Genomic DNA, 72,089 nt, shown 5'->3' with positions numbered 1-72,089 from the left:
CCTTAGTGAGTTTATTTTCATTAGAAATAAACGGAAACGTTATCTGATTTCTGTATAATGAGATAATTAATTTTTAGTGAAGAGAGGGCAGGTCCGCTGAATTGCAAAATAGGGGAACCTTTAATGAATAAACTGTACAAATTGACCAAACCAAAAATTTTTGAAAATTTATGGTAAGAAGATATATGAGTCTAGATTTAGAAAAAATTTACATATTTAAATTTCAAGTTTCATAACTCAAGTTATAATTAATTTAGTGACTGTTATGCAGATGGACACTTTTATTAGGAACAGTGAAATAAATTGTTTTGATTTGTGTAAGTAATCGAAAAAATTTTAATGTTCCCGGTTTGGTCCTGAATCATTCCAATTGCACGTTTTAGGGCCACGAGGGCCCTTTTTAGGGATTTATTGGATGAATGTGAGCGAATTAATAATTTTTTAAAAAGTAATTTTTTTTTATGCCCCAAACAGGTAAGATAAGTCTGGTAACGCCTCGTGCTCGATTCCGGCAACGGTCTCAGGTAAGGGGTGTTACATTTATTGGCATCAAAGCAAGAGTTAAGTCAGTTCTCGAAATATTTAGTATGAATAAGAGTGTAGCTATACATGCCATACTTATATTTTGATAGTGTGACGACTCCTGACGATTTTAAAATGTTATTCTTATATAGTTATGGATCCCGAACGAGTTGGTATAGATGATTTAGAAAGTAATACGCCCACTCCCGCAGTATGGACGGTGCCACCAGATAGTAGTGAAAGGCCCATTACAGTTAGTCAGGGAGGAGGGGCTCTAGAAGCCTTCTTCTAAGCTATGAATGAATGGTTTGCCGAGTTCGTTCGTACGAATCCGGCCGTTAGACCTCCACCCCCTCATGATCCTCAAACTACCCATGTAGCTTCCCCAATCACAGATACAGTTAGAAGAGAGAAGCCATTAGTTGATAAAATTAGAAAACAAGGGGTCGAAGAGTTTCGGGCTACTAAAAATGACGATGCAAAGAAAGCTGAATTTTGGCTTGAGAATACTATCAGGGTCTTTTTTAAGTTATCCTGCACACCTGAAGACTGCATGAAGTGCGTTGTATCACTTTTACGAGACTTGGCCTACCATTGGTAGAAGACACTTGTGTCAGTAGTGCCGAAAGAGAAGGTTACTTGGGATTTCTTTCAGGAGGAGTTCCATAAGAAATACATTAGTCAGAGGTTCATCGACCAGAAAAGAAAAGAATTCCTTGAACTAAAGTAGGGTAAGATGATAGTGACTGGATATGAACATGAATTTGTCAGACTCAGTAATTTTGCTAGAGAGTATGTGTCTACTGAAGCTATTTTGTGCAAGAGATTTGAAGATGGGCTCAATGATGATATTCGATTGTTAGTCGATGTTTTAGAAATAAAAGAGTTCGTCATTTTAGTTGAAAGAGCTTGAAAGGCAAAGGAGTTGCTGAAAGGAAAGGGTAAAGCTAAAATTCAGATGCAAGACACGAAGAAAAGACAGATGAGCAAGTCATTTCAGTTTACATCAAAGAGGCCTAAAGAGTTCTCTACGATATCTAATTTTTCAGCAGGGTATTCTAGTCGAAACAGAGGTAGAAGATTTATGGGTCAGAAAGCTCAGACCACTTCAATTGCGATTGTTGGCAATATTCAGCCTGATAGACCCGAGTGTCCTCAATGTGGTCAACGTCATCCAGGTCAATGTCGAGCAACTGAGACTGGTTGTTTCCGATGTGGTGCATCAGATCATTTCATTCAGGAGTGTCCTGAGATGGTTAAAAGAGAAGTAATATCGAGTGTAAGATCAGGCAATGCCCCCGTTAGAGGTAGACCTCAGAGAAGTTCAGGAATAGGGGCAGGTAGAAGTGCATCTAAAGATTCAAAAACGAGACCCGATGTTAGAGCACCTGCAAGTACCTATGCTATCCGTGCTCGTGAAGAGGCATACTCCCTAGATGTAATTTTGGGTACATTTTCTCTTCATATTGTTAATGTTATTGCTTTGATAGATCCGGGTTCGACACATTCCTATGTTTGCATGGAATTGATGCCTAGTATGAACATATTAAAGTATCGAATCCATTGGGCCAGTATGTATTAGTAGACAAAGTATGTAAAAATTGCCTTTTGATGATTAGAGGTTACTGTTTTCCGACCGATCTTATGCTATTGCCATTTGATGAGTTTGATGTGATTCTTGGTATGGATTGGTTGACTGAGCATGACATGGTAGTGAATTGTGGAATGAAATTTATTTAGTTGAAATGCGAAAATGGTGAAATTCTTTGGGTTAATTTAGATGAGTCAGATAGTTTAATTGCCATGATTTTTGTTATGTCTGCTCAGAAATGCTTTAGAAAAGGATATGAAGCTTATCTTGATTTTGTGTTGAATACTAAAGATCGAGAGTTGAAAATTGAATCAGTGCCTGTGGTATGTGAGTTTCCTGATGTGTTTCCAAAAGAACTACAAGGTTTGCCTCCTATCAGAGAAGTTGAGTTTGGTATTGAATTGGTTTCGGGTACAACACCCATTTCTATTGCTCCTTATAGAATAGCTCCAATGGAATTGAGAGAATTGTAAGTTCAGTTGCAGGAACTAACAGAGAAAGGCTTTGCAAGACCTAGTTGTTCACCATGGGGTGCACCAGTTCTCTTTGTGAAATTGAAAGATGGTTTGATGAGATTGTGTATAGATTATTGACAACTTAACAAGGTGACTATTAAGAACAACTATCCACTGCCTAGAATTGATGATTTGTTTGATCAATTGAAGGGAGCTACTGTGTTCTCCAAGATAGATTTGAGATCCAGATATTATTAGTTGCGAGTTAAAGAGTCAGATCTTCCGAAGACTGCTTTCTGGACTAGGGAATCTAATTTTCAAACATTACTTGGATAAATTTGTAGTTGTGTTCATTGATGATATCTTGATTTATTCTCATGATACGACTGAGCATTCAGAGCATTTGAGAATAGTTTTATAGACTTTGAGAGATAATTAGCTTTATGGCAAGTTTAGCAAAAGTGAGTTCTGGTTATGGGAAGTTGGTTTTCTTAGACATATAGTCTCAGGTGAAGGTATTAGAGTTGATCCGAGCAAGATTTCAACCATTGTTGATTGGAAGCCTCCTAGGAATATATCAGAGGTCAGAAGTTTTCTTAGTCCCGCCGGCTATTATAGACGATTTTTAAAGGGATTTTCCATGATAGCTACTCCATTGATAAGATTGCTATAGAAAGATGTCTAGTTTGAATGGACTGAAAAGTGTCAGCAGAGTTTTGACAAGTTAAAGGCATTGTTGATTGAAGCTCCTGTCTTAGTACAACCAGAACCAGGAAAAGAGTTTGTGAATTACAGTGATGCATCCTTGAATGGATTAGGTTGTGTACTTATGCAGGAAGGAAAGGTAATTGCTTATGCCTCTAGACAACTAAAGCCAGACGAGAAAATTTATACGATACATGATTTAGAACTAGCTGCCATTGTATTTGTGTTAAAAATCTGGAGACATCACTTGTATGGTGAGAAGTGCCGAATATTTACTGATCATAAAAGTTTGAAATACTTGATGACTCAGAAAGATTTGAACTTGAGGCAAAGAAGATGGCTAGAGTTGATTAAAGATTATGAACTAGTGATCGATTATCACCTGGGTAAGGCAAAGGAAGTTGCTGATGCTTTGAGTAGAAAATATTTATTTGCATTAAGAGCTTTGAACACTAGTTTAACCTTATCGGATGATGGTTCTATCTTAGCCGAATTAAGAGCTAAGCCAATGTTTCTTAAAGAAATTTGTGAAGTTCAGAAAGATGGCAGTAAGTTGCAAGCCAAAAGAGTTCAATGTGAGTCGGGTATAGAGTCAGATTTTCAGATCAGTTTTGACCATTGTTTAATGTTCAAAAATTGGATATGTGTACCAAAGAATGATGAGCTTATTCGAAAGATTTTGTGACAGCCCAAAATTGACCCTAGTCGGAAGGTGGTCTCGGGACCACAAAACCGAGGCATAAAAATAATTAAAAATTTATTTTGATGCCTATAATATGTGTGTGCTCATGTATGACATTTTATGATGATTGATTTAGTGTTATAAGGGTGAATTCCACAAGAAAGGACTTAGTAATGAACTTTGAAAGTATGATAGGAAATGTGTGATGACTAATTAAAGCATGCATGCAAAATAATGGACTTGCATGTCAAATTCCCCTTTATAGGTGGTGGCCGGCCATGACAAGGGAGGATGGGCTAAACATGTCATGAAACATGTTTTGTTGGTGCATTAGGGTGAAATAATAAACAAAGGTGTATGGGTGATAAAAAATGAAAAAAAAAATGTGTGTGAGTGTGGTAATCCCCCATTGCCGTGAGTTGTAGAGAAGGAAAGAAAAAATTTTGTTCATCCTTTCTTTGAGCCAAAACTAAGGAAGAAGGAGGATTTTTGCTTCATGCTTGGTTTGGAAGAGATCTAGAAGGAGATTTGGCTAAGTTTGCATCAAGATTAAGGTATGTATGAGGTTGTGTTAGGAGTTTCATGCATGTTTTGGTTGCTAACTTGATGTGCATGTTAGCCATGGCTCAAATCTTTGTTAAGCCATGGAAATGGTATTTGGCCAAAGTTGTTATGGTGATAAAGCCATTGCATGCTAAGTGTGAAGCTTGATGATGATGCATGCAATGATGGATTGTCTACTCTTGAGTAAGATTTTGAGCTTTCTTTTTGTTTTATCATGATTGAAGTTGAAAAGGAGCATGATTGTCATATTCGGCCATGATGCATTCATGAGCATGGTTCATGCTTCTTGCATGTTAGTTAAAATTTGTGTTTTGGATGGCTATGGACACCTTGAAATTGACCATGCTCATATATGTATATATATGTTTGCACATGATGTTTTGGTTATGAAGGAAGTGATGAATAAGTTTGTTTAAAGAAGAAGATGTTGAAGAATAATTGTGAAATTGCAAGCACAAATCGGCCTAGCACACATATAAGTGCTTGATGCTATATTATAAGTTTTGAGCCACAATATGCAAAGCATTAACTAGTAAAATGCATGCTTTTGTGAGGTATTAAGTGCATAATTGGCCTCAACATGTACATGAATATTCGGCCTTGGGTAGCCTATTGAAGGCCTTAGCATTTCCTTGATGCTCAAATAAATTGTATTGAATTGCTTGATGTAGTATAAAATGTGCATGACCATTGTGTATTCAAGCTAAAGAGTGGCCATATGACCATTTAAATTCCTTGTCATATTCGCCATAAGCTAGCACAATGAGGTTTTAATAAATTGAATTTGTTTGAATTAGCTCAAGAGCTAAGAGGTCCACAATTGGACAAGGGGAAGGAAAAAGTGATCGAATAGCCGTAAAAGCCGTTCGACAACATCCGAGGTAAGTCCTCAAGAAGTGACCTTACTTGAATTATGTGAGATGAAATATGGATGTGTATGATTATTGATTATGTGTGTATGAGTATTTGAATTCCACCGGGCTAAGTCCAGAAAGCGAATATGCTAATGATTATAATTGTGTTTGAGCCTTAGTAAGGAAAATGAAATATGTATGTCCAATGATTATTGATGTATGTGTGCACGAGAATTGAATGATATCCGGGCTAAGCCGAAGACAATTATGCTGAAAATTATATCCGGGTTAAGACCCGAAGGCAATTGTGCTAGTAGCTATATCCGGGCTAAGACCCGAAGGCATTCGTGCAAGTTGTTAAATCCGGGCTAAGACCCGAAGGCATTTGTGCAAATCGTGATATCCGGGTTAAGTCCCGTAGGCCTTGGTGCGGGTTACCATAACCGGGCTATGTCCCGAAGGCGATTGAACGAGTAGCGACGTCCGGTTAAACTCCGAAGGTATGTGATTTGAAAATTATAAGCTTGCTGGAAAATTTCAGCTAATGCACTTGTGAAATTTCCCAATGACAAGGTAAGTGCGGTGTGTGCTTTGCGCGCTAGGAGTAAGAGCGTATGAATATCCGCTCCTATGATGGAACGAGTTATCGGCCTTAATGAAGCCGTTATTTGTGTATGAACATAAGTGTTGGGATGGTGAAGTAAATGCGATTATGTGAATGTGCATTAATGAAATGATGCATTTGGTTATGTGAATGTATTGCTTTAATTAAAGCTGATTATATTCCTTGAGACTTACTAAGCATAAAATGCTTACCCGTTGCTTTGGCTCTCTGTTTTATAGATTTCGCCGATAGCAAGCGGATTCGGGATCAATAAAGTCGAAGTCATCCACACTATCCACGCCTCTATTTTGGTATAAATTTTGGTTGAACTTTGAAATGGCATGTATAGGACTACCCTTGTTGGTTTAAAAATGTGGCGATGTATATGTATACGACCATGCGAAAATGGCTCGTAAAAGGAAGCATGAACTTAGACTATTTGTGGTTTGAATGTATATATATGGTGTCATGATGTGATTATGGATCGGAAATGGGAGTGTTGGTCACATGATCAGCCATTGGTATGGTTAAAATGATCATATGTGAACCTATGTATGGCAAGACTAGTTGGTTGATGGAGACTACAAAAATAGATAAGACCTACCTTAAAACAGATGCTGCCAGCTGCAGTGACGTGAATGTGAAAAATCACCAAAAATTTTAGGAATGGTATTAAATAGTGAATAAGCTATGTAAATGAACCTTAATGAGTCTATTTTCATATGGAAGAAGCGAAATGATCATAGGAGTTACATGTTAAGAGATATTGAAGCTATTGTGAAACAGGGCCAGAACGGTTTCTGGGTCCCCTGTCGCAACTTTAAAAATTCACTATAAATTATCCAGAAAGAATTAGGAGACATACCTTATATGTACAGATTCCATTTTGAGTCTAGTTTCATTAGAAACAAACGGCACCAGCATTAAAGCCCTGTACAGAGAGATATTCAAGTTATACCGTGAGAAGGTCAGAGCAGTCGATCCCTGTAACATGGGTGACTTTAACTAATAAACTGTACCAATTGGCCCGACCAAATATTCTAGAAATAAATCCATGGATGGATATATGAGTCTAAATTCAGGAAAATTTACGAAACCAGTTTTCGAGTTTTGAAACTCGAGATATGATTTTAAATGACGGTGACGCAGTCTTCCAGCCTGACTGGAAATGCCAAATTGGTGGGCAAAACATGTGAACTTGGCTTGTTAACCCTCGTGTCGACACGGCGATGGTCTCGGGTTCGGGTGTTACAATTTTATTGGTATCGAGCCACGGTTTAGTCGATTCTAGGACTACCGTGATGTGTTTGGGGTCTAGCTATACATGCCATTAAATGATGAATCGATAGTGTGGTGATTTCTGACAATTTGACTTTGTGTTTGTTATTAGAATGGATCCCTATCCCAACTGAGCGATAGCTGATGGTGTGAGAGTGTGGCGCTGCTCCCGCGCAAGGGACAATGCGCCATGGACTCTCAACCTATGGCCAGCAATCCGAATGATGAGGCTAGGCAAGCCTTTTATAGTGTGATGAGCGAATGGTTTAATCAATACATTCGAACTAACACGGCTGTTCCACAACCTCCATTCCCGACAAATGCAACCCCCGCACCCACAATACCTCCGGTGACTGACCAAATAAGGTCAAGTAAGCCCCCAGTCGATAGGATTCGAAAACATGGGGCCACTGAATTTAAGGCTACGGATGATGATGATGCCGAGCGAGCTGAATTTTGGTTGGATAACACTATCCGGTGCTCGATGAGCTATCCATACACACCGATGAGTGCTTAAAGTGTACCATCTCCTTGCTATGTGAGTCCGCCTACTATTGGTGGAGTACTCTGACTTCTGTGGTGCCTAGAGAGCAAGTGACTTGGGAATTCTTTCAAACCGAGTTCCGAAAAAAGTATATTAGTCAGAGATTCATCGACCAAAAGCGAAGGGAATTTCTTGATCTTAAGCAAGGTTCTATGTCCGTTACCGACTACGAACGAAAGTTTGTGAGGCTTAGCCAGACGCGAGAATGCATTTCGTCCGAAGCTATTATGTGTAAACGCTTGAGGATGGGCTGAATGATGATATAAGGATGTTCGTTGGCATTCTCGAGATACGAGAGTTCGTAGTACTTGTTGAGCGAGCTTGTAAAGCCGAAGAGCTTAGAAAGGAGAAACAAAAAGTTGATGTGGGAACTGGAGAATTCCGAAAGAGGTCCTCGGGAAAGTCTCTTCAACAAGCATCAAAGAGATTTCGAGATGATGTGAGCCGGTCTAGAGGCGTTTCGGGCTTTTCTAGACGAGGACGCGATCGACCCCCTGTGACCACACGAGTCACTTCGATCGCCAGTGGTGGAAATGATCGCCGAGAGAGGGCGGAGTGTCCACATTGTGGCAAATGGCATTCGGGGAGCTGTTGGTTTCGTGATCGCTCTGTTATAAGTGTGGAACGGCCGACCACTTTATGAAGGATTGCTGAGGATGCTTGAGCAGAATGTGAGTCGAGTGGAAACCCGGTGCTACCGCTTGCTCGAGGTAGGCCACCTAGAAATATGGGCAATGTCGTTGGCGGTCGAGAGGATCTAGAGATGCTACCATCAGATCCGAGGCTCGTGCTCTGCGAGGACTTATGCCATCTGGCGCATGCGAGGATCTTGCCTCTCCGGATGTCATTACGGTACTTTCACTCTTTTCAATACAAATGTGATTGCTTTGATTGACCTGTTTCTACTCATTCATATATATGTGAAACCTTAGCATCCATAAGACTTGCCTATTGAGTCTCTTGAGTTTGTAATTCGGGTATCAAACCCTTGGGTCATTACGTGCTTGTCAACAAAGTGTGCAAGAAAAGTCCCCTAGTGTTCCGAGGTTCTTGTTTTCCGGCGGACTTGATGCTTTTGCCGTTCTATGAGATCGGCGTTATTCTTGGTCCGGATTGGTTGACCATGCGCGATGCGGTTGTAAATTGCAAGAGCAAGACTATCGATTTGAGGAGCGCGAATAACAAGATAATCTGGGTTGAGTCTACGGACTTAAAGGAGTTGCCACCTGTAATATCGGCGATGTTGGCCCGAAATATGTAAGAAAAGGGTGCGGCGTACCTTGCGTCGTGCTCGATGACAAGGAATCGAAAAGAAACCCGAATCTGTGCCCGTGGTTTGTGAATACCGGATGTTTTCCCAAGAATTGCCGGACTTACGACTGTTTGGGAAGTAGAATTTGGCATCGAATTGGTACCGGTACCACTCAATTTCGATAGCTCCGTGTCGTATGGCATTAACGGAGTTAAAGGAATTGAAGGTCCAATTGCAAGAATTGACGGATAGAGGTTTCGCTCGATTGAGTTTTTCTCCATGGGGCGCACCAGTATTGTTTGTGAAAAAGAAGGACGGAAGCATGAGGTTTTGCATCGACTATCGTCAACTCAATAAAGTGACGATAAAGAATAAATATATGTTGCCACGAATTGACGATTTGTTTGATCAATTAAAGGGAGCCTTGGTGTTTTCAAAGATAGATTTAAGGTCGGGTACTATCGGTTGAGGTCCGAGAATCGGACATACCCAAAACCGCTTTTAGAGCGAGGTACGGTCACTCTGAATTCTTGGTGATGCCGTTTGGGCTCACTAATGCCCTACGGTGTTTATGGATTTAATGAATAGAATTTTCAGGCCATACTTGGATCGGTTCGTAGTTGTATTTATCGATGACATTTAGGTCAATTCGAGAGATGAAACTGAACATGCTGAACACCTGAGGCTAGTGTTGCAAATCTTACGAGATAAGCAGTTATACGCAAAGTTCGGTAAATGTGAATTTTGGCTGAAAGAGGTTAGCTTTTTTTGGGGCACGTGGTGTCCGCATCGGGTGTCAGGGTGGACCTGAACAAAATTTCGGCCATAGTCAATTGGAAACCTCCAAGGAATGTTACCGAAGTTAGGAGCTTTTTGGGGCTTGCCGGATACTATCGACGATTTGTGAAAGGTTTTTCGATGATAGCTGCTACCGATGACGAAACTACTCCAAAAGATGTTGAGTTCGAGTGGTCGGAACGCTTGTCAAGAAAGTTTCGATCGACTAAAAACTTGTTTAACCGAGGCCCTAGTGCTAGTACAGTAGGATCGGTAAAGAGTTTGTCATATCTGATGGCGCATCCTTGCTTGGGTTAGGTTGTGTGTTGATGCAAGAAGGTCGAGTTGTGGCTTACGCGTCTAGACAACTAAAGCCGCATGAGAGAAACTATCCGACCCATGACCTTGAACTAGCGACCATAGTGTTCGCCTTGAAGATATGGCGGCATTACTTGTTTGGAGAAAGGTGTCATATTTATTCGGACCACAAGAGTCTAAAATATTTGATGACTCGAAAAGATTTAAACACAGGACAAAGACGTTGGCTTGAGTTGTTGAAAGACTATGAACTCATCATTGATTATCACCGGAAAGGCCAACGTGGTGGCCGATGCTTTAAGTCGCAAGGCACTTATGCGCTTTGAGAGCGATGGATGCTCATTTATCCGTTTCACCCGAGGAGGTGCTAGTAGTCGAATTAGAGGCCAAACCGTTATTGATTCATCAAATACTTGAATCTCGAAGGTCGACGCTGAATTGGTCGCTAAGCGAGCGAATGTGTTTGGATGAAGAATCGAATTTCAGATTGACGACAATGACCGCTTGACGTTCAAGGGTCGATTATGTATTCCAAGGAATTGAACTTGTTTGATGATTTTGAGCGAGGCTCACAGTAGTTCCACCCGGGTAGTACTAAAATGTACAATGACCTGAAATGCCAATTTTGGTGGCGGTATGAAATGAGACATTTCGAATTTGTTTCAAGGTGTCGATATGTCAACAAGTGAAAGCGGAACATCAAGTGCCATCGGGATTACTTGACCAATCATGATACGAATAGAAATGGGATCGAGTGACAATGGATTTTATATCCGGATTACCGATGTCGGCAAGTAAGAAAGATGCGATTTGGGTCATTGTTGATAGATGACCAAGTCGCTCATTTTATCCTGTCCGCACGGATTTTTCGCTCGATAAATTGGCAGAATTATACGTCTCCCAAATTATTCGATTGCATGGGGTGCCTATTTCTATCGTGTCGGATAGAGACCCAAGATTACATCGCGATTTTGGAAGAAATTGCAAGAGGCTTTGGGTACCAAGTTGCATTTCAAAGACCGCCTTTCACCCCAAACCGATGGTCAATCCGGCGGATAATTCAGATACTTGAGGATATGTTAAGATGTTGCGTCCTCGAGTTTAGTGGTTCATGGGAGCGGTATTTGCCGTTGATTGAATTCGCTTACAACAACAGCTTTCAATCAAGTATTAAGATGGCACCCTACGAGGCCTTGTACGGTCGTAAATGCCGTACACCATTGTTTTGGACTGAGCTTGGTGAAAGCAAGATTTTCGGGGTGGATTTGATTAGAGATGCTGAACAGAAAGTGAAAGTAATCCGTGAAAGTCGAAGATAGCCTCCGATCGTCGAAAGTCGTACGCAGCGAACTGAAGCGTAAGGATATCGAGTATCGGTGGGTGATAAAGTGTTTCTCAAGGTATCGCCTTGGAAAAAGATACTCGATTCAGCCGTAAGGGCAAGTTGAGCCCGAGGTTCATTGGGCCATACGAGATATCCGGCGAGTCGATCCGGTGGCATATCGTTTGATTTTGCCCCGAACTCGAAAAGGTTCACGATGTCTTTCACGTTCGATGCTTCGACGCTATAGATCCGATCCATCGCACGTGATTAGTCCATCAGAAATTGAAATTCAAGCTAATATGAGTTATGAGGAAGAACCGATTCGTATCCTATCACGAGAAGTGAAAGAGTTGCGAAACAAGCGGGTTCCGCTAGTAAAAGTGTTATGGCTCAAGCACGGGATAGAAGAAGCTACTTGGGAGACCGAGAACTCTATGAAAGAGCGATATCCAAACCTATTTACGGTAAGATTTTCGGGGACGAAAATTTCTTAAGTGGGGAGAGTTGTGACAGCCCAAAATTGACCCTAGTCGGAAGGTGGTCTCGGGACCACAAAACCGAGGCATAAAATAATTAAAATTTATTTTGATGCCTATAATATGTGTGTGCTCATGTATGACATTTTATGATGATTGATTTAGTGTTATAAGGGTGAATTCCACAAGAAAGGACTTAGTAATGAACTTTGAAAGTATGATAGGGAAATGTGTGATGACTAATTAAAGCATGCATGCAAAATAATGGACTTGCATGTCAAATTCCCCTTTTATAGGTGGTGGCGGCCATGACAAGGAGGATGGGCTAAACATGTCATGAAACATGTTTTGTTGGTGCATTAGGGTGAAATAATAAACAAAGGTGTATGGGTGATAAAAAATGAAAAAAAATGTGTGTGAGTGTGGTAATCCCCCATTGCCGTGAGTTGTAGAGAAGGAAAGAAAAAATTTTGTTCATCCTTTCTTTGAGCCAAAACTAAGGAAGAAGGAGGATTTTTGCTTCATGCTTGGTTTGGAAGAGATCTAGAAGGAGATTTGGCTAAGTTTGCATCAAGATTAAGGTATGTATGAGGTTGTGTTAGGAGTTTCATGCATGTTTTGGTTGCTAACTTGATGTGCATGTTAGCCATGGCTCAAATCTTTGTTAAGCCATGGAAATGGTATTTGGCCAAAGTTGTTATGGTGATAAAGCCATTGCATGCTAAGTGTGAAGCTTGATGATGATGCATGCAATGATGGATTGTCTACTCTTGAGTAAGATTTTGAGCTTTCTTTTGTTTTATCATGATTGAAGTTGAAAAGGAGCATGATTGTCATATTCGCCATGATGCATTCATGAGCATGGTTCATGCTTCTTGCATGTTAGTTAAAATTTGTGTTTTGGATGGCTATGGACACCTTGAAATTGCCATGCTCATATATGTATATATATGTTTGCACATGATGTTTTGGTTATGAAGGAAGTGATGAATAAGTTTGTTTAAAGAAGAAGATGTTGAAGAATAATTGTGAAATTGCAAGCACAAATCGGCCTAGCACACATATAAGTGCTTGATGCTATATTATAAGTTTTGAGCCACAATATGCAAAGCATTAACTAGTAAAATGCATGCTGTTTTTGTGAGGTATTAAGTGCATAATTGGCCTCAACATGTACATGAATATTCGACCTTGGGTAGCCTATTGAAGGCCTTAGCATTTCCTTGATGCTCAAATAAATTGTATTGAATTGCTTGATGTAGTATAAAATGTGCATGACCATTGTGTATTCAAGCTAAAGAGTGGCCATATGACCATTTAAATTCCTTGTCATATTCGCCATAAGCTAGCACAATGAGGTTTTAATAAATTGAATTTGTTTGAATTAGCTCAAGAGCTAAGAGGTCCACAATTGGACAAGGGAAGGAAAAAGTGATCGAATAGCCGTAAAAGCCGTTCGACAACATCCGAGGTAAGTCCTCAAGAAGTGACCTTACTTGAATTATGTGAGATGAAATATGGATGTGTATGATTATTGATTATGTGTGTATGAGTATTTGAATTCCACCGGGCTAAGTCCCAAGGCGAATATGCTAATGATTATAATTGTGTTTGAGCCTTAGTAAGGAAAATGAAATATGTATGTCCAATGATTATTGATGTATGTGTGCATGAGAAATTGAATGATATCCGGCTAAGCCCCAAGACAATTATGCTGAAAATTATATCCGGGTTAAGACACGAAGGCAATTGTGCTAGTAGCTATATCCGGGCTAAGACCCGAAGGCATTCGTGCAAGTTGTTAAATCCGGGCTAAGACCAGAAGGCATTTGTGCAAATCGTGATATCCGGGTTAAGTCCGTAGGCCTTGGTGCGGGTTACCATAACCGGGCTATGTCCCGAAGGCGATTGAACGAGTAGCAACGTCCGGTTAAACTCCGAAGGTATGTGATTTGAAAATTATAAGCTTGCTGGAAAATTTCAGCTAATGCACTTGTGAAATTTCCCAATGACAAGGTAAGTGCGGTGTGTGCTTTGGCGCTAGGAGTAAGAGCGTATGAATATCCGCTCCTATGATGGAGCGAGTTATCGGCCTTAATGAAGCCGTTATTTGTGTATGAACATAAGTGTTGGGATGGTGAAGTAAGTACGATTATGTGAATGTGCATTAATGAAATGATGCATTTGGTTATGTGAATGTATTGCTTTAATTAAAGCTGATTATATTCCTTGAGACTTACTAAGCATAAAATGCTTACCCGTTGCTTTGGCTCTCTGTTTTATAGATTTCGCCGATAGCAAACGGATTCGGGATCAATAAAGTCAAAGTCATCCACACTATCCACGCCTCTATTTTGGTATAAATTTTGGTTGAACTTTGAAATGGCATGTATAGGACTACCCTTGTTGGTTTAAAAATGTGGCGATGTATATGTATACGACCATGCGAAAATGGCTCGTAAAAGGAAGCATGAACTTAGACTATTTGTGGTTTGAATGTATATATATGGTGTCATGATGTGATTATGGATCGGAAATGGGAGTGTTGGTCACATGATCAGCCATTGGTATGGTTAAAATGATCATATGTGAACCTATGTATGGCAAGACTAGTTGGTTGATGGAGACTACAAAAATAGATAAGACCTACCTTAAAACAGATGCTGCCAGCTGCAGTGACGTGAATGTGAAAAATCACCAAAATTGTAGGAATGGTATTAAATAGTGAATAAGCTATGTAAATGAACCTTAATGAGTCTATTTTCATATGGAAGAAGCGAAATGATCATAGGAGTTACATGTTAAGAGATATTGAAGCTATTGTGAAACAGGGCCAGAACGGTTTCTGGGTCCCCTGTCGCAACTTTAAAAATTCACTATAAATTATCCAGAAAGAATTAGGAGACATACTTTATATGTACAGATTCCATTATGAGTCTAGTTTCATTAGAAACAAACGGCACCAGCATTAAAGCCCTGTACAGAGAGATATTCAAGTTATACCGCGAGAAGGTCAGAGCAGTCGATCCCTGTAACATGGGTGACTTTAACTAATAAACTGTACCAATTGGCCCGACCAAAAATTCTAGAAATAAATCCATGGATGGATATATGAGTCTAAATTCAGGGAAAATTTACGAAACCAGTTTCCGAGTTTTGAAACTCGAGATATGATTTTTAAGGCGACGGTGACGCAGTCTTCCAGCCTGACTGGAAATGCCAAATTGGTGGGCAAAACATGTGAACTTGGCTTGTTAACCCCTCGTGTCTGACACCGGCGATGGTCTCGGGTTCGGGGTGTTACAGATTTTAGAGGAAGCACATAGCAGTTCTTTGTCTATTCATCCAGGTAGTACAAAGATGTATAATGATTTGAAGAAAATGTATTGGTAGATAGGAATGAAAAGAGATAACTTAGATTTTGTTTCTAGATGCTTGATCTGTCAGCAGGTAAAATCCGAACATCAGGTACCTTCAAGTTTATTGCAGCCAGTGCTAGTTTCAGAATGGAAATGGGACCGAGTTGCCATGGATTTTGTGACAGGATTGTTGTTGACACCGAGAAAGAAAGATGCAGTATGGGTTGTGATTGATAAGCTAACGAAGTTGGCTTATTTTATTCTAGTTCTTATGGATTATTCACTTGATAAGTTGGCTGAGTTATATATTTCAAAGATAGTCAGACTACATGGAGAACCATTATATTTAATTTAGATAGAGACCCGAGATTTACTTCGCAGTTTTGGAAGAAGTTACAGGAAGCTTTGGGCACAAAGTTGAGTTTTAGTACAACTTTCCATCCTCAGACCGATGGTCAGTCAGAGAGAGTTATTCAGATACTTAAGGATATGCTTAGATGTTGTGTCTTAGAATTCCAAGGTAGTTAGGAGAAATATTTGTCGTTGGTAGAGTTTTCTTATAATAATAGTTACCATTCGAGTTTGAAAATGGCACCTTATGAAGCTTTGTATGGACGTAAATGTCGCACACCTTTGTATTGGATAGAGCTTAAAGAAAATCAGATTTACGGGGTTGATTTAGTTAAAGAAACTGAAGAGAAAGTGAAAGTTATCAGAGATTGCTTGAAAGCAGCTTTAGATAGATAGAAGTCTTATGCAGACTTGAAAAGAAAAGAGATTGAGTATCAAGTTGGTAACAAAGTGTTCTTGAAAGTATCCCCGTGGAAGAAAGTCTTTAGATTTGGCAAGAAAGACAAGATAAGTCCACATTTTATTGGACCGTTTGAGGTGACTGAAAGAGTTGGACCATTAGCATATCAGTTAGCTTTGCTACCAGAGTTAGAGAAGATTCATGATGTGTTCCATGTGTTCATGTTACATCGTTACCGTTCTGATCCTTCACATGTGATTTCACAGACAGAGGTTGAGATTCAACAAGATATGACTTATGGTGAAGAACCGGTAAAGATTTTAGCTTGAGAGGTCAAGAAACTAAGGAACAAAAGTATTTCACTTGTGAAAGTATTATGGAATAGGCATAGGGTAGACGATGCTACATGGGAGCCTGAAGAGGTTATGCGAAAATAGTATCCAAATCTTTTCATAGGTAAGATTTTCGAGGACGAAAATCCCTAAAAGGGGGAGAAATGTAACATCCCAAAATAGGCCTAAACGGAACCACAAATTTGAGATAGAAAAGTTTATTTCGATTAATTTTTATAATTTACCGAGTGATTAGATGCATGAGTTAGAGTATCGATGAAAAATTTTATAGATAGGATGCTTAATTTGCCTACTAGGGTTTAATTGCAAAAGTTGATAAATATGAGTTTTAGATGCTAAAGGATTAAATTGAAGAGAATAATTGAAGTAGAGGTCCTTAAATAGTAATTAGACCATTAGGTTTCATGGACAAAAATGGACATACATAGATAAAAATAACTAAAGTTTTAATGAAGGGTATTTTAGTCATTTGGTAATTAAAAGATTCAAAAAGGGAAAAAGATGGAAAAATGTGCCCATCTTCTTCATTAGGCCGAAATTTCAAGGCTTCTTCATAGCTAGGGTTTTGTCAAGCTTCTAAGCTTCATAATAAGTGATTCCAAACCCTATTTTTAATGTTTTTTACGTTTTTGAAGTCCCGGTATAATTTAACCTAGGTTCATATTTGGGAAAATACCCATAGGTGACATGTGTTTATTTTGATGTTTTATGGTAGGATATGAAACTTGAAATTATGTTAAACGACTTGAGCTAAGCGATTTTAAGCGAAAACGAGTAAAATGACATAATCGGTAAAAATACCTAGTGGTCATAAGTACATGTTAGAGTGGGAATTTGATGTTTTCGTAGGTAAATAAATGATCAAAATGTCATAAAACATAAGAATTAGGGATAAAGTTTCATTTCTGAGCCTTGGGGAAAAAGTGTAAATATGCAAAAGTTTAGGGGCAAAATCGTAATTTTTCTAAAGTTAGAGTTAAGGACTGTTTTGATAAATGTGAATATTAAATAAGTTAAATTTGCTATTATAGATCAAGAAGAACGAAATTCGAGGTTTGACCGAGGAAAGAAAAAGGCTGAGGACTAGAGGTGTGCATGGGCCAGGTGGCCCGGCCCGGCCCGAAGGCCCGCCCAAAAAATGGGAGGGTTTGGGTAAAAATATAGGCCGAAAAATGGGCTTGGACAAAAACGAGGCCCTTTAAAAAAGCGGGCAGACCTCGAGTAAGAATTTTTGGCCGAGCTTGGCTTACCGATTTTAATATTATATTTTTTCCCTTTTTATTTTTAAGTTTAAGTAACTTTTCTCCTTTTTTTTCCATTTTCGTTTAGTTCCTCCTGCTTCCTTCCTCCTTTATTCCCATTTTAAGCAAATCCTTAGCTCACTTTTTTTTTCTTTGCGTTTGGGTCTTTATTTTGGTGTTGTTTGGGTCTTTGTTTTGGTGCTATTTTCTTTGCTATTTTTGTCGTGTTTTATTGTTCTTTTACAACTATTTATTATGTTATATGTTGTCGTTTTAATATTATTTTGATATTGTAAATTTTTTGTTTTGTTATTAATTTAGTTATTATTTTAGTTCTAATTTGTTTCAATTTTAATATAACTACTTTTTATTATATTTTTAATTTATGTATTATTTTAAAATTGTTTATCTTGTTTTTATTTGTTTTATGTTTTAAATGTATTTGAATTTTTATTTTTAAAGTTTTTATTTTATAAAAAAGCAAAAAAATATAACTTAAAAATGGCGAACTCGAACCTATCAATTTTTCTGGTAGGGCTTGGAGAAAATTCGAGCCCATATTTCGGTTGGTCAGGGCTGAGCCTTGTAAAAGGCCTAAATTTTTTTATGGGCCCTGCCCGAACCCGGCCCAACCCGGCCCATGCACACCTCTATTGAGGACTAAATCAAAATATTTGATCGTATTTTGTATCGAGGTAAGTTTGCGGTAAATAAATGCAATGTTTTATTATTTATAATTAATGATGTTATTTTTTAGCATCTTTATATTTATTTTTTAAATTTATTCCTTGAGATTCAAGCAAGAATTGACAGAGAAAAGATACTTAAAAGTCCCGGTTGAACCTTAGGAATGTGTAGGATACAAATGTCATGACATTAGGGTTGAAGTATACCAAGTAAGTCATGCCATGGCTTGACATTGGTAAGTTCTACAAGGCAAGGAAATCATGTAAGACCATGTCAAGACATGGTATTGATAAACTACTATAAGGCAAATATCCCATGTAAGACCATGCCAAGGCATGGCAATGGTGAGTTCATAAGGCAAGGATACCACGTAAGACCGTGTCAAGACATGTCAATGGTAAGTTTAAAAAGGAAAGGTACCCGTGTATCCTTTGTATTCCAAATGGTTCAACGAAAAATTCAAAGAGTGTGCCAAAGGGAAGGTAAGATAAGTCCATGTTCGAAAGGTTCAGGTTATCTTGACAATTCATTTAGAATTTTGTTATTTATTTACATGCAAACTTACTAAGCTTTATGCTTACTCCCTTTCTTTTCTCCCTTTTTAATAGTATCGCAAAGCCAATTCAAAAAATCGTAAGGACATCGGAGATCGCCTCACACTATCAGCGAGTTATCTCGGTATTTTGTCACAAAAAATACTTTAAGTTATGGCATGTATAGGGACTTGGCTATTTTGTGTGTATGTCTTTATGATATGATTAAAGAATGGAATCTGAATGCTTGGTAATGATTAGCTTATGATATAGCTAAATAAGAACATGTTTTGGTATTATGTATGCCTAAATGGGGTTTGATGCAAAGAAACTATGAAAGAGTAAGAGTTGGCCATTGAACAGTTAGGAAATAGCAGCAAAGACGTGGATTTGAACAATCACTTAAAATTTTAGAATTGGAATTAAATGGTGAATGAAACATAGAATTAAAGCTTATTGAGTCTAGTTTCATAGGAAAGAAACAAAGCAAGAAAGGAAGTCTATATTCTGAGATATTTAAATTTATGTAAGACTAGTTTAGAGTGACTTCGTGATCCCCTATTCCAACTTTGGAAAATCATTAGAAATTGTACAAAAAGAATTATAAGTCAAATTTTATATTTCTAGATTTCTTATTGAGTCTATTTTCATTAGAAACAAAGAAAAAAAATCCACTTTCTGTATAATGAGATAATCAATGTTTGGTGAAGAGAGGGCAGTCCGCTGAACTGCGAAATAGGGGAAATTTTAATGAATAAACTGTACTAATTTGCCACACCAAAAATTCCAAAAAAATTAAGGTAAGAAGATATACGAGTCTAGTTTCAGGGGAATTTTACGGATTTAAATTTTGAGTTTCGTAACTCAAGTTATAATTAATTTAGTGATTGTAATGCAGATCAATAGTTTTATTATGAATAGTGAAATAAATTATTTTGATTTGTGTAAGTAATCGAAAAATTTTTAATGTTCCCGGTTTGGTCCCGAACCGTTCAAATTGCATGTTTTAGGGCCTGGAGGGCCTTTTTTAGGGATTTATTGGATGAATGTGAGTGAATTAATATTTTTTTTAAAAAGTAAATTTTTTATGCCCCGAATAGGTAAGATAAGTCTGGTAACGCTTCGTGCTCGACTCCAGCGACGGTCTCGGGTAAGGGGTATTACATAAATGGTGTCTCCAATCTTCCATACTGTTGGAGGTATCGTGATTCCCAAGTGTGGATATTGCGATACCCTTTTCTTTAGTACCATTCTTGCTCATTTTCAACCTCCAACACATCCCTACACCACTCAATCACTGTAACACCCCTAATCCGTAACCGTCACCGGAATAGATTAAGAGGCATTACCGAACTTATAACTTAGTTCAAAACAATCATATATCTAATACCATCTAATTTCAATAATATAAGTCATTCATATTCAATATGAATTTAAAATGAGCATACAAAGTCTAAGTCATACATTCGGGACCAAATTAATAACATATGAAAGTTTCAAAACTTAGAAAAATATTCAACTTCTCAAGGGTCACACGCCTGTGTGAATAGGCTGTGTGCCTCACACGGCATTAAACACGCCCGTTTGTCTAAGCCGTGGTGAAACAGAGCATACGTACTGACTTGTCCACATGGCCTCAAGACACGCCCATGTACCTGGCCGTGAGAAAATTAGGGAGGCTACTGACTTTGCCAAACGGCCAACCACACACCCGTGTGCTAGCCCATGTGACACACACACCAATAGACATGCCCGTGTGTCTAGGCCGTGTCGAAACTGGAGGGTATACTGGCTTTAATTCGTAGGGTACCCTAGGGGACACACGACCGTGTAACGTGACCGTGTGTCACATACGGCTGAAACACACGCCCGTGTCTCTGCCCGTGTGGACAAAAATAGGCCATTTGAATAGCCAAATTGCCACCCCAATTAGGTCAAACCTACAAGCACCAAACTAAGCATATTTGTACACCAATTTCAGCCAGTCTCTACACCAAAACATACATTTTTCATGCCTTTACATTATCAATAAATTCCAATCTCAATTCTTCAACCAAAACATACCAAAACCTAAACTAAGATCATACCAAAACATATGTTTCAATACATCAGTCAATCTCATGCTCAAAACTTACAAAACTTATCAGCATTAACCATTTCTTTTCGACATTCAAAATATACCATATAATTCATAATGCCTCACATACCATATAACATTCCCAACCATAAGTTTAAACACAAGCTAGCCATATCACATGGCATGGTATAAACATTACAAAACATATCCAAAATACTTCTAGCCTATACATGCCATACTTTACTATATACATTTCAAAAGTACCAAAACAAGGTTTGATAGTGTGGTGACAATCCTTGACGATCCCCGAGCTCACAATAGCTTCGATATCTATTAAACAATGAAAACACACACAAAGTAAGCTTTCAAAAGCTTAGTAAGCTCGTACTAAATATAATCAACATTTTATATAATATAATACATCATCATCTAATAAACACTTTGTAGTTCTCAAATCATTTATCAATTCTATTCCATCACAAATTAATATGTTCATACCAACTTATCAAGCTTTATACACACAGTTTCATCTACCACATAGTTTTTGTACATTCCTGAACTTTCTCGTATTTATTCATTTTCATTCTTACCTCCCATTCGAATACATTGACTCTTTCCGAAGTCTTTTCACACTTTAAGAATTCCCACACTTAATGCTTTAATGATTAGCCGAAGCTAAAATGATCCTGCACACTTAGTGCCATCTCAAATAGCCGAAGCTACCTTAGTATCGCACACTTAGTGCCTAATATAGCCAAAGCTAAAATGATCCTGCACACTTAGTGCTATTTAAAACCGCAACTGTTTCAAATCGCACACTTAGTGCCGAATACCTTCGATTTATCCACTTACATAAACCATAGTAAAACTCAAGCATCTTTAGAACATTAAAAGATGACTATAATATCATTTATTCCGTACGAACTTACCTCGTACTCTAAATTGTCGATTTGAATCGTCTACTCGATTATCTTCGACTTTCCTCGGTCTAAATCTAAATTCCTCTTTTCTTGATCTATATGTATTCAAAATTAACCCTTTTATTCACCATGTCATTCAATTCAATCCGCAAACATACATTTAGGGCATTTTTCAAACTAGCCCTCACATTTTCACATTTTGACACTTTAGTCCCTAATTCACAAAATCACAAAATACACATAATTTGCATATACTCATGCTTGGCCAAATTCTCGTAGTACTCATACTAGTCCACACATTTCATTTATTTCACATTTTAGTCCTTCAATTTAAAAATTTCACAATTTATCCCATTTTACTCAAATTCATAAAAAATCCAAAGACAAAACATGTTAACCCAAAACATATCTTCCATTTATCAACAACTAACTTCACAAAACTCATAGTTTCATCAATGGCACATTTCAAACTCATCAACAAAATCAGAAATTGAGACATAGGCTTGATAGCATTCAAAGCAACGATTACAAAAACGTAGAAATTATCAAAAACTGATCAAAACACATACCTTAATCAAAGATTACAAGTGTCGAACCTTAAGTAAACTTTTCTCTTTTCTTTTCTTGTATTTTTAGCCAAGGATGAGCATAAAATGATCCATTTTCATGCATTTGTATTATTATAATTATCATATTAACTAAATTCCCATTTTACCCTCATACTTTCAATGGTCTAATAACATAATAAGGACCTTATACTTAAAAAGCCATGTCAATTTGGCACTTTTAACCAGTAGCAAGCAACTTTTACCTTTTACGCGACTTAGGTTGTTGTCGAGAGGTTGACAAAATCGGCTCATTTCATTCCTGTGCGTATAGATTATTCGCTTGACAAGCTTGCTGAGTTGTAAATTCTAGAGTTTGTTCAATTATGCGGGGTGCCTATTTCTTTTGTTTCGGATAGAGATCCGAGGTTTACATCGCGATTTTGGAGGAAACTGCAAGATGCACTAGGTAGAAAGTTACATCTCCATACCGCATTTCACCCGTAGGTAGATGGTCAATCTGAACGAGGTATTCAAATACTCGAGGATATGTTACGATGTTACATTCTTGAGTTTGAAGTTAGCTGGGAGAAATATCTACCGCTAATTGAATTTGCTTATAATAATAGTTTCTAATCAAGTATTAAAATGGCACCGTATGAAGCTTTATATGGTCGTAAATGCCGAACACCATTGTACTGGACTAAGCTAAGCGAGAATAAGATTCATGGGGTTGATCTGATTAGAGAAACAAAAGAAAAAGTGAAGGTAATTCGCGATAGTTTGAAAGTAACTTCGGATCGACAGAAATCTTCCCAGATTTGAAATGGAAAGATATTGAGTTTCAGATCGGAGATAAAGTGTTTTTAAAAGTCTCACTGTGGAAGAAAATACTCAAATTTGGCAGAAAGGAAAGTTGAGCCTAAGATTCGTCAGACCTTATGAGTTTATTGAGTGAGTTGGACTAGTGGCATATCGGTTAGCATTATTGTCTGAGTTAGAGAAAATTCATAATGTGTTTCATGTATCGATGCTACAAAGATACAGATCTGATCCCTCGCATGTTATTTCCCCGACCGAAGTTGAGATTCAGTCAGAACCAATCCGAATTCTAGCTCATGAGATCAAAGAGTTGAGAAATAAAAGAATAGTGTTAGTGAAAGTATTATGGCATCGACACAGGGTTGAAGAAGTTACGTGGGAACCCGAGGATGCAATGAGAAAGCAATATCCAAACCTATTCACTAGTAAGATTTTCGGGGAAGAAAATCCCTACGGGGGAGAGTTGTAACAGCCCGGTATTAGCTAAATCGGGACAGTAATTTTAGAACCATAAATTCGATGTCAAAATTTTTTTTAATATTATTTTTGGTGTTTATAGCACGTGAATATGTATGTGTGAAAGTTTTGTGAAATAATTTTAGCGTTTAAATGTTTAATTTGATAAAAGGACTAAATCGCGTAAAATGTAAAAGTTGTATGCTATTAGTTGAAGGTGTCAAATTGCATTGGCTTTTAAATATAATGGCCTTTAAATGATAGTGGATTATTATGGACAACCATTACATGTTTTTAATGTTTATTCATTATGGACAATCCATCTTTTCTTCTTGTTGGCTGAATATTGAAGTAGAAAAGAAGTCATTTTGTTCCTTAAGGGTTCGGTACACACACATAGCTTGATTGAGGTATGTTTTAAGCTCGGTTTTTAATGATTTCTATGTTTTTGAGATCGTTGCTTAGTAATCTAGCTAGCCCATACCCTAATTTTTGAATTTGTTAATGAATTTGTGAGTTGCCATTGATGATAGCTTGATGTTTTTGAATGTTGATGATGGAAAATGAATAATTGTTGATAGATTAATTTGTTTTGTTAAGTGATTTTTAGAGAAAATACAAATTAGGGATTAAATTGTGAAAAGATAAAAATATGGGGTTGAAATATAAAATAAATGAAAAATATGGATGGCTAAGGTTATTATAGTAATTCGACAGACACAGGTTTGAATTGAATTGGTGTAATTTTATGTTTATTGAAATAAGGACTAAATTGTAAGAAATGTGAAAGTTTAAGGCCAAAGTGCAAATTGGCTTAAATATGTGTTTTTGGACTGAATTGAATGAATCAATGAATAAATGAGTTAATTTTGAATTCATATAGATTCTGAAAGAAAGAAATCAGATTTAGATCAGGGAAAATCGAAGGTTATTGAATAGTCAAACCAATACATCAATCCCTAATATGACGTAAGTTCATATGCAAATAAATACCTTTAAATTGATTTATATATGTTTATTTGTCCTTGAATTGCTATGGATGTTGAATAAGCCAATACGAGCAAGAATCAAAGAAGTTACGATATTTGAAGGTCCCGTACAAACCTTAGGAAAAGTATATGATACAAATGTCATGACATTGGGATTACCGAAATGTGATTACATGTCAGACCATGTCTGGGACATTGGCATTCTATTGTGATTACGTGTAAGACCATGTCTAGGAAATTGGCATTGTTATATGATTTTGTGTCAGACCATGTCTGGGACAGTGGCATCGATATGTGATAACATGTAAGACCATATCTGGGATATGGAATTTTACGAGCTTTATGTGATTTTCGAGTATACTTAACGATTTCGAATGGTTCAATGGGCAAAGTCAAGTCGAGAAAGAATGTGTGAATGAGTTAATTATGTAACACCCCTAACCCGTATCCGTTGTCAAACTAGGGTTAAAGGCATTACCGGACAAAATTGGAATATTAACATCCATTTCATAAACATTGAAGCATTAAAGATCAATCATCAATATAGAGTCCCTTATATAGGTCATCGAGACCTTAAACATGAATTAGAAAGGGGTCGGCACTAAACAGAACACATACAAAATTTCTACAAAATTTAAACATCTTTCAAACAAGTACAGGTCACACGCCCGTGTGACCAGGTTGTGTGCCTTACACAACATTAGACACGCCCGTGTGTCTAGGCCGTGACAAAACAGGGCATACATACTGACTTGCTCACACGGCCACAAGACATGCTCGTGTGCTTTGGCCGTGATTGAATCTGTCTTTTGCCACACGGCTAGCCACATGCCGGTGTCCCTTGGTCGTTCTCGAGTCTGACTTAAAATTATAAGGTACCCCAGTAGACACAGGGCTGAGACACACACCTATGTCCCTGCCCATGTGGACAAAAATAGGCCATTTGAATAGCCAACTTGCCACCCCAATTGGGTCAAACCTACAAGCACCAAACCAAGCATATTTGCACAACATTTTATGACCAATTCACAACCAAAACATAAGCCATTCATGACATATCATTGCCAAACAAATTTCCATCTCAATACATCAACCAAATCATAACAAATCAAAAATAAAATCATACTAAACATAAGTTTCAATTTCATGACCAAACCTTATCAATTACCTAGCTAACACTGGCAAAAGCTTATTGCCTCATAATTCATATACCATATTGCCTCATAATTCATATACCAAAACCATATCATAATCACATCCATACCAAGCCATATCACATGGCTAAATATATCCAATCACCAAACATAATCTAAACACTTCTAGCCTATACATGCCACACTTTAATATATACATTTTCAAAGTACCAAAATGAGGTTTGATAGTGTGGTGATGATCCTTGACAATCCCTGAACTCGCAGTAGCTTTGATATCTATAAAACAATGCAAACACATACACAAAGTAAGCTTTCAATAGCTTGGTAAGTTCGTACCAAAATCAACAATAGCATATAAAATATGAAACAACAACACATAAGTACTTATAAATTCTCTACTCATCTATCAATTTCATGCCAACATCATCCATATATTTACACCAATTCAATAAACTTTATATGCATAATACCATCTACCACATAGGTATTAAACTTACCTGAACATTTCCGTATTCATTCATTTTCATTTTCACCTATTGTTCGAATATTTTAAGACTTTTCGAAGATTAGCCGAAGCTATAACAATTCTGCACACTTAGTGCTTTAAAGATTAGTCGAAGCTATAATAATTCCGCACACTTAGTGCTTTCTCAATTAACAGAAGCTATCTCGGTATTGCACACTTAGTGTCTCATATAGCTGAAGCTAGTTTAAATCACACACTTAGTGCTAAACACCATTGATTTATAATCATATTCATCCAAACTAGATGTATATACAATCTATGTATAAACAAAGCGTCAAAACATACTTATAAAATCATGTTTTATGTACGAACTTACCTCGTACTCGGAGTTGTCGACTCGGATTGTTTACTCAATAACCTTCGACTTCCCTCGGTCTAAATTTGAATTCCTCTTTTCTTGATCTATATGCATTCAAAATTAACCCTTTTATTCACTAAATCCTTCAAACCAATCCATATACACACAATTAAGACATATTGCAAACTTGCCCTCACATTTTCACATTTCAACACTTTAGTCCCTATTTCACAATATCACAAAACACACAAAGCTTGCTAATACACAAATTTTGCTTGTACACAAGCTTAGCCGAATTTTCATAGCTCTCATACAAGTCCACAGATTTCATTTATTTCATATTTTAGTCCTTCAATTTACAAATTTCACAATTTAGCCCATTTTACAGATTTTTAATCAAAATCACTTTACAAAACAAGTATATCAAGCACTAAGTTTTCATAATTCATCATTTAATATCACAAAACTCATGAATTCATCAATGGAATCTCATCAAATCATCAACAATTTCATGAATTTAAGCATGGGCTAGCTAGAACACTTAACAACGATTACAAAGACGTAGAAATTATCAAAAATCGAGTAAAAAATCATACCTAATTGATGCTTGTAAATATCGAATGTTTAAAGATCAAGAACCATAATTCTTTCTTCAAAATTTCGGCAATAATGATGATAATGGACAAATTTTATGTATTTGTTTTATTAGATCAACATTTATTTATCAATTACTAAAATAACCTTTTTAATTTCATTCAAAATCCACTAACATTAATTAAATGGTCCAATTGCATCATAAGGACTTCATAATTAAAAAGCCATGTCAATTCAGCACTTTAACAAACAGCAAGAAACTTTTACATTTTACGCGATTAAGTCCTTTTTATCAAATCAGCACACAAACGATTAAATTTTCATACGAAACTTTCACACATACTAATTCACACATCATAAGCATGGAAAATAATATTTAACGATTTTTTTGACTCAGATATATGGTCCCAAAACCACTATTTCGATTAGGGTCTAAACCGGACTGTTACAATTCTCCCCCTTAAGGATTTTCATCCACGAAAATCTTACAGTTAAACAGATTCGGATATTGTCGTCTCATAGCATCTTCAAGGCTCCCACGTGGCCTCTTCAATACCATGTCAATGCCACATCACTTTTACTAATGAAATTTTTTTATTTCGCAGCTCATTAACCTCGTGAGCTAAGATACGGATCGCTTTTCTTCATAAGCCATATTACACTGAATTTCAATCTAAGACGGAGAAATCACATGTGACGAATCAGATCTGTATCGTCGAAGTATCGATACATGAAACACATCATGGATCTTTTCTAACTCTGGTGGCAACAACAATCTATATGCTACCAGCCCAAAACGCTCGGTAATCTCATATGGTCTGATGAACCTCAGACTTAATTTACCTTTTCCATCAAACCGAAGCACTTTCATCCATGAAGATACTTTCAAAAACACTTTGTCGCCAAGCTCAAACTCAATGTCTTTTCTTTTCAAATCTGCATAAGATTTCTGACGACCAGAAGCTGTTTTCAGACTATCTCAGATCACTTTCACTTTCTATTCATTTTCTTTTATCAAATCAATTCCATGAATCTTATTTTCGCTAAGCTTCATCCAATACAAAGGTGTACGGCATTTGCGACCTTATAAAGCTTCGTACGGTGCCATTTTAATGCTCGAATAAAAATTGTTATTATAAGCGAATTCAATCAAAGGCAAGTATTGTTCCCACGTACCTTTAAACTCAAGAATACAACATCTCAACATATCCTCGAGTATCTGAATAATCCACTCGGATTGACCATTCATTTGCGAGTGAAAAGCAGTATTGATATGCAATTTAGTACCCAGAGCATCTTGCAACTTCTTCCAAAATCGTGATGTGAATCTCGAATCTCTGTCTGATACAATAGATAATGGCACATCGTGCAATCTCACAATATTGGAAATGTATAACTCAACCAACTTATCTAGTGAGTAATCAGATCGCACCGGAATAAAATTGGCTAATTTCGTCAATCAATCAACTACAACCAGATAGTGTCTTTCTTTCTTGGAGACAGGGGTAAACCAGAAACAAAATCCATTGTTACTCACTCCCATTTCCACTCTAGAACCATGATTGGTTGAAACAAACCAGATGACATCTGATGTTCAGCTTTAACTTGTTGACAAATTAAACATTTTGAAACAAAGTCAGAAATATCTCTTTTTATTCCTGATCACCAGTAATACTGTTTCATATCATTTTACATTTTTGTACTACCCGAATGCACAGATAACCGACTATTGTGAGCTTCACTCAAAATCATCTGAATTAACTCCAGATTTTTTGAAACATAAATTCGATCTCGGAATCTCAGACAATCGTCTTTATAAACTCTGAATTCTGAATCAGACTCTAAATCACACTGAGCTCTTTTAGCTAAAATCTCATTATCAATCTTCTGAGCTTCGATAACCCGTTGTAAGCACAAAGGTCTTACTTTCAATTCAGGTAAAACTAAACCATCATCGGACAGAACCAAATGAGCATTCATCACACGCAAAGCAAACAACGATTTTCAACTTAAGGCATCAGCAATAACATTTACTTTTTTTGGATGATAATCAATCACAAGTTCGTAGTCTTTAGCAGTTCTACCCATCTTCTTTGTTGTAGATTTAGATCTTTTTGAGTCATCAGATATTTCAAACTCTTATAATCAGAATATACATGACATTCCTCACCGAACAGGTAGTGACGCTAATCTTTAGAGCAAACACAATCACGGCTAACTCAAGATCGTGTGTCGGATAGTTCTTTTCGTGCAGCTTCAACTGTCTCGAAGCATAAGCAATGACTTTGCCTTCTTGCATTAAAACACATCCCAGATCGATCAACAAAGCATCACTGTATATCACAAATTCTTTATCCAATTTGGGTTGTACCAATACCGGAGCTTCAGTCAACAAAGTTTTCAACTTATCGAGCTATTCTGACATTTTTCAGACCACTCAAATTTAGCATCTTTTTAGAGCAGCTTTGTCAACAAAGTCACAATCATAGAAAAGTCTTTTACGAACCTTCTATAATAACCGGCGAGTCCCAAAAAACTACAGACTTCAGAGAATTCCTCAGAGGTTTCCAATCCAGAATAGCCGAAATCTTGCTTGGATCAACTCAAATACTAGATGCTGATACAATATGACCTAGAAAACCAACTTTTCGCAACCAGAATTCACATTTACTAAACTTCACATATAACTGTTTATCTTGTAGAATCTGTAGCACTAATCTCAGATGTTCGGCATGTTCGAATTTATCACGTGAATAAATCAATATGTCATCAATGAATACAACAACAAATTGATCTAGATACGGTCTAAAAATTCTATTCATCAAATCCATAAAGATAGCAGGTGCATTAGTTAACCCGAAAGGCATAACTAAGAATTTATAATGGCCATACCTCGTTTTGAAAGCAGTTTTCGGAATGTCTGAGTCTTTTACTTACAACTAATAATAACCTGATCTCAAATCTATTTTTGAAAACAAAGTAGCTCTTTTCAACTGATCAAACAAATCATCAATTTGGGGCAGAGGATACTTATTCTTGATAGTCACTTTATTCAACTGACGATAATCTATACACATTCTCATCGTACCATCTATCTTTTTCACAAATAGAACCAGAGCACCCCAAGGTGAGAAACTCGGTCTAGCAAATCCTCTATCAGTCAAATCTTGCAAGTGAGATTTTAATTCTTTTAGTTTGGTCGGAGCCATTATATACGGAGCTATCGAAATCGGAGTAGTACCAGGCACCAATTCAATGCCAAATTCTACTTCTCTAACCGAGGTAATCCCAAAAGTTTTTCAGGAAACACATCAGGGAACTCACAGACAATAGGCACGGATTCAACTTTCTTTTCTGACATTCTCGAATCAATCACATAAGCAAAATAAGCTTCACAACCCTTTCTCACGATATTCAAAGCTTTCATCAAAGATATTACAGCAGGCAATCCATTCAAATCACTAGATTCAATTCTGACTATTTCATCATTCTTGCGTCTCAAATCTATAGTTTTCTGTTTGCAGTTCACAACAGCATCATGCAAAGTTAACCAATCCATACCCAGAATTATATCAAATTCATCAAAAGGTAACAACATCATATCAGCCAGAAAATAAATGTCTCAAAACGTTAACGAACAATTCTTGCAGACTTTATCAACCAAAACATCTGCCTAAGGGGTTCAAAATTCTAATTACAAATTCAGTAGACTCTACAGGAAAGTCTTACTGTTCACTAAGTTTTTGCATATATACAAATGTGTTGATCCAAGATCTATCAAAGCAATCAAAGAAGTATCATAAAGAGTAAATGTACCCATAATCACATCTAGTGACGAACCTTCCTCACGAGCTCGGATAGCATAGGTGCTGGCAGGTGCACGAGCCTCTAATCTAACAGCTGTATCTTTTGTCCCTCTTTGACTGCCACTTACATTTGCCGTATTTCTAGGAGGTCTACCACGAGAAGCATTGCCACTCGGCCTCAAATTCTAAACATTATTTTTTTCAGCTAAATCTGGGCAATCTTTTATAAATTGTTTCGTGAACCACAACTGTAACAAGCTCGGTTATTACTCTTTCCCCAGCACTCTCCAAAATGTCGTCTTCCACATTGATTACACTCAGGTTTTTCATTCTTTTCATTACCAACACTAGCAATAGACGTAGCTGGAGCTTTAATGCTTGATTGTGATCTAGCACGATCTCTATTCGAATGTCCCACAGTATCCTTTGAACGGCTATTATCATCTCTGAATTACTTTGTTGCAGACTAAAATGACTTGCCCGATGATCTCTTTTGTACCTCTCTAGCTTCAAGATCAGTTTTTCTTTTCTCTTTCCTGAGATCTTCAGCTTTACATGCTCGTTCAACAAGCACAACAAATTATTTGATTTCCAGAATTCTAACTAACAGACGAATATCTTCGTTTAAGCCATCCTCGAATCTTTTTCACATTATTGCTTCTGTTGATACACATTCATGAGTATACTAACTTAATCTTATGAATTACGGTATGTATTCTGTGACAAACATATGACCTTGTTTAAGCTCAAGAAACTCTTTACATTTCTGATCGATGAATCTCTGACTGATATATTTCTTCCAGAATTCAGCTTGAAAAAAATTCCAAGTAACCCGTTCATTTGGAACCACAGATGTCGAAGTCTTCCACCAATGGTATCCATTTCTCTCAGAAGGAAAACAACACATTTTATGCATTCTTTAAGATTTAATGATAATTCGTCAAAACTCTTATCGTGTTCTCTAGCTAAAACTCGACTTTTTTCAGCATCATCGCTCATTGTAGCTCAGAACTCTTCAGCCCCATATTTTCTAATCTTATTGACTGGTGGTCTACTTAACTGAACCTAATACACTGGTGGCATAATAGGAGTTTGAGGAGAATTAACCGGGGGTGGAGGTTGTTGTACAGCCGGATTGGTTCTAATATATTGGGTGAACCAATCATCCAGATAGAAGGCTTGTCTAGCCTCACCATCACGACTACTCGTAGCTGGTCAATAATTAGATGGCACCATCCCTTGTGCAGGAGCAGGCGCATTGCTTTCAACATCGTCCGCTATGGCTCTTTCAGGATCTATTTGCAATATAAAAGCACATTTCAATGTCAAGATTCATCACACTATCCCAGTTAAAAAATATGGCATGGATAGCTAGACTCACATACGCTATGGCAGTCCTAGAACTGACTAAACCATAGCTTTGATACCAATAAAATGTAACACCCCTAACTCGTATCCGTTGCTGAATTAGGGTTAAAGGCATTACCGAACAAAATCGAAACATTAACATCCATTTCATAAACATCGAAGCATTAAAGATCAATCATCAATATAGAGTCCCTTATATAGGTCATCAATACCTTAAACATGTATTAGAAAGGGGTTGGGACTAAACAGAACACATACAAAAATTTTCCAAAATTTAGACATTTTTCAAGCAAGTATAGGTCACACACCCATGTGAACAGGCTGTGTGCCTTACACGACATTAGATACGCCCGTGTGTCTAGGCCGTGACAAAACAGGGCATACATACTGACTTACTCACACTGCCACAAGACATGCCCGTGTGCTTTGGCCGTGGCCAAATCTGAATTGAGCCACACGGCTAGCCATACGTCCATGTGCCTTGGCCGTGCTCGAGTCTAACTTACAATTGTAGGGTACCTCAGGGGACACACGGCCGTGCAACGTAGCCGTGCATCACACACAGCTGAGACACACACCTATGTCCCTACTCGTGTGGAAAAAAATAGGCCATTTGAATAACCAACTTGACACACCAATTAGGTCAAACCTACAAGCACCAAACCAAGCATATTTGTACAACATTTTATGACCAATTCATAACCAAAGCATAAGCCATTCATGACATATCATTGCCAACCAAATTTCCATCTCAATACATCAACCAAATCATAACAAATCTAAAATAAAATCATACTAAACATAAGTTTCAATTTTATGACCAAACCATATCAATTACCATAGCTAACAAATGCCAAAAGCTTACATATCTTACCATTTATTATACTCATACACAAACACACTAAATATATCATATTGCCTCATAATTCATATACCAAAACCATATCATAATCACATCCATACCAAGCCATATCACATGGCTAAATATCTACAATCACCAAACATAATCTAAACACTTCTAGCCTATACATGCCATACTTTAATATATACATTTTCAAAGTACCAAAATAAGGCTCGATAGTGTAGTGATGATCCTTGATGATCCCTGAACTCGCAGTAGCTTTGATATCTATAAAACAACGTAAACACACACACAAAGTAAGCTTTCCAAAGCTTAGTATGTTCGTTCCAAAATCAACAACAGTATATAAAATATGAAACAACAACACATAACTACTTATAAATTCTCTACTCATTTGTCCATTTCATGCCAACATCATCCATATATTTACACCAATTCAATAAAATTTATATGTATAATACCATCTACCACATAGGTATTAAATTACCTGAACATTTCCCTATTCATTCATTTTCATTTTCACCTCTTGTTCGAATATTTTAAGACTTTTCGAAGATTACCAATGCTTTAAACATTTGTACACTTAGTGTTTTAAAGATAAGCCAAAGCTATAATAATTCCACACACTTAGTGCTTTCTCAATTAACTGATGCTATCTCGATATTGCACACTTAGTGCTTCATATAGCCGAAGCTAGTTTAAATCACACACTTAGTGCCAAATACCATTGATTTATCATCGTATTCATCCAAACTAGATGTATATACAATATATGTATAAACAAAGCATCAAAACATACTTATAACATCATGTTTTATGTACGAACTTACTTCATACTTGGAGTTGTCAACTCAGATTGTTTACTCAATAACCTTCGACTTCCCTCGGTCTAAGTCTGAATTCCTCTTTTGTTGATCTATTTGGATTCAAAATTAACCCTTTTATTCATTAAATCCTTCAAACCAATCCATATACACACAATTAAGACATATTACAAACTAGCCCTCACATTTTCACATTTCGACACTTTAGTCCCTAATTCACAAAATCACAAAATACACAAAGTTTGCTTGTACACAAGCTTAGCTGAATTTTCATAGCTCTCATACAAGCCCACACATTTCATTTATTTCACATTTTAGTCTTTCAATTTACAAATTTTAGAATTTAGCCCATTTTATACATTTTTACTCAAAATCACTTTACAAAACATGTATATCAAGCACTAAGCTTTCATCATTCATCATTTAAAGTTACAAAACTCATGAATTCATCAATGGCATCTCATCAAATCATCAACAATTTCATGAATTTAAGCATGGGCTAGCTAGAACACTTAACAACGATCACAAAAACGTAGAAATTATCAAAAATCGAGTCAAAAATCATACTTAATTGATGCTTGTAAATGCCGAATGTTTAAAGATCAAGAACCCTAATTCTTTCTTCAAAACTTCGGCAAGAATGATGATAATGGACAAATTTTATGTATTTGTTTTATTAAATCAACATTTATTTATCAATTAATAAAATAACCTTTTTTAATTCATTCAAAATCCACTAACTCATGTCCGTACTTGTCCATGCATTAATTAAATGGTCCAATTGCATCATAAGGACTTCATACTTAAAAAGCCATGTCGATTCAGCACTTTAAGAAACAATAGGCAACTTTTACATTTTACGCGATTTAGTTCTTTTTATCAAATCGGCACACAAACGATTAAATTTTCATACGAAACTTTCACACATACTAATTCACACATCATAAGCATTGAAAATAATAGTTAACTATTTTTCTAACTCGAATATGTGGTCTTGAAACCACTATTCTTACTGGTGTCTAAATCGAACTGTTACAAAGTAACTTAGGTACGTACAAGATTTATACAAGTATTGAAAAGTGAAGTATTTGATGAATTCAATTCTGATATTGAATATGTATACAATGAGAAAAGTTTGTGTAACTTGTATGTGTTTAGCTATGCTTAGCATATTTGAATTGAAATGTAAATATTAATATGATGACTTTATTTATATATGACTTACTAAGCTTTTAAATCTTACTTTGTGTGTTCTTTCCCTATTTTATAGATTATCGAGGCTAGCTCAGACATCAAGGATCATCAGGAACATCGTCACACTATCAATCAATTTGTTGGTACTTTTGGTGCTTTGTAAATATGGTATATGACATGTATAGGCTAGAGATATGATGATATGTTTTGAATTATGATATAGCCATGAGATTTGGCTTGTATATGATGTAAATGTTGGTGTGTATTTGGCCATTTAAGTTATGAGTTTGGCAAATGAAATGTGTTGTATTAAATACCATGTGTTTTGGTATGATTTTCATGGCATATTGTGGATTGGTATATTGATGATGAAATGGTATGTTATAAGGCATAAAATAGTTAGTAAGATGGTGAGAAAATGCTTATAGAAGTTAAGGTTATGACTTGTTGTTTTGGCATATGAAATTAATATGATTGGAGTAGTATATGTATTGAATTGGCTAGTGTTATTATGATATGAAATGTGCATGAGTTGATGATGTTTTGGATGCCTATAAATGTATTGAAATGGTATAAAATGTCTTGTTGTAGGAAGGCATGAGGAGGGTGAGAAATGTGGCTTTAATCAAGCTTATTTTTACTCCACACGGCTGAGCACATGGGCATGTGGCTTGACCATGTGTGACACATGGCCTGTGTACACGGTCGTGTGTCCCCTAGGGTAGCCCTTCGAATTAAGTCAGTATACCTTACAGGTTTGGCACTGCCTAGACACATGGGTGTGTCTATTGGCCGTGTGTGGCACATGGTGTAATATCTTGATTTTGGGCCTAGTCGGAATAGTGGTTTCAAGACCACAAATCTGAGATAGAAAGAATTTTTTTTATAATTATTTTGAGGTCTATGATATGATTGAATGATTGTGTTAAAATTTCGTGAAGAAATTCTATGCATAAAGTGCTTAATTTGAAATTAGGGACTAAATTGAATAAATTGCAAAACTTGTGTTCTAGAAGCATTTTGCATAAAATTGAATTAGATTATTAATTAGAGGTCCTTACAGAGCAATTTGACGAATTTGTAAGTCTACGGACAAAAATTGGGCATGGATGAAATTTTTGGAAAGTTTAGTAGTAAGGGCATTTTGGTCATTTGGATATTAAATGAAATTATGTAGTATAAGAAGTTGTAGATAAAACGAAAGAAAAACGAGGTATCGAGACCTTGAATTCATAAACCGAGCCATAAATATTTTTAGAAATATTTATGGAGTGTAAATAAGTTAGTATTAAAGTTTCGTCAAGAAATTTTAAGGTTTCGGTAATTAATTAGGTGAAAAGGACTAAATTGAACTAAGTGCAAAATTTGTGAGATGTGATTAAATAGCTTAAGTATTTAAAAAGATGGATTTAAAGAGCAATTAGACCCAAAGGTTAATGGCTGGACGGTTTGGGTATGAAATAAGCAAGAAAACATTGTGAACAAGGGGCAAAATTGGAAATAACATAAAACTTAGTAATTAAATAATGATGTAATTGAAAAATCTAGACATTTCTTTATCTTTCTCAGCCAGAAACGCCGTAGCAGTTCTCCTATGCTGGTTTTTCAAATTTTTGCACCATGTAAGTTCAATTTTTACTTTTCTTAGTAATTTTTATGTTTTTGTGACTTTTACAATTAGGTCCAATCATCTAATTCATTAGTTTTTGATTTGGTGGATGAAATTGGAAGTTCCCCTAGCTGAGTAAGGGCAGTTTATGATGAATTATTATGAAATTGAAGCTCTAATTTCATATTAAGGTTGTTTTATTAAATCATTTTGATAGAAAATGGTATTTAAAACCTAATTGTGAAAAAAATTGTGAATTAGATGTTGGTGTTGAAATTCAAAATATCAAAGGTTGTGAAATAGTTTATAATGATAAAATAAAGTGTTAATTGAGAAAAATTAGTTCAATTTATGGGTGAATTGAGTAGGGACTAAATTGTAAAAAACTATAAATTTTGGGGTAAAAGTGTAATTTCGAAATTTGAACAGCATAAATTGTGAAGTGAAATAGAAATCAAATAAATGCTAATGAGTAGAAATAATTTATATTATAGATCAAGAGAAACGAGATTCAAGTCGTGATCGAGGGAAAAATAAAGTTTACGAGGAATAGGCTCGATTGCTAATATTTTATATCGAGGTAAGTTCATATGATTTTTAATAATGCAATGTGTAATTTAATGTTTTGAAATGAAAATTTCACGAATGATATAGTATATTATTGCATATAAAATGTCATTAAACTGTGATAATTGTAAAATGATATTTGAATAAAAGTACAAATTAAATGGAACAACGGACTTGAGTACTTTCATTCAGTGGCTAAGACGAATTGACGGAAAAGACCATGGTTGGACCATGGCAGCATGTGAAATGTGATTTCCGTATAAGGTCATAGCTGGGCTATGGCTTCGGAGAAATATGATATGTGCTTCCGTATAAGACCATATCCGGGATATGGCATCGGTGTGATATGTGCTACTGTATAAGACCATATCTGGGATATGGCATCAGTGTGATATGTGATCCGTGTAAGACCATGGCTGGGCTATGGCCTCGGTATGTGATATGTGACTATGTGCAAGACCATAGTTTTACTATGGCATTGTGATAATGAGGTACTCAATTCCGTAATCGTTCCCTAATTTGATTATGAACGAAAATGTAAAATAGCTCGAAAAGATTAAGAATTGGTGAATACTATGAAAATGACACGATTTGGAATAAGTTATTGATACTTGATGACATTGAGATTATGGATCTATGCTTATGAAGCATAATTATGTGTTCTTACCATGATGGATGAAATGATATTGTATGGATTTAGTGAATAATAGTGGTGAATGAATAAATATGGCCTTGGCAGTTTTGGGTAACTGCAGTAGTGTATCTTTTGAAATTCACCATAAATTTTGGAAATTGAGTTAAGGGCTGAATAAAATATGAGATTAAAGCCTAATGAGTCTAGTTTCATATAGAGGAAACGGTGCATGCAATTGGATTTTATGTTATAATATATTTAAATTGTTGTGAGACAGAGTTTGAATGACTTCGAGATCCCCTGTTCTGATTTTAGAAAATCATTAGAAATTGTACAAAAATAATTATGAGTTTTAATTTATATATTTAAAATCCTTATCGAGTCTAGTTTCAAGAGGGATAGACAGGAACATCATCCAAGCCCGAATTATGAGATAAATAATTTTTAGTGAAGAGAGATCAGAACTGTTGGACAGCGAAACAGGGGAAACTTTGATGAATAAACTGTACTAAATGGCTAAACCAAAAATTCTGCAAATTTTTTTGGAGAAAGGTATATGAATCTAGTTTCAAGGAAAATTAACGGAACTTAATTTGGAGTTTCTTAGCTCCAGAAATAAATTATTTAGTAAATGTATCTCGATAAAACAGTTTAAGCTGAGTATGTATAATTGTACAATTGTGGTGTTTTATCTTAAGAGCATGTTGGTAATTGCTTATTAATTTCATATGGACTTACTAAGCATTTATGCTTACTCCCTCCTTTTCATTCCTTATAGTTTTGACAAGCCAGCTCGGAAATCGGGAACGGTCGGAGGCCCACTCACACTATCCGTATACCATCTTGGCATAATGGCTTGTATATTTTGAGTATGGCATGTATAGCATTATATTCATTTTGTATATATGGTCTTATGATATGGATATTGAGTGGTATGGAAATTCTTGGTAATGATTAGCCATTGGAATGGCTAATCATGATCATATTTGGTGTTATGTATGCTAAATTGCTAGCTAATCCATGGAAACCATGAAATAGGCAAAATTTACCATAAAATAGATTCAGACAGCAGCAGTGATGTGAGTTTGAAAAATCATTAAAAATAGTAGAGATACAATTAGATGATGAATAAAATATGGAATTGAAGAATTATTAGTCTATTTTCATATGGATGGAACAAAACAGGTATATGAGTTATATTTTATGAGAAGTTTAAATTTTTGTTAAACAGGGCTAGAACAATTTCTGGATCCCCTGTTTTGACTTTGGAAATTCACCATAAATTATACAAAGATAATTAGAAGTTATTCTTTATATTTAAAGATTTCTTATTGAGTCTAGTTTTATTATAAACAAACGGCATAGTCATTGAAACTCTGTACAGGGAGATATCTGATTCATAATACACAGAGGTCAGAGCAGTCGAACCCTAAAACAGGGGATACTTTAACTAGTAAACTGTACTAATTGGCCCTACCAAAAATTCTAGAAAACAATTAGTAGATATATATATGAGCCTAGTTTAAGGAAAAATTTACAGAATTTGATTTCGAGTTTCAGAACTCGAGATATGAATTTTTAAGCAACTATGACACAGTTGGACAGCTTGTCCGAATTTGTTTAAGTGCTCAAATAAGTTTAGTAATGCCTCGTGCTCGACTGCGGTGACTGTCTCGGGTAAGGGGGCGTTACATTTATTGGTATCAGAGCAGGTTTAGTCGGTTCTCGGACTAACTTATCATGTGTAAAATTTTAGCTATACATGCCATGCCACTGATCTGTGATAGTGTGATGTCTTCCGACGCGTATAAGTACCGTCTTATTTAGACAGGGTACTCTCCAACCGAGCTGCACTAACCATGTTCAATATTATGTGAAGGTATTTGATTAAAGTTATGATTATGATAAGTCTCGGTTCAGAAAAGTATGAATAAAAGTTTATGATACATATGTGATAATATGTGAGATGAAAGTTCATATTGTGATAAATATCCATATTTGCTTAATGTTCATATGATGTAGTGTATGTGGCTTACTTGATAAGATGAACGGAATAAATAGAAAGTAATAGAGGTATGAATAAAGGTCATAATATCATGATACGAATGAAAATGTCCTGGTCTTGATTGGACGTTGAATGTTGATGAATGTTAATGATATATAATTTTTATGAGATAAAGGATTATAATGAAATGAACTTATCTATGTTAAATTGTTGGACTGAATTATATGATTGTAATGATATGTACATGATGATACACGAAATGAAAGTTGTGATTGTGATGCAAATATCTATGTTTGTTTGGCCTTATATGATGTCAAGAGCATGAATTAATTTAATTAAATGAATGGATAAGTAAAGCTATCTAAAAAACATAGAATGTATGCATAAGTATATTGTCTAAATGGGACAATAGGAAAATTTGTGTAAGCCAACATGAATGTTGCATTGCCTGAATGAATGACATGATTTTGGTAATGTTGCTATGATGATGGAAGTTGTGTCATATGTGTATGTATAAGAAAGTCGAGTCAGAGGTCCTACAACCCCTCCCCCTTACTGGAGTGGTACTTATAATGGAATTTCATGAGATTTGTAATGAATAAGTTTCCAGTTGAGAACCCAAAGAGTTCAGTGATAGAATAATTATAAGTATGATCAGAGATTGAAAATGAGCTGATAAGTAAAGTCCGAGACAGTAAAGTATCAGATTGATGTAAAGATTATTGGAGTTATGCACTGTCCCAATTAGAGAAGGAATTCTCTTTGGTAAATCGAATTACTCAGGTGCAAGGTCGAGAAAAGAGTAAATCAAAATTTATTCAGAACTGGCCTTCTTTAGTGAATGGTCTAATATGAAATTTGTGACGGCAGAACTAGTTAGGGAAATGATATTTGAAATGTGAACTATCTGAGTGTGATACTTATGACTGGACAGATTTAGCAGTCTCTTTTGAGATGTTCTATGTGTTTACCCGTTCTCAAAAAATATTTCTATGGCTATTGATCTTCTGAAGAAATTTTTGTTATATGGGAATGTTTTTTAATCCTGGTGTTGGATGAAAGCATTGGTAGTCTGAGTGGTTTATAATTTATATTGCTCTATTTCATCGGGTATTCTATTTCATTTTGTCTGATAAGAATTGATGAGAGAATACGTATGATATTATGATTTTGTTTCTTCTACTTGATGCTTCATCTGATATATATGTATGGAAAGATATATTGTTCTTGTTATATTTGATTCTAGTGGGATTAAATGATGTTTTCTTTTAGACTTTCATTCTTTGAAGAATTATCGGGGTATTCTGTATTTTCTCTATGAGTTTGGTTTTCGATTCTCCGGCATAGTATCGTATCTTGGGTTTCTTTATCCTGGATCTCTTTATTCTGGATTTCTTTATTCTGGGTTTCTCTATCTTGGATTTCTTTATTCGGTTTTCTTCTTATCTTTGCTCCATAATTTGTTAATTACGACTCATGTTCGAAGTACGTTCTTCAGCTCGTGATAATCATGTCAAATATGACTATACTTCTAATTTGATCTTGGTAATGTGGTGATTTTAGTCTTGGGATTTTTTTTCTAATTTCTGTGTAAGGATTTGACATTAGTAAAGGCATAGATGATAAAAGCGAGTTTCATCGAGATGGTGAATTATTTATTTGAAAGATTTCATGTGACAATTATGTCGATTATCTTTCTCAAGTCGATAATAGAATTTCATTTTGTCTTGATAAAAGAGTAAATAGTCCGAACGAGAAGTGTATATTTATTAGAAAGAGTTGGATATTAGTTAAAGTCACTACGAATGATAAGGTTTTCATATTGTGAAAGCTGAAAAGTTTATTACATGTTGACAGAGTTCGGATAGATAAGAATATTGGTAACCAAAGCGTCTGAACTAGACTAGACTACATTGAGCAAAGACTTCCTGACTTTCAGTAATGTACTGTTGTATGAATTGTGATGTGTTTCAAGACAGTGAGGTAATGTGGTTGTTTAGAACATTTGATATTACATAAAATCTGAGTTATTAAATAGGTTAAAGCCGAGCATTGGGATCTATCAAAATTATCCTTGCCAGTGTTGATATTGGGATGGAAATGAAAAGGATTATTCTTGAGGCCATATCAGAATTATTTCTATGGTGGAAAGAGGAAAATGTGATGTATCCTATTCTTAAATGTTTGGTGAGATCTATAAATCATATCGGTATTGAATAAATTCCTACTCATTAGATTCATGAAATTTCAGGTCTCTTTGATTGTTGGATTTCTTGGAATTCTGGTCTCCATTAAATCAAGTTGAGATACGGGTTTTATGTCATGATATCATAGAAAACTGAGAAGGGTTGAAAATTTAAGAACAATTAAGAGATGAGTCTGTAAGCTTTCAGAATATATGAGAAATTAAAGAGATATATTGGAGGCACATGGCACTGCCTAAGTGAAAGTTCTTCGGCACCGAATATGAGATTAAAAGTGAATACCACTTTTCTGGTAAGATTTTCGGGGACGAAAATCCTAAAGGGGAGAGTTGTAATTTCACGATTTTGGGCCTAGTCGGAATAGTGGTTTGAGACCACAAATCTGAGATAGAAAGAATTTTTTTATAATTATTTTGAGGTCTATGATATGATTGCATGATTGTGTGAAAATTTCGTGAAGAAATTCTATGCATAAAGTACTTAATTTGAAATTAGGGACTAAATTGAATAAATTGCAAAACTTGTGTTCTAGAAGCATTTTGCATAAAATTGAATTAGATTATTAATTAGAGGTCCTTACAGAGCAATTTGACCAATTTGTAAGTCTATGGACAAAAATTGGACATGGATGGAATTTTTGGAAAGTTTAGTAGTAAGGGCATTTTGGTCATTTGGATATTGAATGAAATTATGTAGTATAGGAAGTTGTAGATAAAACGGAATAAAAACGAGGTATCGAGACCACGAATTCATAAATCGAGCCATAAATATTTTTAGAAGTATTTATGGAGTGTAAATAAGTTAGTATTAAAGTTTCATCAAGAAATTTTAAGGTTTCGGTAATTAATTAGGTGAAAAGGACTAAATTGAACTAAGTGCAAAATTTGTGAGATGTGATTAAATAGCTTAAGTATTTAAAAATATGGATTTAAAGAGCAATTAGACCCAAAGGTTAATGGCTGGACGGTTTGGGTATGAAATAAGCAAGAAAACAATGTGAACAAGGGGCAAAATTGGAAATAGTATAAAAGTTAGTAATTAAATAATGATGTAATTGAAAAATCTAGAAATTTCTTCATCTTTCTCAGCCAGAAACGCCGTAGCAGGTCTCCTATGCTGGTTTTTCATATTTTTGCACCATGTAGTTCAATTTTTACATTTTCTTAGTAATTTTTATGTTTTTGTGACTTTTACAATTAGGTCCAATCATCTAATTCATTAGTTTTTGATTTGGTGGATGAAATTGGAAGTTCCCCTCGCTGATTAAGGGCAATTTATGATGAATTATTATGAAATTGAAGTTCTAATTTCATATTAAGGTTGTTTTATTAAGTCATTTTGATAGAAAATGGTATTTAGGACCTAATTGTGAAAAAAATTGTGAATTAGATGTTGGTGTTGAAATTCAGAATATCAAAGGTTGTGAAATAGTTTATAATGATAAAATAAAGTGTTATTTAAGAAAAATTAGTTCAATTTATGGGTGAATTGAGTAGGGACTAAATTGTAAAAAATTGTAAATTTTGGGGTAAAAGTGCAATTTCAAAATTTGAACAGCATAAATTGTGAAGTGAAATAGAAATAAAATAAATGCTAATGAGTAGAAATAATTTATATTATAGATCAAGAGAAACGAGATTCAAGTCGTGATCGAGGGAAAAATAAAGTTTACGAGGAATAGGCTCGATTGCTAATATTTTATATCGAGGTAAGTTCATATGATTTTAATAATGCAATGTGTAATTTAATGTTTTGAAATGAAAATTTCACGAATGATATAGTATATTATTGCATATAAAATGTCATTAAAGCTGTGATAATTGTAAAATGATATTTGAATAAAAGTACAAATTAAATGGAACAACGGACTTGACTACTTTCATTCAGTGGCTAAGACGAATTGACGGAAAAGACCATGGTTGGACCATGGCAGCATGTGAAATGTGATTTCCGTATAAGGTCATAGCTGGGCTATGGCTTCGGAGAAATATGATATGTGCTTCCGTATAAGACCATATTCGGGATATGGCATCGGTGTGATATGTGCTACTGTATAAGACCATATCTGGGATATGGCATCAGTGTGATATGTGATCCGTGTAAGACCATGGCTGGGCTATGGCCTCGGTATGTGATATGTGACTATGTGCAAGACCATAGTTTTACTATGGCATTGTGATAATGAGGTACTCAATTCCGTAAACGTTCCCTAATTTGATTATGAACGAAAATGTAAAATGGCCCGAAAAGATTAAGAATTGGTGAATACTATGAAAATGACACGATTTGGAATAAGTTCTGGATACTTGATGACATTGAGATTATGGATCTATGCTTATGAAGCATAATTATGTGTTTTACCATGATGGATGAAATGATATTGTATGGATTTAGTGAATAATAGTGGTGAATGAATAAATATGGCCTTGGCAGTTTTGGGTAACTGCAGTAGTGTATCTTTTGAAATTCACCATAAATTTTGGAAATTGAGTTAAGGGCTGAATAAAATATGAGATTAAAGCCTGATGAGTCTAGTTTCATATAAAGGAAACGGTGCATGCAATTGAATTTTATGTTATAAGATATTTAAATTGTTGTGAGACAGAGTTTGAATGACTTCGAGATCCCCTATTCTGATTTTAGAAAATCATTAGAAATTGTACAAAAATAATTATGAGCTTTAATTTATATATTTAAAATCCTTATTGAGTCTATTTTCAATAGAGATAGACGGGAATATCATCCAAGTCTCGAATTATGAGATAAATAATTTTTAGTGAAGAGAGATTAGAACTGTTGGACAGTGAAACAGGGGAAACTTTAATGAATAAACTGTACTAAATGGCTAAACCAAAAATTCTATAACTTTTATGGGAGAAAGGTATATAAATCTAGTTTCAAGGAAAATTAACAGAACTTAATTTGGAGTTTCTTAGCTCCAGAAATAAATTATTTAGTAAATGTATCTCGATAAAACAGTTTAAGCTGAGTATGTATAATTGTACAATTGTGGTGTTTTATCTTAAAAGCATGTTGGTAATTGCTTATTAATTTCATATGGACTTACTAAGCATTTATGCTTACTCCCTCCTTTCATTCCTTGTAGTTTTGACAAGCCAGCTCGGAAATCGGGAACGGTCAGAGGCCTACTCACACTATCCGTATACCATCTTGGGATAATGGCTTGTATATTTTGAGTATGGCATGTATAGCATTATAATCATTTTGTATATATGGTCTTATGATATGGATATTGAGTGGTATGGAAATGCTTGGTAATGATTAGCCATTGGAATGGCTAATCATGATCATATTTGGTGTTATGTATGCTAAATTGCTAGCTAATCCATGGAAACCATGAAATAGGTAAAATTTACCATAAAATAGATTCAGACAGCAGCAGTGATGTGAGTTTGAAAAATCATTGAAAATAGTAGAGATACAATTAGATGATGAATAAAATATGGAATTGAAGAATTATTAGTCTATTTTCATATGGATGGAACAAAACAGGTATATGAGTTATATTTTATGAGAAGTTTAAATTTTTGTGAAACAGGGCCAGAGCAATTTCTGGATCCCCTATTTTGAATTTGGAAATTCACCATAAATTGTACAAAGATAATTAGAAGTTATTATTTATATGTAAAGATTCCTTATTTAGTCTAGTTTTATTATAAACAAACGACATAGTCATTGAAACTCTGTACAGGGAGATATCTAATTCGTAATACACAGAGATCAGAGTAGTGAAACCCTAAAACAGGGGATACTTTAACTAATAAACTGTACTAATTGGCCGAACCAAAAATTCTAGAAAAAAAATTAGTAGATAGATATATGAGTCTAGTTTAAGGAAAAATTTATGAAATTTGATTTCGAGTTTCGGAACTTGAGATATGAATTTTTAAGCAACTATGACGCAGTTGGACAGCTTGTCCGAATTTGTTTAAGTGCTCAAATAAGTTTAGTAATGCCTCGTGCTCGACTCTGGTGACGGTCTCGGGTAAGGGGGCGTTACACATGGGCTGGCACATGGGTGTGTGGCACATGGGCTGGCACATGGGCTTGTGACCCAAGTCAGTAACCCCTCTAGATTTCCCACGACCATGGCACATGAGTGTGTCTCCGGCCGTGTGGTGCAAGTCAGTACGTATGTCATGTTTCCGTACAGTCTGAGACACGGGCATGTCTGGTGGCCATGTGAGGCACACGGCCCATTCACATGGGCCGTGTGACCCCTGAATGCTTGAAAATTTTATAAGTTTCCCAAAGTTTGCAAATGTTATCGGTTAGTCTCGAACCACTTCTAAGCATGTTTTAAGGTCTTGTAGAGCCTTCTAAGGGACATTGTGATTATATTTGATTGATGTTTATGTGAAAATGTAACCCTATTCTGGCTACGAATACGGGATAGGGGTGTTACATAATCCACTCCAATTCAGTGCGAAGGATTTCATTATTTTGATATTTCAATTCAATAGTCTTTCATCTACAATTCAAAATGGTATCATGCAGAGTCAACCAATCCATACCCAGAATCTCATCAAATTCATCAAATGATAAAAGCATCAAATTTTGTGGAAAACAGTAACCTCGAGTTATCAAAGGACAATTCTTGCAAACTTTATCAACTAGGACATACTTGCCTAAGGGGTTCGATACTTTAATCACAAATTCTGTAGGCTCAACAGGCAGGCAAATTCTTACTAGACACTAAATTCATACAGACATATGAATGTGTCGATCTAGGATCTATCAAGGCAATTACATTAGTGTCATAGAGAGAAAATGTACTGGTGATAAGATTTGGTGATGATGCATTTTCGCAAGGGTAAATAGCGTAAGCTCTAGCTGGTGCTCTAGCCTCGGATCTCATAGTAGAGTCCTTTGTTATTCCTTTGCTACTAGTTACATTTCTCGTATTTATAGGTGGTCTCCCTCTAGTAGCTGTGTTACTTGATCTTGCATTCTGATATCTATCTTTCTTGGGTAACTCAGGACAATACCTAATAAAGTGACCTTGTGAGCCACATTTAAAACAACCTTTATTATTCATCCAGAAGTCTCCAAAATGGCACCTTCCACACTGTTGACACTCAGGTTTGTTGTTTCTCACACTACCTACACTCGACACTAAAGTAGCCTGGGCTTTAGGACTCATGTATTGCTTCCCACGATCTCTATTAGAATACCCTGTCGAAGCTATTGAACGGTTATACGAATCTCATGATTTCTTGGATGAGGATTGATAGGGTTTATTCATCGATCTCTTTCTTGAATCTCTAGCTTCAAAATCAGCTCTTTTTTTTAACCAAGTTCCTCGGCTTTACATGCTCTATCGACTAATACAACAAATTCTTTCAACTCCAAAATCCCGACTAGCAATTTGATGTCTTCGTTTAACCCATCTTCAAATTGTTTACACATAATTCACTCAATGGAAACACATTCTCCAGAATATTTACTGAGTCTGACAAACTCTCTCTCATACTCAGTCACAGACATTCGACCCTGTTTTAGTTCCAAAAATTCCTTATGCTTTTGATCAATGAACCGCTGATTGATGTATTTCTTTCTAAACTCGGCTTGAAAGAATTCCCATGTAACCCATTCTCTCGGTACTATAGATATCAAAGTATTCCACCAATGATATGTAGTGTCTCTCAGAAGTGATACGACACATTTAACACATTCAACAGGTGCACAAGATAGTTCATCAAATACTCTGATTGTATTCTCAAGGAAAAACTCGGCTCTCTCAAGATTGTCATCAACTGTAGCTCTAAACTCTTTAGCCCTGTATTTTTGGATTTTATCAACTACCGGCTTACTCAGTCGTAAAGGTTCCAAACCTTGAGGAGCTACAAGAACCTGTTGGGGAATAGGTGGGGTTGAAGGTTGTTGAGTAGCCAGATTAGTTCAGAAAAACTTAGTAAACCACTCGCTCATCATTTGGAAGAAGGTTTCCTTGGCTTCTCCTCCATGACTACCTGATACGGGTCTCGACTTCGATTGCGCTACTCTGTGAACAGAGGTTGGCGCATTACTCTCAACATCATCAACCACAACTCAATTGGAATCCATTTACTATATGAAAATACGATTTAAACTATTAGGAGATATCACACTATCACAGGTTATATATGGCATGTATAGCTAGACTCTCACACATGCTGTAACACCCCTTACCCGTATCCGAAATTTGGGCTAAGGTGCGAGCGTTACTGCACAAACATACAAACATTAAACTAAAATACGAGCCATAAAATTTTATTCATATTTCAAAGCGTTCATTCTCTTACACATAGTCCCTTATTTGAGTCTACAGAGCCTAAAACATACTTTACAAAGGGTTTGGGACTAAACCGAGAACTTACGAAAATCTTGGAAATTTCAAGGCTCCACACGCCCGTGTCCCAAAGTCGTGTTCCATACAATTTGAGACACATGGTTGTGTCTCTGCACATGTGGAATATACCTAGGCTATTTTCCAAGCTTTGGTCAACCTTGATCTCTTACACACCTATACAAAATCAAAAGCATATAACATGGTATTCATTTAATGATTAAACATCCTCAATTAAACCACAAACATAGCATTTGTATGTCATCATACATGTGTCTCTCATACTCATTTTACCTTGTTTATTATAGTACCACTTATACATTTATACCAAGATTATCATCTTACCAAATATCTTCACTTAATCATCAAGCATTCATATTTAAAGCTAGATCATATCTTTATAAAATACCATGATTCGGATCTTGAGAATAACATGTTTGCTGAAACATTTCAATTCAATTCCATACCCAACAAGCATTACATTGAGACTAGTCATATATATATATATATATATATATACATGTCATGATACATAACATTCTCTTTTGTTTTCTTATAAACACATATCATTTATTTCATTATATCAATATTTCATATACCATAGTTTCCATGTATTCGACATATATTTATTTTCCTCCTCCTCCTCTCCATTCCACATCCTTAATGTATATAGCATTCTTGTAAGTACGATTTCACAATTTACTAATAAATGTTCACATCAAACTGTCCACACGAGTCATAGTCACTTACTTATTTATAATTTGAGATATAGAGCTCCAAATTAAGATCTGTAAATTTGCCTGAAACTAGACTCACATATCTTTCCACCATAAAATTTTCATAATTTTTGGTTTAGCAAATTAGTCAGATTTATTCATTAAAATTTCCCTGTTTCACTTTTTGATAGTTCGACCTCTCTTCACTAAAAATAATTATCTCGAGTACAGAACTCGGATAATGTTCTTGTTGATTTATCTTGAAAATAGACTCATTATGGATTTTAAAAATATAATTTTGAGCTTCTAATTATTTTTTCCAAATTTTGTGATTTTCCAAAGTCGAAGGGGATCACGTAATCATTCGAATCAGTCTCACAAAAACATAAATATCTCAAAATATAGAACTCCTTTGCTTTCCATGTTTCTTTTATATGAAAATAGACTCATTAAGATTTAATTTTATATCTTATTAAGTCTCTGATTCAATTTATACTATTTTTGGTGATTTTTCAAAATCACGTCACTGCTTCTGTCCAAAACAGTTTTATTGCTAATTCACTCTTTCACACTTTCTTTGTATTAACCTCATTTTAACATACATATCACAAATCATTTTCACCACATTTCATACATCACAAGTATAGGCCCATGATCACAAGGTCACCATAAAATCATCCTCATGTATAACTTACTTGTTTATAACCTTACCACATCCTGGTCACTTAATGAACACATCATTCACATAACCAAGTTCCTGCACTTATTCATCACAAAACTCACAAAGCAATACATAGAGAGTCTCCCGTTGAACACTTCAGATCAATCCTCGATACTTGGTGGTTTTAGCACATAGCTCCACCCATCATATAGTTCGACTCTCTTGTACACATGATGAACACTTAGTACCACCCATGTGACCTAGCCAGTTTATCTCGTAGCTCTCTTGTCTACATGGTGTCCTTCACTTGGAACCACGCATGCGACCTAGCTACATATATCCCATAGCTCTCTTTTCTACATGGTGTACACATAGTATCACCCATGCGACCTAGCTACATCATAATGTCTTGTAGCTCTCTTGTACACATGATGTGCACTCAGCACTATACATGTGACCTAGCTACATACCATCTGTATCATCCAATCTTTCCGAAGGTTCAACAGGATTTCTCTCTTTTCCAACAATTTCACCAATCAAGTAATTATCCATAAACATATTTCCAATATTTTTATAAAATATCATAATACAAGTAATAGTGATGTATTACTTACATATAAACTTACATCTCATTTAATATCAACATAATAACAATAAATTACACATTGTCTTATTAAAATCATATGAACTTACAATTTCCCATAATATCCATAATCATAAAAATCACATTTATGTATGATAATTCAATGCACTTCATGTACCATAGACATATTTTTAAATCAATTCATAAACTTGGCACCATAATCATTTAATTTAACATAATTCAATTAATTCACTAAATTTAACTTTCAAATATAAATTACAGACATTATTGTTGTATTATTATCATACCAACTTACATACTTTCAACACCTCGGAGATCATAGTAAATATATCAATTTTACATTGAAACATGCATAAATTAATGCTTATTATACATATGAACTTACCTTGATATTAAAACGGCCATTTTACCAACTTTCCCAATTTTCGATTATTCTCTCATTCTAGGTTCAAATCTCGTTTTCCGGGATCTAAAACATCATATTTTACTTATTTAATTAATGTAATATTCAAAACAGTCCTTAACTCAAACTCGGAAAAATTACAATTTTGCCCTAAACTTTTGCATATTTACACTTTTGCCCCAGGCTCGGAATTAAACTTCATCCCTTATTCTTATGTTTTATGACATGATGATCACTTTTCCCTTCTATGCCAACATCAAATTCTCACTCTAACATATACTTATGACAATTAGGTATTTTTACCGATTAAGCCCTTTTGCTCGTTTTCACTTAAAACCGAGTAGCACAAGTTGTCTAACATAATTTAAAACCTCATATTGTATCATAAAACACCAGAATACACAAACTTTACCTATGGGTATTTTTCCAAATATGAACCCTAGGTTGAATTATTGCTAGCATAAGCTAAATCAAGTTACCGAGACTCTAAAAACGTAAAGAACTTGAAAAACGGGGTTAGAACGGACTTACAATTGAGCTTGGGAAGCTTGAAAACCCTATCCATGGAGTCTCCCTTGGTATACACGTCCATGGTGAAGAAGATGAGCAAAATTGGCTTTTAATTTTGTATTTTAATTCATTTTACCCCTAAATGACCAAAATACCCTTACTAATAAAATTTCCAAAAATTCCATCCATGTCCAATTTTTGTCCATAACTTACAAAATTGGTCAAATTTCTATATAATACCTCCTAATTAATATTTCAAATAAATTTCATACTAGAAACTTCTAGAATGAAAGTTTTGCAACTTATTCGATTTAGTCCCTAACTTCGAATTAAGCACTTTATGCATAGAATTTCTTCACGAAATTTTCACACAATCATGCAATCATATCATAGACCTCAAAATAATCATAAAATAATTATTTATATCTCAGATTTTGTGGTCTCGAAACCTCTGTCCCAACTAGACCCAATTTTGGGCTATTACACATGCTACTTTAGTCCGAGTGTAACAGCCCAATTTTGGGCCTAGTCGGAACAGTGGTTTTGGGACCACTGTTCCGAGGCCAGAGAAAATTATTTTAGTATTATTTTATGTGGTATAATATAATTTTAAGTGCTTGTAAATTTTGGCAAGTTAATTTTAAAGATTTCTAGTCCAATTTTGAAAAAGGACTAAATCGCGTAAAATGTAAAAGTTGTGTGTTAATGCCTAAATGTGTTAATAGACTAGAGAACTAAAATTGGAGGCCTTCAAAGGAAAATTAGACCCTTTTTTAGTGTGTGGACGGCCAAGGGGAGACCAATTGGTCAAAAAGCCAAATTTTGTGGCTTTTAGGTGTTTTATTTTGACTAAATTGTAATAAAATAAGAAAAAAGAAATAAAATGTCATTTTCTCTTTCATTTCTTATTCTTCCTCACGAAAATGGCAGCAAAGAATGATGGGTTTTGAGCTTTAAACTTTCAGCCACTTTAAGCCCTAACAAGTAAGTGATCTTTGGTTGTTTCTTGATGATTTTTACATTTTTGGAACCCCTAAAGTATAAGCTTTCAAATGAGGGGTCTAGTTTGCAAAATGATAGAGAGTTTAGGGTTTTGCCATGAATGTTTATGTGTGTTTTTTTTTGAGTTTTTTATGGAAGAATATGAGTTGTAGTTGTCTTATAAACAACTTTTGTGAAGGAAATTTGCATGAAATTACTTATGCAAAGTTGTAAAATGGGTTGTTAATGTGTGTAATAACGATTTTTGTGAGTTGTCATAGTTATGAAAATGGTTTATATAGTCTTAAGGAGTAAATAAATTGATAAAAATATTGTTTCGATCCTAGGGGCAATTTGGTAATTTTGGAAAAATAGATGGGCAAAATTGTTAATTTTGTCAAAGTGTGTCAATCGACTAATTTAATCAGTACATTGTTTTAATTAGCTAAATGTGATGTTTTAGATGTTGAAAAATGTGATTTGGGCCTAGAATGAGGAAAATCGATTTATGGACGGTTACGTCTTTTTCACCTTTGTGGTATCGAGGTAAGTTCATATGTAAACAATACCATGCTATACTTGTATTTAAATGTTATCATCCCATGACTTGTAAAAATATTAATGTGTACGTGATTAATAGAAATATGATAAGACAAAGCCTTGATATGCAAGGAAAAATCCCGTTTGAACCTTAGGAATAAAATAGGATATGAGTGACATGTCACTAGGAATTATGAGTCTAGATGACTAGCTCGAGAGTGAGCATTTAAATGTCATGAGATATGAGGTAGCTTTAACTAAAATTGAGGCACTTATATGAAAAGTTTTTTCTGATTATGCAATTAGTATTCTAAGTGTTCAACGGCTAATCCAAGGAAAGAGTTGATGTGGTCCCAATGAGGTAAGTCATTGGTGAGTATGCACTTGAGTTATGTTACGAGTTGTGTAGGTATGTACACTAAGCCTATGAGAATGCCTTGGTATGTGATGATCTATGATGCATAAATATGTGTTCTTACCATGATGGATGAAATGATGTTGTATTAATTTTGTGAACAATGATCATGAATGAGTAACTTAGCATTCACAGATTTGAGTTACTGCAGTAGTGTAACTTTGAAAATACACTAAAAATAATGGAAAATGAGTTAAAAGATGAATAAAATAAGGAAATGAATATTATTGAGTCTAGTTCATTATAAAAGAAACGGTATAAGCAAGAGAACTTCCTATGATGAGATATTTGAAGTTTCGTGAAACAGAGTCAAAATGACTTCGAGATCCCCTATTTTGGTTTGAGAAAATAATTATAAATTGTAAAAAAAAAAATTGCAAGCTATGATTTATATGATTAGAATCCTTGATGAGTCTAGTTTCAAGAGAAATAGATGAGAACATTATTCAAGTCCTGTGCTATGAGATAATTGAACCTTAGTGCAGAAGGGTTAGAACTATCAGATAGTGAATCAGGGATAACTTTTAGGAATAAAATGTATTAATTGGATAAACAAAAAATTCTGGAAATTTTATGGTAGAAAGATAAATGAGTCTAGTTTCAAGGAAAATTAACGAAACTTAATTTGGAGTTTCGTAGCTCTAGATATAAATAATTTAGTGACTATTGTTCAGGAAGATAGCTTGTTGTGAACTTGAGAATATGTTGTAAACATTGATAAAACATGTTAATGAGCTGCTTATTGTTTTCATATGAACTTACTAAGCGTAAAGCTTAGCCCACCTTTCTTTCTCATATTCCTTAGGGTTGCCAGGTTAGCTCGGGTTGGAGGCCGCCATATATATTATCACATTGTCGAGTTAACGCTATCAGCATAAGTAAATCCTAGTGTTTCAAGTCTATGGCATGTATAGGGTTTTAATGTTGAGTATGTGATATTATGATTTAGCCAAAGGCATTGGCTTGTTATTAAGGTAGTATATAGTCTTGTAAATTGGCCTATGTCGGCTAACGACGTTATGGGCCTATATGATTATTCTTATGCATGTATGTTATTATCTCTTATAATGTGGCTTACAGCATGTATGCCTAGAGATTAAATTGAGATTCATTTATGAGTTAGTAACTAATGCAAGATTAAGTGATTGGTAAATAGTTAATAATGCCTCATGAATAGTTTGTGGATATGATTATGCATGCCTAGTGATGGACATGAGGTTTGTGACGTAATGATAGTTATGACAAGTATGTGGTAATGATGTGAGTAAATTCTATGATTTTATTGCATAAGAAATTGATATGAGCATAACATGTTTGTAGATGTTTAAGAGCTCATTTATGCCATGTTGTATGTTATTGAATAAGTATGTCTGCATATGTTGTGAGGGTGGCGAATGGCTTGGAAAATAGCCTTGTAATTGTCCACACGGGTAGACACATGGGTGTGTGTCTAGACCGTGTGTGACACAGGGTCTGCCCCCATGGGCGTGTTGTCTAGCCGTGTGTCCCCTGCACTTAAAATTTTAAGTCAACCTTGTACATGGGTAGGTCACATGAACGTGTGTCATGGCCGTGTTTTAAAGTCAGTGTTGCACACGTGCTAAGGGCACGGGAGTGTCTCAAGCCACACGGGCGTGTGTGACTACACGGTCTATATCCACACGGGTGTGTGGAGCCTTAAAGCATGAAATTTTTCAAGTTTTTCTTAAGTTCTCGATTTAGTCCCGAACCGCCTCTAATACATGTTTTGGGCCTCGTGAGCCCGTTTAAGGGACAAAATGTATAAGAAATGGAAATTTTTAAATTGATTGAAATTTTATGGTCTGGTTTTTGTGTGATTGGTTGAGTTTAAGTTAGGTAACACCTTAAACCCTATCCCGGCGTTGGATACGGGCAAGGGGTGTTACACCGAGAATCGACTAAACTGTAGCTTTGATACTAATAAATGTAACACCTCTCACCCATATCTATCACCGGAATAGGGTTTCAGAGCATTACCAAAATTATTTTACAATCGAACATGCATTTCTCATACAATTATCAAATTTAAATGTAAAACATTCATAATCATTCATCAAGTCCCTAATACAAGCCTACGAGGCCTAAAACATGCTTTAGAAGTGGTTCGGGACTAAACCGATAACTTGGGAAACTTTTAGAAAACTTAAAAAAATTTTCAGAATACAGGGGACACACGGCTGTGTGAGGCAAAGACACGCCCGTGTCACATGCCGTGTGCACATTCGAAATGGGATCACATGGCCATGTCTCAGTCCGTGTCTGACCCCATGTTACTCTCTGACTTAGGTCACACGGCCAACCACACGCTCATGTGACCAGCCCATGTGTCCTTCAAAATGGCCTCATATGCCTGTGTGCCAGGCCGTATGCAAGGTCGTGTGCCCATATAACTCTCTGACTTATGCCACATGGCCAAGTCAGACACCAGTGTGTTGAGCCATGTGGAGCATACTGACTTGGTTTCTAATTAAACACCAAGGCATTACCATGTGTCACACACGGTAATGTCACTTGACCGTGTGTCACACAAGCCCGTGTCTCTGCCCGTGTGGACAAAAATAGGCTATTTACCAAGCCATTTTGCTCACCCAAATTTGCACACACCTACATCAAACCAAAAAGGCATTTAATATGGCATAATTAGGTATTCAACCAATCTCAACCAAGCATGATTGATACTATTTCAATACCAAAAACAACAAGGCACATATGTACCACAATATACCATTCAATTCATACCAATTCCACATTCTCAAATCACCTAAATGGTCACTTTCATTTATGCATCTCATTACCTAAATCACAATCATACCAATTCCCAATTATCAACTATATGATACTCAAATTACCAATTCACAAACAACCATACACCACAAGCATTTATATAGCAATTATAAAATGCAATACAAAGGCCATTTGCACATATATATATACACAACCAAATCAACAAAAAAAAGCCAAATCACATGGCCAAAAACATAACAAACCGTTCATAATTTACAAGCCAACTCAAATGGCTAAATCCTTTACCAAACATTACCAAAATGACCATAACTCCTATACATGCCATATAACCAAAACACAAGTTCAAAAGTACCAAAGTGAAATCTTGATAGTGTGATGAGATCTTCGGCGACTCCCAAATTCAAGCAAGCTTCAATTACACTATAAAACATGGAAAAGTAAACAGAGTAAGCTATAAAGCTTAGTAAGCTCATATAGTTAATAAGCAACCTCACCATTTAATCACCATTAAAGTAATATAACACAATATACCTCAAAATCATGTAATTATAAGGTTTACATATATTCAATCACATAATTTATTAAGATCTCACAACTTTCATAGTTTCAATGCTCATATAGTTTTCGTACATACTTGTACTGATACATATCTATTTCTCACCATTTCATATCTTCGATATACTCATTGAACCATTTGGAATACTATCAAATACTCGCGAATCTCGCACCCTAAGTGTCAATACATAGCCGAAGCTATCTCAATCTTATATCACATATAATGCTCACTCTCAAGCTATCAACGGGTCTGCTCACACAAGCTAACAGTCATGACGTAGTTACAGGGTGCTGCTCATACAAGCTGATGAGAATCTACAACACATTTCGGATAACTCAGCCACCAATAGGACGTACGGACCAACACCTAAATCACATAACCCCTAATGACATGTTATTCGTATCCTAATCTATTCCTAAGCTTCAACTAGGATTTTCAATTTGTCGAATAGTCGTCAAACATATCCGCGAGCTCGTATTCACAAGTAATCCAATAATAAATCATTTTAAAACACAATTATATTAATACTTATTAACATACGAACTTACCTCGAATGCAAAAATGATAAAATGAGTCAATTAGTCTAACACTTTGTTTTTCCCCCGATCTAAATCCAAACTTTGCTTTTCTTGATCTATATGTAATCAAATTTAGCTTATTTAATTATCATTCTATTAAATTTATCCCAAAATGCATTTTATGGAAACTTTATACTTTTGCCCCTAATATTTCAACATTTTTACAATTTAGTCCTTATCTCAAAAAAATACAAATTCATGTAATTAGGTCCATACCCATGCTAGCTGAATTTCATATAGACCCATAGTAGCCCATATTTTTCATTTATTTCACAATTTAACCACAAAATTTCAACATTTCTCAATTTAATCTGTAATTGACAATTTTACCAAAAACCACTTTACAAATGTTGTTTATCTAACAACAACCATACATTTTCTATCATCAAACATCAAAATACACCTATATTCATCAATGGAAAAACCCTAAAACTTTAACAATTTTGCAAATTAATGATCTAAAAAACATAGTAATCATTAAAAATCAAGTCAAAAATCACTTAAATGCACCTAGGATAGTTGCCGACCCTTGAAGCTTTTTTAATGGAATTTCTAATTCCTATTTTTGATGGTGCAAGCTTAGTTTGGAAAGAAGATACTTTGTTTTTACGTAAGTTGATTTATTAAATTACCTATTTAACCTTTGTTATAAAACATTAAAATCACTTAATATATGTCCATAAATGTCCACTCATATTTCAAATGGTCCAATTACCACATAAGGACCTTCACTTTCAAGTTCTATAGCTATTAGACACCTTTAGTTAATAGAACTCAAGTTTACACTTTAAACGATTTAGTCCTTTTTATCAAATTAAGCACTCAAATGATAAAATTTCTTAATGAAAATTTCATACAATCATGCTATCATGTTGTAGATGTTACAATAATAATAAAATAAATATTTTGACCTCAGATTTTTGGTCCCAAACTCACTTTTCCGATTTGACTAAGAATGAGCTATTACACTTCACTCCAATAGCCACAAGCTACATTTTCAAATTGATTCAGTGGCTGTGCTGCAAAACTATTAAACCTATTGTGGTAAAATTTTTAAGCATTGAGAAAATTGAGGATACCTGAGATGCGAGTGAAGTGAGAGCGTATACTTCATGTATTCCAGTGACTCGTTTTCCTAACACTGCTCGATTGGTTGGCCATTGATAATTGTTGCTGGGAATCCTTTCAATGATTTCATAAGCCTCGTTAAAAGACTTAGAAAGGAGATTACCATTAGAAGAAGTGTCCTCTACCATTCTCGAGTGAGCATTAAGACCATTATAAAACATCCCAAGTTGGATGCAATGTGAGATTCCATGATCAGGGCACTTCTACAATAATTCTTTAAACCTTTCCTATGCCTCATACAAGGACACATCATCAATTTGTTGGAAAGCAATGATCTCGTTCCTCAACTTAGCATTCTTGCTAGGCGAGAAATACTTTATAAGGAATCTTTCTGTTAACACTTACCATGTGGAAATTGAATTTGGTGGCAATGAGTTCAACCAGGATCGAGATCTTCCATTAGCAAATATGGGAGTAGATTCAATAGTAATGTATCTTCTAGTACTTCGGCTAACTTGAAAGAATCGCTCACCTCCATGAACAGTCTTAAGTGCAGGTGAGGATCTTCGGTAGGCATTCCACTGAATTGGCCCACTGTCTGAAACATCTAGAACATGGCTGGCTTCAGCTCAAACTATTGTGCCTCGATTTTGAGTCTCCTAATACCAAGATTAAGATCATGAAATACTGGCACGACATACTGTCTTAAAGCTCTATCCCTATCATCAGCAATAAGGATAAGATTTTGAGTAGGATTTGCTCTGTTTTCTTGATTCAAAATTTTGAAGTTCATCTCTTTGATCCTTCTCTAACTTGTTTGTCTTCTCCACTGTTGAAAAGTTCTTTCAATCTTAGGGACTACGGGGAGTAAATCAATGATTCGATCAATACTCATAAACATCCGAAACCAACACAGAAAAATTAATTAAGTTAAAATTGAACAGGAAAAAAAACCAAAATTTAAAGTTAACAAATTTACAAATACTGAAATTTTAAAATAGTCCACGGCAACGGTGCCGAAAACTTGAAATGACGGAAATATCCAAATGTGCACAATCACAACAAGTAATAAAGTGATAAGTAAATGTTGAGTTATCGTACCAATAGGGACTGTGAAAAGAATTATTTATGAATCAATTAAAAACACTTTGCTGAAGAAAAATATTTTGATTTGAGGAGGTGATTAAAAACTAAGATTTTAACTAAGTAAAATAAATAAAAATAAAATAAAAGTTCCAATTCATGATTTCAGAAGATGATTTTAATCAAGATTACATAATTGTGCTAGATTAATTACATTTCTTAACTTAGAATTATTAAACTCATGCTGATGTTGGTACAAATAAATTCAGAACAACTCGGTAATTTGCTAACTTATTAACGTACTTACCTACCAAAATCCATTTATCTCTTGACTATATCTCTACATGAATTCAACCAATTAAACAAATCTTAATAAGCAAATGTGTTAATTCACATACATACTTATAAAATTAAAATAATCTCTTGTACATATCTCTATGCAAATTCAAACAATTAATTCAATCTCATAAGCACATAGAAGATTACGTGAGGTAACAATGTATTTCTACCTTGAAAAAGTTTAATAACAATAATCTTGAAAGTTATGCAAGGCTAATATATCATTAGATACCGTTGCTAATTTATCCCTCAGCTATCTTAGATGATTAATGTAACATCCCGAATTAGGGCTTATTCGGAACAGTGGTTTTGAGACCATAAATTTGAGATAGAAATAATTATTATATGATTCTTATAAGGTCTATAATTTGAATTCATGCTTATGTGAATGTTTCGTGAAGAAATTCTATGCATAAAATGTCCAATTGAACTTTAAGGACCAAATTGAATACGATGCAAAACTTGCACTCTAGAAGCTTTAAGCATGAAATTGCTTTAGATTATGAATTAGAGGGTCCTAATTAGCAATTTGACCAATTTCTATAATTTTAGAAAAACACGGACATGCATAGGAAAAATTTGAAAGGAAAACCCTAAGGGCATTTTGGTCATTTGGTAATTAAAAGAATAAAAAGGGAAAATCAAATCAAAAATGTGTCCATCTTCTCCAAGTGCTAGCCGAATTTCTCAATAGACATAGCTAGGGTTTTGTTCAACATTTCCAAGCTTGATTATACCCTAGCCCCGTTTTTAATGTTCTTTGTATTTTTAAAGTCTTTGAAGCATGATCTACCTATTTTAGCTATATTTTGAGCTAGGGTTCATGTATGAAATTTTACCCATGTGTAACATGCATGTATTTTGTAACGCTCCAAATCTCGAAAACCCTATTAAAATTATTTTATGTGTTTGCGACGTGAAAGTTTGTCTGGCTTGGTGGTTTAGTGCTCTGTGGGCATCTAGGAAGTCGTGGGTTCAAGATTTGGCTTGAGTAAAATTTGTGTTTTACTTGAATAAACCATACCTCTAGATAGTAGGCCTCTTAAATTAATGTGGGCAAAGTATGTCATAAAAAGCTGGTTGGTCCAAGGGTTAGTGGCGTGTTTCTATTTGCCAAGGGACTTGAGTTCGAGTCCAATTGCAGGTAAGAAAGGGGAGTTTTCTTTTGCTTATGGCCGTGTGAGAATTTGTGTGCCAGTGGAACTCTGAAGCTTGGACAGTAGAGGAGTTTGAAAGGGGTTTGAATTGGTTTGTTGAGCACTGTGAGGAGAGATTTGGGGAGAAAGTTGAAGAGGGGATCATGGAGTGGTTGGGGTGTTAGAAGTTGGCTGAAAGTGGGATTCCCCATGATGCCATTCGGTTATAGTCCTTTGAGGTGCCGAAATTGTGGGGTTTATGTTCCCATTCTTGAAAACTGTCGTTACGTTTGGTTTCTTTTTGTTTTTCTTTTCCTCTTACAGTTTTGGGGTCTTTGGATAGCCAACTTCTTCTATTCACTTTGCAACTTCTTGGTTCCGTTTGGTTCTTACTCATTTTCTCCCTTCTTAGTTGACTTCCCTAAATTGAATATATCTTTTCTTCCTTTTCTTTTTATCTGGATACATTGGCCGAAATCTGCATCCCTTTTTTTTTAGGTTTCGGTTGTTGCAAGCTTTCTCTGGCGAATCTGTAAGAATTCAGTTTCTTTATGTGTCTCTCAACTCTTATCTATTCTCCTCTTTTTGCACTGTATTAGCCGATTATTCTCCTTTTATTGCCAAATCTCATCTTCCTTTTCTTTTGTGGTGTTCGTGATTTCCTAGTTTCTCGAGAAGGGTAGGAGTTGTAAACGATATTGAAGCTGTTGAACTTTCCCTACATCACTCGATCAAAGGTAACCCTTGTTGGTAATTATTTCTTTCGACTGGGATTGGTTGGCTTGCATCTTTTGGGGGGGTTGGCCATACGTTACCTTCTCTATGTTGAGGTTTTATGTTGTTTTAATTAGTGTGGGTTGATCTTACTCATGATTTTTGAGCAGTTGTAACTAATAGATCATGCTGGTAACGCAGGTTCCCGACAAGGAGTGGGTGATCAATCTTAGTCAGTGAACTAGGAGGACTAGACCTTCGTTCAACCAAAAGTTTGGTGCTCGTGGGCTTTTGGCACGTCTTCGTAAACAGGTGTGTGAACACTTGTGTGAACACTATCATTAGATGTGTGGCAACAAAAGCCGAAAAGCTGAAAAGTGGGCTATGGGCACCATACGGGCATATGGCCGCTCGTACTGCAGGTCTACTAGCAAAACGAGGTCGTGATGTCGATGGAATGGCCATGAGAAAAATCATGGGCCGAAACGATATTGGGCTATTTTGGGTCGAACTGGGCCGTGTGGGTGTAATGGGCTTGCAGGCCCCTTGCGGAGAAATTGCACAAAATATGGTAAATTGTGGGCTAGGTTGTGTGAACTACAAGGTTGAGGTCATTTTAGGGCTATGCGGGCCGTACGAGAGTGTAGGCCCAAATAGCCCCGCAATATGGGCTGTAGGCCCATTATCACTGTTTGACTGTTAAGGTTGCATGAGTCGCCTAAGACAACTGTGGACCTACTGCCGGGTCTGTAAGTATACTTAAACCCCATACTAATGAAATGACCATTATACCTCTGTGAGGTGAATTGACTGAAATACCCCTGTATTATGTATAATTGTTTCTGAGCATGATCTTATTGCATACACGTATGATTTTATGATGCTTTACATGGGTGGGATATATGATTTTGAAGGAAGTGTGCTAAAAGGCTATAAGCCTATTACTGGCAGCTCTACTGCAAATACTATTTTAGTATCGAATTCGGTACGATTTGGTGTGGAGGGTTGGCTGGGTCGATTTTATCCCCACATGGTGTGTAGGGCTGGTACGGAGTTGGTGTGTAGTGGATGGATGGGGTAGGATTCTTTGTTTGCATACTATAATGATATAGGTTGAGGCCCAGACTGCCACTATTATTGAAATGGGCTCAGGCCCAGTCTGCTACTGTACTGGAAAAGGGACTAAGGCACCTAAATGAAACTGAAAGGGCTGAGGGCTAGATTGCATTTACTGTAACTGGTTGCTATTATGGAATTTCACACACTGAGTTTTCGTAAACTCACCCATCTGTTAACTGTACAGGAAATCCTCAGGCTTAGATGGATCCAGGCGACGGAGGACTCAGAGGTGGCCACTCAACGTAGTTCTTTTAATATTATACTTAAGATTTACTTTTGGGTTTTCATTATGTAATAAGGCCTTTTAATTTTTATTTTGATTTGGAAATTTTATTTACTTTATTTTACCTACTAGTGATAGGATTTAGATTTTCAAGTAAACACAAACAATGATTTTCTGAACACCTCATGTTTACGCAACACATTTTGAAAGCTTTCGCAACAAGCATCGTTTTAAAGTTTAAATAACAAACTTATAAACAATATTTCGCTAAGCCAGCCTATGTTTTTGCAATGAACCAAACACTCTAAATTTTTCTTGAGAACTTATCATGTTTTGGAGAAAAATAGTCCAATGTGACATCACAGATTCAATCGTAGCGTCTAGGCTGGGTTTGGGCTGTTACATTTAGTGGTATCAGAGTCAAGTTGCAAAACTCGGCTGTGGATTTGGGTTTTTGAAAAACATGGAAATTTCAACAATGTTTTTTTTAAAATGGTTTAAAGAGATTATTTGGGTTTATGCTTACTAAAGGAGTGGTACGTCGAGTCTCCGCGCTGATCCTGTAAGTCTTCTGATTGTTATTTTTGAAAGAGTTATATTGAAATGTTATTACTGAGACTACTTAGGTAGTAAAGCTGTGCTAAAAATCTTTAGAGTATACTACGAATTGTAAGTAAGACTGCGAATGGCGAAAACAAACTCTGAAATAATATTGTTCATAAAACATTTGTAATAATCACTAGAATAATAGCTGACTAGCATAAAAATTGTAATATAGATAAAAGCGTAAGTGGATAATGAGCACTACAGGTACTCGTGGTAGAGGTCGCGGTAGAGGTCATGGTGGTGCTCAGGCTGGGTCTTCGTCTTCTGGGCACCAGCCTAATAAGGAGGTTAGAGAAGCACCAGCTTCACCTATGGCTGAGACAATGTCTCAAAATAGAGCAGCTGAGGACGATGCACTGTCCCAAGCAAAGTTAAAGATTCTGGAAAGGGTCGCTGGGCCTAGTACTGGTGGTCTAGGTCGTAGGTCAGTTACGAAATGAATCAGGTCTAATGGGGTAGAAATATTCAAGGGTATTGCTGGAGTTGCCCTTAATGTTGCTAAATATTGGATTGAGGCCACAAAAAGGATCATGGATGACCTTAACTGCACCCCTAATCAGAAGCTAAAAGGTGCAGTATCTCTTCTGAGAGACGAGGCTTATCAATGGTTGCTTACCGTCAAATAGGGCACTCAATCTGATCATTTGACCTGGGAGTTTTTCAAGACTACCTTCCAGGCTAAGTATATGGGTGCCAGCTATGTGGATGCCCGTAGGAGGGAATCCCTAAATTTAACTCAAAGAGATAGGACAGTGTCTGAGTATGCAACTGAATTTTTACGGATGAGCTGCTATGCACGTGGGATGGTGGCAACAGAATACGAGCAGTGTGTTCGATTTAAGGATCGCCTCAGAGATGGTTTAAGGGTTCTGATAACTCCACAAAGGGAGCGGGATTTTTGCTAAGGATGTGACGCGTGTTGAGCGTCAGAGCAGAGATAAAGGCAGAGGTAAGAGGGATGCTGAGCCCTCAAATTCTTTTTAGAGGTTTAAGACAAAGCCTAGAGCTGAGGGACCAATCAGAGTTAGGGCCCCTTTTGCTGCTACTGTTGGACCGCAATTCTGTGCTGATTATAGGAAACGCCATCAATACAAGTGTTGGAGGAAGTTAGGTGCATGTCTGAGGTGTAGATCATTGGAGCACTGGGTTAAAAATTGTCCGTGGAGGCCCGATCAGATGCAAGCTACAGGTATGGGTACAAGTTAGCCGCTGAGAGGTGTTTAGTAGCAATCAAGAGGTCGTGGTCAGGCCAGGGGTGGTAATGGTTTGGGTCGTGGTCACGGAGCACCAAGTAGAGGTGTTGATTATACTGAGGCGAGGCAGCCGGCACTGGTTTATGCTACACATATCCGAGAGGACAAGGATGCTTCAGATGTCATAACAGGTACGTTCTTTATCCATAAAGTACCTTTTAGTGCATTGATAGATGTAGGATCTACCCATTCCTATGTTGGCTGTAATGTTACTAAGAACTTGAGGATTCCAATTAAGAATACCTCGAGTGGAATTACTGTATTAAGTCCACTGGGATAGTCTATTTAGATAAATAGGATGTTTAGAGATGTTCCCTTGGAGATACAGGGAGTTATCTTTCTGGCCGATCTTATGGAGTTGCCTTTCGGAGAGTTCGAACTGATATTGGGCATGGATTGGTTAGTCAAACATCAGGTAAGCTTGGATTGTGCTGCTAAATGGGTTGTACTGAGAATTGAAATAGATGAGGAGGTAGTCATAATTGGGGAGCGACAAAACTATTTGAGTAATGTAATTTCTACACTGAAGGCCGAGAAGTTGGTTCGCAAGGGTAGTGAAGCATATTTGGCCTATGTTAGTGTTTCAGATGTTGGGAAATCTTCAGTAAAGGATATCAGGACTGTTATGGATTTTGAGGACGTCTTCCCTAAAGAATTACTAGGATTACCTCCAGAACATGAAGTGGAGTTTGGGATTGAGCTCCTTCCTGATACAGCTCCGGTGTTCATCGCCCCTTACAGAATGTCACCGAAGGAGCTAGTGGACCTCCTGGATTGTGGGTTTATCTGATCTAGTGTGTCTCCGTGGGGAGCTTTAGTCTTATTTGTGAAAACGAAGGACGAATCCATACGTATGTGCATCGACTATAGACAACTGAATAAGCTGACCATTAAGTATAAATATCCTCTATCGAGGATTGATGATTTGTTTGACCAACTGCAAGGAGCATCAGTTTTATCCAAAATGGATCTTTGATCGGGGTATCACCAATTGAGAGTTAAAGACGCTGATGTGCACAAGACAGCATTTAAGACTTGTTATGATCATTACAAGTTCCTGGTAATGCCTTTTGGACTGACAAATACACCGATAGCTTTTATGGATCTGATGAATAGAGTGTTTCAACCCTACCTGTATCGGTTTGTGGTAGTATTTATCGATGATATATTGGTGTATTCAAGGACTAGGAATGAACATGATGAACATGTACGAGTGGTTCTGTAAATCTTGAGGGAGAAACAATTGTTCGCCAAGTTCAGCAAGTGTCAATTTTGGTTACGTGAGGTAACTTTTCTTGGTCATGTGGTATCTGCTGAGGGAATTAGGGTTGATTCTCAGAAAATTAAAGCTGTTGTAGATTGTAAGCAGCCTAAGACTGTGTCAGAAATTCACAGTTTTCTGGGACTTACTGCAGATTTTTAGAGGGATTTTCATTGATTACCACGCCCTTAACTAAGCTGCTACGTAAAGGCGTGCCATTTAACTGGTCTAATGAGTAACAAGAGAGCTTCGAGAAGCTCAAGAAAGTTCTGACTGAGGCCCCTATCTTGATTCAGCCGGAGTCTAAGAAGGAATTTATTGTCTACAGTGATGCATCACACGTTGGTTTGGGTTGTGTGTTTATGCAAGAGGGTAAGGTGTTAGGTTATGCGTCTCGTCAGCTTAAGATGCATGAGGTGAATTACCTAACACATGACTTGGAGTTGGCTACAGTGGTATTCACATTGAAGATTTAGAGGTATTACTTATACGTTAGAAGTGTATTATTTACACGGATCACAAGAGCCTTAGGTATCTTCTCACTCAGAAGGAGTTAAATCTTAGGCAGCGTAGATGGATTGAGCTGCTTAAGGATTATGATTTTTTGATTGAATATCACCTTGGAAAGGCTAATGTGGTGGCCGACACATTGAGCTGTAGGGCTATGACTAATCTGAAAGCAATATTTGCTCATCTTAGCTTGTTTAAGGATGGTAGCTTGTTGGCTGAGCTTCAAGTTAAACCAGTGTGGATGGAACAGATTAAAAGTAAAAAGTTGGAAGATGAATCATTGGGTCTTCGGTTCCGTCAGATCGAAAATGGTAATACTGTGGATTTTAGGCTGAACAGTAAAGGGGTACTCTATTTTCGAGGTAGAATTTGCATACCTAAGGATACTAATTTAAGACAGACTTTGCTGCGAGAGGCGCATAGTAGCCCTTATCCTATGCACTCAGGTGGAAATAAGATGTACAGAGATCTCCTTGAGATTTATTGGTGGCCGGGTCTTAAGCGAGAGATTACCGACTTTGTAGGGAAATGTCTGACTTGCCAATAGGTTAAAGTGGAACATCAGTTGCCTTCTGGGTTGTTTCAGCCAGTTAAGATTCCACTATGGAAAGTTACCCCTAACGTCTTCTAAGAAAGATTCAGTGTGGGTCATCGTGGATCAATTGACCAAAACTACTCATTTTATATCGGTTCACGCAGATTATTCATTGCAAAAATTGGATAAGCTCTATGTATCTGAGATAGTGAGACTGCATGGAGTACTAGTTTCTATATTATCAGATAGAGATCCTCGCTTCACGTATCGGCTCTGGAAGAAGTTACATGAAGCTCTTGGCACACGGTTGGACTTCAGTACTGCGTTTCATCCTCAGACAGATGGTCAGTCGGAAAGGGTGATTCAGATACTAGAGGACATGTTCAGGAGTTATGTAATTGACTTCCAAAATAGTTGGGAGGAGTACCTGTCACTAGTAGAGTTTGCTTATAACAATAGTTACCAGTCTAGCATACAGTGGCACCTTACGAAGCACTTTATGGCCGCAGGTGTCGCACTCCATCACGTTGGACTGAGTTGGGCGAGCGGCGTGCTCTGGGTCCTGAGTTAGTATCTGATATGATGGTAAGGACAGATTAATTTGAGATAGAATGAAGGTGGCATCAGACAGACATAAGTCATATGCGGATCTGAAGCATAAAGAAATTGAGTATGCAGTGGGAGATTTTGTCTTTCTGAAGGTCTCGCCTTGAAAGAAGGTATTGAGATTAGGGCGTAAGGGCAAGTTGAGCCCAAGGTTTATTGGGCTTTACCGTATATTGAGATGAGTAGGACCTGTTACCTATCAGTTAGAGTTATCTCCAGAATTAGAGCAGATTTACGATGTGTTTCATGTCTCGATGCTGAGATGCAACCATTCTGATCCTACATATGTGGTACCGGTTGAGGAGATTGAAGTTAGACCAGACCTGACTTTCGAGGAGGAGCCAGTCCGAATTTTGGATCGAGAGGTGAAAGTATTAAGAAGGAAGCCAATACCATTAGTAAAAGTTCTTTGGCAGAATCACAGTTCTAAGGGGGCTACATGGAAACCCGAGAAGGCAATGTGACAACAATATCCTCACCTCTTCTGACCAAGAAAATTTTGTGTCCGAAATTTTGTTTTAGGAAGGTAGAATTGTAACGCCCCAAATCCTAGAAACCCTGTTAAAATTATTTTGTATACTTGCAACATGAAAGTATGTCTGGCTTGGTGGTTTAGTGCTCTGTGGGTATCTAGGAAGTCGTGGGTTCAAGATTTGGCTTGAGTAAAATTTGTGTTTTACTTGAACAAACCCTTGCTCTAGATAGTAGGCCTCTTAAATAAATGTGGGTAAAGCATTTCATAAAAAGTTGGTTGGTCTAAGGGTTAGTGGTGTGTTTCTATTTGCCAAGGGACTTGAGTTTGAATCCAATTGCACGCAAGAAAGGGGAGTTTTATTTTGCTTATGGCCGTGTGAGAATTTGTGTGCTAGTAGAAATCTGAAGCTTGGACGGTTGAGGAGTTTGAAAGGGGTTTGAATTGGTTTGTTGAGGATTGTGAGGAGAGATTTGGGGAGAAAGTTGATGAGGGGATCATGGAGTGGTTGGGGTGCTAGAAGTTGGCTGAAAGTGGGATTCCCCATGATACACATTTGGTCATAGTCCTTTGAGGTGCCAAAATTGTGAGGTTTATGTTCTCATTCTTGAAAACTATCGTTACTTTTGGTTTCTTTTGGTATTTCTTTTCCTCTTTCAGTTTTGGGGTCTTTGGATAGCTAACTTCTTCTGTTCTCTCTGCAACTTGGTAGTTTTGTGGCCCTTGTCTTTCTTTGGCTGAACACCTTTCTCTAACTTGTTTGGGTTTTCAGTCTTGGTTCCGTTTGGTTCTTACTCCTTTTCTCCCTTCTTAGTCGACTTCCTTAAATCGAATACATCTTTTCTTCCTTCTCTTTTTATTTGGATACATTGGCTGAATTCTACAATCCTTTTTTTTAAGTTTTGATTGTTGCAAGCTTTCTCTTATGAATCTGTAAGCATTCGGTTTCTTCATGTGTCTCTCAACTCCTATCTATTCTCCTCTCTTTGCACTGTTTTAGCTTATTATTCGCCTGTTATTGTCGAATCTCATCTTTCTTTTCTTGTATGGTGTTCGTGATTTCCTAATTTCTCGAGGAGGGTGGGAGTTGTAAACGATATTGATGCGGTTGAGCCTTCCCTTCATCACTCGATCAAAGGTAACCCTTGTTGGTATTTATTGCTTTCGACTAGGATTGGTTGGTTTGCATCTTTTGGGGGGGTGGCCGAATGTTACCTTTTCTATGTTGATGTTTTATGTTGTTTTAATTAGTGTGGGTTGATTCGACCCATGAGTTTTGGCTAGTTGTAACTAATAAATCACGCTGGTAATGCAGGTTCCCGATGAGGAGTGGGTGATCAATCTTAGTCAACGAACTAGGAGGACTAGACCTTTCATTCAACCAAAGGTTTGATGCTCGTAGGCTTTTGGCACGTCTTCATAAACAGGTGTGTGAACACTTGTGTGAACACTATCATTAGATGTGTGGTAGCAAAAGCCGAAAAGTCGAAAAGTGGGCTGCTGCCACCATATGGGCATATGGCCCCTCGTGCGGCAGGCCTGTGACATCCCAAAATTGACCATAGTCGGGATGTGGTTTCGGGACCACAAAACCGAGACACAAGAATAATTAATTATTATTTTCTATGTTTATTGTGCATGAACGTACATATGTGAAAATTTTGTGCCTTAATTTCGTCATTCGTAGGTGAAATTTATTAGAAAGGACTTATGTGAGGAAATTGAGAAATGTGCTAGGCTAATGTTAAAGTGGCCTATTGATACATATTAGAAAATGCTTGGACTTGCATGTCAAATTGCCAAATTTTCCTTATGGTGGCCGGCCAAGTTAGATTGATGATGGGCAATATATTTGTTTGCCTTAGATATTATAATAAGAAATTGGATTATGGGAGACAAACTAAAATAAAGAAAGGAATTTAAAAGAAAGGGGAATAAAATAAGAAAAAAAAAAAAGAGAGCTTCATTTCCTTTGGTTCTCTCTTAGCCGAATTGAAGAAAGAAAGGGGGAGGGGAGATTTCGGTCAACTTTAAGCTCAAAACAAGGTTAGTAATTCATGTTAGATTTTGAAATTTCAGCTTAATGAAAGTTGATTACTAAGTTCTTTAACTAGCCCATGTTAAAATTTTGGATTTGGGTGGTGCATGAAGTATACGGCTATGGTAGATAGTGAAGGGAGTTGATTATTTTCTTTGTGTTAAATGAGTGATTGTGGATGGGTGAAGTGTGAGCTAGTTAAATATTCATATAGTTAGGTTGGATGATAGGAAGAAAAAAATCAGCTTGTGTATGTGCACTAAGGCCGAATATGAAGTTGGAGATTTGTGGGAAATGTATGTGTCTTGAAGTGTTGGAATGGAGAGGATGCTTTAATTGTGTTATGAACAATTATGTGTTAGAAATTGTGATTTTGGGTTGACTAGGATTTTCGGCCATAGTGGTCATTGAGGATTAAGGTTATGTTTCATGCTAAACTTGATAAATCTTGGTGTATGGGTGTTTGAACTAAACTAATGATCAAATAGTTGCATAAATACAAAGTAAGAAGAATCGGCTATTGTATGTAATATTATTGCCGAATGTGAAAATACTATACTTGAGTAATGAATGTGATTGGATTATTGATAGAATAGTAAATTGCATAAGGCTATTGGCCGAATAGCCAAGAACATAAGGTAGCAAGATAAAAATTTTACCATGTCGTTCCGCATGTTATATTATCATTAGAATGTGGATACCAACATATGTACCCAAGCGATTGAATGAGTTGATTTATTTGTTCAAGCTCAAGATCCTAAAGGAGAGGCGTCCAACAAAGGGAAATCGAAGGTCAACGAGTAGCCGACTTGGAATTATTTGCCCAACACTAGGTAAGTCATTAAGCACATATGTTTGATATTGCTTAAATGATTGGAAAATCTATGCAATTGTGTTTAATGGAATGCTATATATATGTATAAATGAAATTGTATGTGTATGGAATGAGGATAATTGTTGAATGTAATAGAAATAGTGGAATGTGTAGAAAGTTTGCTTTCGGCACTATGTGTGCGGGCAATACGTGTGTATGGTGACGAGATTGGCACTAAGTGTGCGTTCGAAATATATGGCACTAAGTGTGCGTCTTTGGAAATATTTGGCACTAAGTGTGCAAGCTGGAAAAATACTGACCTTGGGTGTGCGAGTTCGGAGGGTATGGCACTGTGTGCGAGCTTAAATTACGTGGCACTAAGTGTGCGAAATCGAGTGGTAAGCACTATGTGTGCGTACTCTATATATATGGAGGTGTGTCTCCATTGAATTGAGTATGGACAGCGGATCGGGTAAGTACCTCGAGCTCATGACGAATAGAGAATTCGTTCATGCTTGGGGATTGAAATTGGTAAGCCTTAAATCTATGTGATGATTGAAGTGTGTATGGTTGTGCTGGAAAATGAGTTAATGTGTAAAAATGCTTGATTATCTTGTTGTGTAGAATATGAAATGTGGATGTATGAATTGGTACGAGATTGGACCGAAAGGTCCGAGGTATTATGGTATAGATTCGGTATGGACGAGTACCTAGCCTCATTTGTTGTACATGTAGTAGTAACTTTATCGATGGATTGATTAATGCTTATGACTTCTCGAGTTGTAAACTCACTCGGTGTTTTCTTGTCACCCATTTTAGGTCTCTCGGACTCGTATTGTTTGCGTGATCGGGACCGTCGTTGAAGTCATCACACCGGCTGAAATCTTGTGGTATTGTTTTTGTTGTTGA

The 72,089-nt window shown here is 36.2% G+C and overlaps 1 long non-coding RNA gene and 1 other non-coding gene across 2 annotated transcripts; both read left to right on the top strand.

Annotated features, from left to right (window-relative positions):
* Positions 1-37,408: 37,408 nt before the first annotated feature.
* Positions 37,409-39,264, top strand: LOC128285717 (uncharacterized). The gene is made up of 2 exons (XR_008276258.1): positions 37,409-37,494; positions 38,894-39,264. It is a non-coding gene; the product is annotated as an uncharacterized LOC128285717 (long non-coding RNA).
* A 19,450-nt stretch (positions 39,265-58,714) lies between these two features.
* On the top strand, positions 58,715-58,821 carry LOC128286099 (small nucleolar RNA R71). The gene has a single exon (XR_008276644.1). It is a non-coding gene; the product is annotated as a small nucleolar RNA R71 (small nucleolar RNA).
* Positions 58,822-72,089: the final 13,268 nt, after the last annotated feature.

This window comes from Gossypium arboreum, chromosome 12, assembly GCF_025698485.1.
Source record: "Gossypium arboreum isolate Shixiya-1 chromosome 12, ASM2569848v2, whole genome shotgun sequence".
NCBI classification, from domain to species: domain Eukaryota; kingdom Viridiplantae; phylum Streptophyta; class Magnoliopsida; order Malvales; family Malvaceae; genus Gossypium; species Gossypium arboreum.
This window is presented reverse-complemented; position numbering and strand designations above follow the sequence as displayed.